The sequence below is a fragment of the Cryptomeria japonica genome, chromosome 7 (genome assembly GCF_030272615.1).
Source record: "Cryptomeria japonica chromosome 7, Sugi_1.0, whole genome shotgun sequence".
In the NCBI taxonomy this organism is placed as follows: Eukaryota; Viridiplantae; Streptophyta; class Pinopsida; order Cupressales; family Cupressaceae; genus Cryptomeria; species Cryptomeria japonica.
In genome coordinates, this window is record NC_081411.1 from 804,174,667 (window position 1) to 804,246,755 (window position 72,089).

Consider the following 72,089-nt stretch of genomic DNA (forward strand, 5'->3'; position numbering starts at 1 on the left):
GGCAATTTTGTGTTTCCTATCCCCGAGTCTCAGAGTTTTGATCATGCCTAGTGTTGTTTAGGGTTTTCCAAGTGTGTCTATGCAAAGGCGATTTTCTCCATGGTTGGCGATTTTGGAGGAAGTGTCAAGCGGAGGTGATTGATTGAAGACTCTTCTTGCTACCATTTTTCCCCATTGTCATTTCTTTTTCCAGTTGGGCATCATGTTTGGTGGCTTCCATTGTTGATTGAATGCCACGATTTTTTTGGTGAAGTTTGCCATTTTTGGTGAGGTAGCGATTTTGTAGAAAGGGGTGATTTTTGTGTTTGGAGTTTCTTTCTCCAACTTGGACGATTCTCATTCTTGCCGCCATTTTGTTACTTGTTCTTCTTAGACCTAGGTTGGCAGATTGGAATGCCTTTGATGACATTTTTCAAACTTGTGTGAGGTGACGCCATAGCTGGAAAATTTTGACTTTGATTTGCAAGGGTTTGGTGCCTTATTTTGGTGGATTCCTTTCATGTTTGGTGGATGCCATTGTTCCCTACCTGTTGTGATTACTTCAGATCTGAGTCTTGACACCATTGTTACAGCAGGTTCGACCTCCATTGTTGGTTGATCATCAATTTTTAGACTTATATTTTATTGCCCAGCCAACCACAACTTCAACGATTTACACTTGGAGACATTTTAGGGATCATTTTCAATCAATCCTCAGACCATTTGAGGGTTGTCACAGATCTGCAACTTCATTATTGGTTGCTTGTCCTCATAAATTTAACTTTTACCAGCGATACCTATGTTCCTTCGTTTGATTGTTTTCGTCATCATGATTGATTTTCATCGAATTTGTGCATATTTTGAATGATTGCAACATGTTTGGAGAGGTTAATTTGTATAGTTGCAGGTTGTCTTCAGATTTGTTGGTAGCCATTGTTTGGCTTTAGAAGGTGTCCTCAGACATAATTTTGTGTGAAAACACAACCTTTCGCATCCTTCCTTAGTCATTGTTGATCCGGTACTCCTTTGTACTTTAATTTGCACAAAATTTCTAAGTATAAGGAGGTGTTGCTTTCATGAGAGTTTTCATACCCTAACCTTATCACATTTTGTATTTAAATTGTTGAGATCTACCTAGAGTGTGGATTATTTTACTGATTTTCATACCATAATTAGTTTAAATCATCAAGAAGTTAGGAATTTTATTAAGAATATTTTTATTTTTCTAAGTTCTAACTTCAAGCTTCGTATAGGTGCGATGTCAAAGTCTGGACTTAAGGAAAGGAGAGAACAACAGAAGATTCTTGAGACTAGATTCTATCCTAAATCCAAGATGTCATCCAGATGGAAGGAGATAATGGACACGAACATGCATTTCCTGAACCTGAACCTAATGCGACAACAGATGTTCGGAGTTGGAAGCCAAATTCTTTCCCCAACGTATGTGAACATTATGAAGAGTGTCATTTTTCAAGCCACTGGATTTCCACAATCCATACAGTACAATGAGCGTATCTTGGAGTGCGCACAATGTTATGCTCCTCACTCCCGAATGATCAAGACTCATAACGACATCGTCATTGCCTACCTTGTTGAGGATGCGATTGCTGAGGTGTTTGGAATTCCATGTGGAGCGGACATGAAGGATGTAACTAAAGATGAATATGAAGATCAATATACGAAGAAGATGAATGCGTGTAAGACCATGGTGAATAAAGAGTGGATGATCGATCCTAAGCCTCATCATTCCAAGGCTCTCAAGACACTCATGTGCATAGATTTAAAAGAGGAATATACTAATTTAGTGTTCTTGCTTAACCGAGTGATGGGGATGCCGTAGGGTGCAATATACGATGGATGGATGTTCTATTTCATCCAGGATTGTCTTAGAAAAATGTTGATAAATTGGTCTAGAATCATAAATGATAATCTGGACTTTCAACTAAGGAATGTAGAGTGGTCCAAGTCATTCACCATGACTTCCTACTTGGTATAACTACTTGCACGGTTTGTTACATACAAAGGTTTGATATGTAGAGGTGAAGTTGGGAATGGACAAGGACAATTTAAGAGTTATGAGTGTTATGCCCAGCTGAACACGTATAGAATTGAAGATTATAAGAGAGTGAATGATGTATTCACAATGTACATCACGCGGATGCTGCAAGGCGGAATCCATAGGAGGTTGTCCAAGGAGGCAACAGAGCCGGTAGAGAAATATGGATTGTGTTATATGCAGTTTCCCACTTTCATGTACCTTAGGATTCATGGGTTTCAATCCGAACCCTACAGGTTTCCTAGGTATCTTTCTGATATAATGATCTTGTTGGAAGTGGTGAGACAACTTCTAGAGTTTGATTCCATTCAGGAAGATAAGCATAGGACAGGCATGACATTCCATATTTCAGTTGGGAAGATGTTGGAGGTTTGTGAGTCTGCCTTAGCCGCCAACACTACGAGTGAGGAGCTTGCATTCTATTTATTTGCAACCTTCAAGAAAAGAGAAAAATTTGATCCAGATAAGAAAGTTGGAAGGATCAGGGAGAGAATTTCATCCACAAGGTATTGGTATTTTGGTATGGTTTTGTCATTGATGTCAACACCTACTAAAACACTAGCACTTTGGAGATCTAGCAGCATTCACCGGCAAGCAAGTAACTATTGCACAGTTACTGATATAATGTTCGCCGGCAGGATATAATGTTCACTGGCAGGATATAATGATCACCGGCACTTGGAATGATATGGAAGACACCTGATAATGTCGAAGACATTGTGTGGACACTTTGTTTTGAATAATTAATCACTGGTATAATCATATTGCATATTTGTTTTTACCGGCAAATAGGTCCAGGGTTACCTAGGGTTACACCGGCAGGTTTATCTTTTCCAGATCAGCATGGCACGCTATGAAGATGATTTATTGTTGTTGTAAATGCATTAAGCCGACATGTTTAATCGGTTATTACATCGGATATTATATTGATTGTAAAATATTTTTATTGTAATATCTTGTAGAGCCGACCTACTAAAATTGGTCTTAGGTCATGATATAAATGTAAGATCTTATTTGTAAGATCGAATGTGGAATGCGAAAAAGAATTGTGTGAAGGTATATGTGAGATTAAGCAGAGGTATACACGAAGACATCATTTGAAGGTGAAGCTAGGTTTTTGTGAAAGCATATCAGCATTACACCGGTACTAAATCCAGCATATGAAGATGCTATTTTATGCAATATATTCTTATTGGATTTAATCATCCAACTGTAGTCAGTGTGACTCCCATTTTGTGATTGAGCAGTGAGCTCTAGGCTGTTGGCCTTTCTGCATGTGCAGACCCCATTTATGTACACTTACTATCTGCAGTAGTATCATTTGATTGTGGGTAAGGTTTCCCACCGTGGTTTTTCCCCTTACAGGGTTTCCACGTACAAATATTGGTGTTATGTGTTGTGGATGACTTTGTATTTATGTTTCATGCATTAATCTTTACCGATATAGCAATTTACTGTTAACACTGTCTACCGACATACTTAACTGGTTTATCGGTATTAAGCATTAAGTTGGTTAAGTTGTTTTTGGTTTGAATTTATCAGACAACTGATTCGCCCCCCCCCCCCCCCCCTCTCAGTTGTCTCCAGGACCTAACAATTGGTATCAGAACCTAGTCCTCTTTTTGCAGAAGTTTAACAACTTGAGGAGATCCAATGTCTACTAATTATTTTATGAAGGACAGTCCTAAACTTGATGGAACCAACTATGGGATATGGAAGATCATAATGGAGACACATCTGAATTGCATTAGTAAAGACATCTGGGAAGTTACAAAGAATGGTTATACTGTTGTTGTAGCTGGTCAGACTGCTCCAACTACCTTAACTAAAGATGAGGAGAATGATTGCAAAGCAAGAGAAGCACTTTTAAGCACATTATCAGATCAACAAATCATGGGATTATCATATAGGTCTACTGCTAAAGCTATTTGGGATCATTTAGAAACACTGAATGAAGGAGATTCCACAATCAAGATTGCAAAACTTGAAAGCTTCCGAGTCAGGTATGAACATCTAAAAATGGAAGAAGATGAAAGGATTTCTGTCTTTATGGAAAGAGTAAATGAAATTGTTTTAGGTATTAAATGTTGTGGAGGAACCTTGAGTGAGGATGAAATTGTTTCAAAAATCTTAAAAGGATTGCCACCGGCATATAAAATGAAGGTTACTGCTATAAATGAGTTGAGAACAATGCCTAATACATCAGTAACTAGGGATACATTGATTGGAAAACTTTCAGCTTTTAAAATTGAGGAATTTGTCCATGTTGCTACTATAAAGACAGATTTGGCCTTTAAAGCATCAACATCATCTGCTCCATCATTTGACAAATCAGATTGGAAAGCCTTTTATGCAAGAGAACTAGAAGAAACTAGAAAGGAGAATGAAGAGCTTGAAGAACTTGAAGCACTATTTGCAAGGAAAATGCCAAAAGGTCCAGTTGGAAGTAAGTATGAAGGTAAAGCACCTTTTAAATGTTTTAACTGCAATAAGATTGGTCATATGGCTTCGAGATGCCCTGATAGACATGCTAGACTAAGAGAAGAAGCTAGAAGAACATACAAGCCTAATCCTGAATATTAGAGATACAGATTTAAGAAGAACAAAGACAAATCTTGTTACATTGCTGATGAAGGTGTGACTGATGATTCTGATGAGGATCCATCAAACAATGGATGGGTTTTTGTTGCTATAACAGAAGATCAACCGGCACCTACTGCTCAACCGGTAGAACAAGCCCTAGCAGCTAAAGTTGAAGTAAAGGATGAATGGATCATTGACTCAAGATGCTCACATCATATGACAGGAGACAAAGGTAAATTCTTGAACTTTCAAGAATACAATGGAGGTTTAGTAAGATTTGGAGATGACAAAGCCTGTTCAATTAAAGGTAAGGGTACAATATCTCTTGATGATAAGCATAACACTGACAATGTCTACTATGTTGAAGGATTGAAGCATAATCTTTTAAGTGTTGGTCAATTGGTTGAGAAAGGATTTCAGTTACAATTTAAGAATGGAAAATGCAAAATCATGAATAGAACTGATTTGGAAATTGCAACCGGTAATCAGACTAGAGGTAATATCTTTCATTTGAATAACAGTGAAAAGGCATGCTTGATTGCACATATAGATGAAAGTTGGTTATGGCATAAGAGACTCTGTCATGTAAACTTTGATTGCATTGTGAAGATCAGTACTTCTAAGGCAGTTAGAGATCTACCTAAAATTGTGAAACCTCATAATACAATTTGTAAGGAATGTCAATTTGGAAAACAAGTTACAGCTAGTTTCAAAAGTATTCCAGAAAAATTCAATAATGCTCTTGATTTGATTCACACTAATTTATGTCGTCTAGCTAGAACTAAAAGCTTACAAGGTGATAGATATTTCATGCTAATTATTGATGATTATTCTAGAATGTGTTAGGTTACTTTTCTCAGAGAAAAATCAGAAGCACTTGGAAAGTTCAAACTGTTCAAAGCAATGGTTGAAAATGAAACCGGTAAGAAAATCAAATGTTTAAGATCAGATCAAGGAGGAGAATTCACATCTAAAGACTTTAATACATTCTGTGAAGTGAATGGAATGAGAAGACAATTATCAGCACCTCGGACACCACAGCAGAATGGAGTTGTTGAAAAGAAAAACAAAACTATCTTGGATGCAGCAAGAAGCATGTTATCAGAAGCAAATCTACCACATGTGTATTGGAGAGAAGCAGCCAGCACTACCGTCTATACATTTAACAAAGTTCACATCAAAGGTGAAACCGGTAAGACCCTTCATGAACTATGGTTTGGTAATACTCCTACTCTTAAGTATTTCAGAATTTTTGGAAGTAAATGTTATATTAGAAGAGATGAGTATATTGGCAAATTTGATACTAGAAGTGATGAAGGAATATTTCTTGGTTATTCATCTAAGAGCAAGGCATATAGATGTTTTAACAAGAGATTGCAGAAAATTGTTGAGAGCACAAATGTAAAGATTGATGAACAATTCAGAGGAACTTCAAGGTATATAAACTCTGAACTGGCAACAGAAATTGTGACAAATGAACCTACACTAAATCCACCAGTATAGAATGAAGATCCAGTTACCTTGGTACCATCAGAGGATTCCACAATAATTGAAGAACAACAGCAAACTAAGACACCCCGGTATGTAAGATTGAATAATTCTGAAGATCAAATAATTGGAAACAAATTTAAAAGAGTTATGACAAGAGAAAGATTGGCAAATGAAGAGGTATGTCTTATTTCTCAAATTGAACCATCATCTGTTAATAAAGCATGTGAAGATAAATTTTGGATTAAAGCTATGGAAGAAGAATTATGACAAATTGAGAAAAATAATACTTGGACATTAGTTCCCCGACCTAAAGATAAAAATGTAATTGGAACCAAATGGGTATTTAGAAACAAACTTAATGAAGATGGTAAGGTTGTCAGAAATAAAGCAAGATTAGTGTGTAAGGGATATTCTCATAAAAAAGGAGTTGATTACAATGAAACCTTTGCACCAGTAGCTAGAATTGAGGCAATCAGATTATTCTTGGCTTTTGCAGCTCACAAGAACTACAAAGTTTATCAAATGGATATTAAATGTGAATTCTTGAATAGAAATCTTGAAGAGGAAGTCTATATTGAACAACCTGATGGATTTTCTTTGACAAATGACAATGATATGGTTTGCAAGTTAAGAAAAGCTCTGTATGGATTGAAACAAGCCCCAAGAGCTTGGTATGTAAGGTTGGATAAGTATCTTTTAAAGATTCTTTTTACTAAAGGAAATGCAGGCAGCAATTTATATTACAAAATAACTAATGATGACATCTTGATTATAGAAGTATTCGTTGATGATATAATCTTTGGAGGAGAAGATGGATTATGTAAGGAATTTTCTATTAAAATGCAGCAAGAATTTGAAAGGTCTATGGTTGGAGAAATAAAATTCTTTTTAGGATTGTAGATTTTACAGACTCACAAAGGTATATTTTTTAGTCAATCCAAGTACCTGAAAGAGTTACTAAAGAAATTTGGGATGGAGAACTCTAAACCGATAAGCACACCTATGACTACAAATGACAAATTATCTCAAAGGGGTGAATCTACATCTATTAATCCAACTAGATACAAATCTATGATAGGAGGTTTACTATATTTGACACAAACCAGACCTGATATTATGAATGCAATATGTATTGTTTCTAGATTTCAAAGTAATCCTAGGGAAAATCATGAATCGGCAGTAAAAAAGATTTTTCAGTACTTACAAGGCACTACAAATCTTGGATTATGGTATCCTAGAGATAAAAATTTTGATCTATGTGCATACACAGATGCAAATTGGGCGGGAGATGTGGATGATAGAAAAAGCACCACCAGCGGAGCATTCTTTCTTGGAAAAAGATTAGTTTCTTGGTTGAATAAGAAACAGATTTGTACATCTTTATCAACAGCAGAATCATAATATGTTGCAGCAGCAACTAACTGTACACAAGTACTATGGCTTAAACAAATGTTGAAAGACATAAAGGTAAAATGCAAGGAACCTATCACTATATATTGTGATAACACTGCAGCAATTGATATATCTAAGAATCCGATATTACATTCTAAAACAAAACATGTCTCTATCAAACTGAATTTTCTAAGGGAAAAAGTTGAAGAAAAAAAGATAAAACTGGTTTATGTGAATACTAAAGAATAGCTTGCAGATATTTTCACAAAACCTTTGCCTAAGGAGACTTGTGAATATCTCAGAGATCAGCTTGAAGTCATACCACCACTGGTAGAAACTTAGACAGTTGATGATTGTCATCAACCGGCAGAATTAAAAGACAAATCTTTTACTCCGGTCTTTGATGAGGAAGCTACTTCTCAGGGAGAGTAGTTGGCATATTGAATTGATTGGTATTTTGTATATGAACTTGGTTTTATTATAACTTTGGCATTTGATGTCAAAGGGGGAGAGATATCTATGGAAAAACACATTATCTTTTAAGAGACAAGTATTGAAAATCTTTAGATAAACACATGTTGCTCCCAGGGGGAGAGATTGTTATTTAAGGGAGATTGTTGGTTTTGGGTATTTGGCATTTTTGTTTAGGCACTTTGATGGTTTTTCCATCTTGTGTTGCCATCAATGCCAAAGGGGGAGATTGTTGGTATTTTGGTATGGTTTTGTCATTGATGTCAACACCTACTAAAACACTAGCACTTTGGAGATCCAGCAGCATTCACCGGCAAGCAAGTAACTATTGCACAGTTACTGATATAATGTTCGCCGGCAGGATATAATGATCACCGACACTTGAAATGATATGGAAGACACCTGGTAATGTCGAAGACATCGTGTGGACACTTTGTTTTGAAGAATTAATCACTAGTATAATCATATTTGCATGTTTGCTTTTACCGGCAAATAGGTCCAGGGTTACCTAGGGTTACACCGGCAGGTTTATCTTTTCCAGATCAGCATGGCATGCTATGAAGATAATTTATTATTGTTGTAAATGCATTAAGCCGACATGTTTAATCGGTTATTGCATCGGATATTATATTGATTGTAAAATGTTTTTATTGTAATATCTTGTAGAGCCAACCTACTAAAATTGGTCTTAGGTTATGATATAAATGTAAGATCTTATTTGTAAAATCGAATGTGGAATGCGAAAAAGAATTGTGTGAAGGTATATGCGAGATTAAGCAGAGGTATACACGAAGACATCATTTAAAGGTGAAGCTAGGTTTTTGTGAAAGCATATCAGCATTACACCGGTACTGAATCCAGCATATGAAGATGCTATTTTGTGCAGTACATTCTTATTGGATTTAACCATCCAACTGTAGTCAGTGTGACTCCCATTTTGTGATTGAGCAGTGAGCTCTAGGTTGTTGGTCTTTCTGCATGTGCAGACCCCATTTATGTGCACTTACTATCTGCAGTAGTATCATCTGATTGTGGGTAAGGTTTCCCACCGTGGTTTTTCCCCTTACAGGGTTTCCACGTACAAATATTGGTGTTGTGTTGTGGATGACTTTGTATTTATGTTTAATGCATTAATCTTTGTCGGTATAGCAATTTACTATTAACATTGTCTACCAGCATACTTAACTGGTTTACCGGTATTAATCATTAAGTTGGTTAAGTGGTTTTTGGTTTGAATTTATTAGACAACTGATTCACCCCCCCCCCCCCCCTCTTAGTTGTCTCTGGGACCTAACACAAGGCAGACATAGAGGATTATTGGGCCAACCTAATAGACAAGTAGGCAGTGAAAAGATGAATGTGATCTAGGATGTCAATGGATTTCATGAGGAAGTGTGGACTTTTCCTCATTCGTGATCAGGTGTTAGATGGCGGAGATCATATGCATCCACAGTATAAAAATGAAATGAAGAAAGTGATCTTATTGCCTAATTGGTCAGAGTCAGAAAAGATAGATTTAAAGATATTGATGAGAGAGGTCTTGAGTTCCTCTCGTGCATGGGTAGATATTCAGATGAATAAGTTTGTTGAGATGGGTGTTTCTGTCACTTATGAAAAGATGAAGCTAAAAGAATCTACTTCCGAGGATGATCAGAGGACTATCAGTGATGTCTGGATCCATGCAGATGAAGAGAGTCAAGCTCCCAACAGAAGGAAAAACACACCAGGAGGAGTCATGGATAAAGGGAAGAAGATTGAGGAAGTCAAGAAGAAGAAACAAAAGACTATCATTCCTTCGCCTATCATTCCTTCACCCCCTCTTAGTGTCTCATCAATCAAGGAAGTTGAAATGGCATAACAGAACAAGGAGACCCAAAAATGTTCCGACACAATGATACTATTAGAGAATATTCAAGATTTACATGTCACAATAACATCTGCTCCACCGAATGAGAATGATGGTCAGTCGGGATCCCCTTTCTTCATCCTGATCATCCACTTTCTTTGTCAACTCTGCATTGGTCACCATGTTGTTGTCTCCTACAGATTCCACTAAGGACATCTACTCACCTAGCCCAAATATTATAGGCTCTGATACCAATTTGATGGGGTTTGTCTAGCTTGCTCACACTTCACCTAGTTGGTGTTGTTCAATTCCACCAACCTCTCCAGGTCTAGCTATGCTCCAAGACCTCCAAGTCCTTCTCAATCTCTTCTAGGGATTTCTTCTTTCCAATCTCAATGTGTTTGCATCAAGTTTTTAACTAGAAACCCTACCAATTCAAAGTGTTTCCCATATGCTCATTCTTGTTGTCTTGTCTTCAACTTGTCAATTTCACCTCCTCCTGTTGTGAGTTGTTGTAGAGGTGTGGAAGTGGCTTTTAACATGAAATGAATACCTTTTGGGTCCTTTTGTGGTTTGCATCCATTATTCTTCCTACCGATTTCACCATTTTGTCTAGAAAAGGGCTACAAGGAATGAGCCCCTTTTAGGCCTCCAAAATCCGGTTTTCTAGGGCTTAGAAGAAAATGGTCCAAAAGACCCTGCAACAAGGTTTCATTTTCTTCAATCATTCACCTATTCCCAAGTGATTTTGTTGGTTTTGGTTTCCCAACTCACTGTACAATGCCCTAACCCAAAAATGAGGGTTTTGAAAGGTTTCTAGGCCTCCTAACCGACAGTGACTGATCAAATTAGTGAAACGGGAATCAAAAGGTCTTGTCAAGGTTTCTCCTTGCTATGGCAACTCTATATGGACTTCATGGACCCCTCCAAATGGTTTGGTTATGGTTTTGTGTTCACCTCTGCACTATGCACTCAAATTTCACCTTGTCTTCTCTAGTTGATTTGCTCTTGGACTGGCATAGAACAAGGTGGTAGCCATATCAAACATCACTTCTAGAACTTCTCCCTGCATATGTACATTGTACAAGTGGTTGCCTTACATGTCCCAACAGGGAGTGATGGTAGCACGAAGGGATTCTATGGGGCAACCATTTTACATAAAATTGCTATATACAAGTCAAAACTAGTTGTTTGAAAACAAAACTATGAAAAAACCAACACACACTATCTACAAAGCTTGAAATGAAACAAATGACTCTGAAACACACCAAAGAAGCTCAATCCATTTGTATTCACATTGTAAGTGAAATAAGACAAAAACAGTGATAACAGTCTGAAAATGAGTAGTTTCAGAATGTTAATCAAACAAAATCAATCTTTCAACCTTGGTAACTGTGCAAGAGGAGGTTCTTATAGTCTTCCCCACGTGTGGAGGCATTCTAGGGCGTTGTGCTATCCCTAACTCCATCGCTAAGCTTTTTAGGACAAAAGTTGTCATGACAACATTCAAAAGTTGTCACGTTTTCACTTTTTGCTTTGCCAACCTATAAAACTTGTTTTAAGTCATTACTCATGACTTTTTAAGCATTCCTAAGACCGTACTAAACCTCTCTCATGCTCACACCAAGTTTTACCACTTTTGACCATCAAGAAAGTCAATTTCCTACTCAAACTACTACCTATGCACAAAATGCAAACCTAGGAAGAAAACAAACTCAACTAGGCCTACACTTGACTCAAAACAAACATCACACTCACTCTTTGGACCCTCTTGGAGTCCTTATTAGGAACCTAACTTGGCTAAGGTCAGTACAAGCCAAAATTGGAAAAGACTATAAGCCTAAGTCCTAGGTGCTCCTGCACCATGGTTGTTCATATTAGAGGTGTGACAGCGGATATTGCTACTCCTATGGATTTCCATATTACTTCAATTGCCCTCAGTCGTACTACAAGAGAGCAAGAATTTCAAGAAGTTGGTGATAACCTTAGGGCGATCAGTGCAAAGTTGGATAGAGAGATTGAAGAGAAGGAGAAGTACAGAGAAGAGAATATAAAACTTAGAGAGTAAATTGCAGGAATAAGGGGTGAGAATCCCACCCTTATTTCCCCTATTGCAGTTGATCACGGACTACATTCACACTATGAGGCAGTGAGACATACACTCTCAGAGGTGGAGAAATGGATTGAAAGTGCAAGAAAGCAAACAGATGATTTCCTTACTCAGTTTGTCCAAGCATATGATAGGACAACAAGGCTCATGTTTAGAATCCAGTATTTGGAGGGAGTTTGGCAAGAATTTCAGCCTATCCAGGGGGACTATTCCACGCCTCAGAGCTTTGAAGAAGATTCTCAAGTCCACATTGATCAGGGAGAATATTGTACACAGTGGAGACATACGATTTCCATGGCTGATATTGTTCGTTGGCCATGAAGAAATCAACTTATGAGAACGCCCAACTGAGTTGTACAGAGATGGAAGGATCGATTCAGGATATTCAATTGAAGATCCTTGCCTCAGTTCACAAGTTATTGGGTGTTGATGTTAGTGATGCTAGTGGTTTACACTTAGCCGAATTAAAAGACAAGATGAAACTTATGCATTTTTGTCAATTGGACTCTTTGAAGAAGAGTCAGATGGATAATTTGGTCTATTTGTTGATTCATGTTCATAGTTCGCAGAAGCTCATGCCAGATTGGGAGAACATTGTGGATGCTTGCTCGGATACATTGGACGTAATTGATTTACAGCAAGATACCTTACCTAGCATTTCCATGGAGGAGTTAGATTCTATATTGGCTAGATTCTTGGAGTATGCTAGGAAAGAGAGAGAGAGAGAGAGAGAGAGAGAGAGAGATGCAGGGAGGAATCTTCTAGAAGATTCCATATTTAATGACTAGGTATCTTTTTATTGGGTCATATGTCGGTGGCACCATTTTTTATGTAAACCCTAATTAGGGCAATTCTAAGGTTTTGTTGGCATGATCTCGGCCCTTGATTTAGTTTTAATCTTGGCCATCCATTTTGTATGAGACTCTATATATACCTCATTGTCTCTCATTTGTAAGTGAGAGCTTTTGTAGAATTGTTGGTATATGCTACAGCTATTTGAATCTAAATCATTGTTCAATTTGTTGGTGATTTTGTTGTTCAAATGTTGTCTTTGCATTCATGGTTCTCAATTCCTCCAAGTTATATTAGAATTTGTTTTCATGTTTATTAGATTGAGTGGAAGATTTGTTGAATATATTTGTGTGGAATCCTTAATCCATACCACTAGCATATTGTCGTTGGTAAGTGTGCCTTGTACAGTCAACTGAAAATTTGAGTAAGCTTAACTTCAATTATTATGCGTCCCTTGACAAGCGTCAACTTGGATGGTGTCAACGTTTGATGGTAATAATCTAAAAATCCATAAGTATGTCTTAGCTGATTGCACTAAGCTTGTGTCAATACCTGTTTGTGAGACCTTGCCTAGTTTGATTCCACAAAATTTGTTCATCATTTCCTACATTCGTAGGCTTAGAATATATTTCCTAAATCCTATTCCTTTTGCCCATTTTTAGTAAGAATTAAGTCTAGAGCTACAATTGCTAAATCCTAAGTTGTCAGCTACCTATTCCGCATATTTCATGATCAAAGAAGATAACTCGAACATTTGTGTAAGTCCCCATGTGAACACAGCAATTCACATCGACCATTGAGTTACCCACTCGTCAAGACCTGACATGTAGAAACCTTGGAATCATTTTAGTTGATCTTACCCTTAGCATCTGGGTGATTTTGTTCAAGAGAGGGTAAATTACCTTGGTATTTTATTCTGAAATGTTATGTGCATAAAACACACATCAACATTCTTTTGGCGCTAGAAGGAGGGTTGATTTGCTATCATCTTTGAAGATTATGTTCTGGAATGGTCTTGCCTAAGGAAGAACTTATCCAAGGTGAATAAAGAGATATCATTTCACAATTCAACACTCTTACTTGGAAAACCCAAAGTAGTTACGCTAAATTCAGGCGAGTGAGAGCAGTGATAAACAAAGAAGAACAGTTGGGAAACTTGCCTCCGATTATCATTGTTCCTCGAGCAGTTGATCGTGCGAGCTAGCATACCAATCAGCCGAGAAGAAATTGAACCAGTTGAAGATTTTCAAGTTAGTATGAGACACAATGATGTTGCCTGATCCTGATAGAACAAATGAGCTTGACTTAGACAAACTCAAGTTCGAGCAACCAAACCTAGGAGATGAAAGAAAGATTGTATCCAGTTTGAACAACTTTGCCTGGGAAGTGAAAACAAGTGCACGACAATACATTGGAGTTTCTTTTGTGCTAGACGAAGTGGAGGAGATAGCTGAATGAATCGACGTACAAATTGAGGAACAGATTGAAAGGGATCTACTTGCTCAAAGATTACAACAAGTCTGGATTGATCCTAGATAGATCACACTGGAGCGCATCAATTCCTTTTCACTTGAGAGACTTCATAGAATTTTAAGGTCAACTCCTAGAGAACGAAGACATTGTGAGTTGAAGACTCCTCGCAGATCCATATTTGGAAGGCAAGAGGCTTCACCAAGTTCAGATATACCAAACAGAGACAGATTATTCAATCAAAGGAATGTGCTGAGAGGAGATAATATTTTTCAAGATCCTCCATTTCAAGATCAAGATCCAAATCAAGAGGAAGCTCAGCGGTTTCAAGAAGAAGACCAAGAGATAGCCCAGAATCAGGGTCCACCTCCAAACGATGCTACATGGTTGGTTACCAACCCATCACTGCTTGCTTTCAATGATATTCATGAGATTTCGAAGAATCCGAAGAATTTTTGTTCAAAATACAATGCTAGTGACTCAAGCCGGACAGCGGAAGATAATATCAAGATGTTTGAAGACCAATTGAGTATGGAGATGTGGCTTGCAGACTTTTTTCCTATTCCTTGGGAGAAGAGGTGTATCATTGGTTCATCCATTTACTTGCATGATCCATCACCTCATGGGAGGAATTGAAGGATGCATTCATTGGAAAGTTTGGTATCCAAATTTCCCCATCAGAGTTGCATAGACAGTTTGTTGAATGTAAAAGACAAGAGAATGAACCTATCAATTCATTCAACAACTGATTTCAGAAGGCTTATACAAGGTTCCAGACTCCTTATCTTATTCCAGATGCTCGAGAGATATACTATCATGCTCTAGATCCACTTACAGCTATGTTTGTGCGAACTCATCCCTCTCCAGCAAGTTTAAACGAAGCATATGCAAAGGCAATAGAAGTTAGTAAAATATTGCGTCTGAATCTTAGTGGACCTTTGCTCAATTTAGCGTCACCCGCGGCCGCAAATCAAATTCAAAATTTAAGCCAAGCTTTGGTGCATCATACGCCAATGATGAATCAAGTTCCACAACCAATGTATCCAATTGCTCAATCGTCAAATCAGTTGGTACTCCATCCTGGAGCACCCATTTCTCAAGCTTCGCAGACGCATCCAATGTACCTACAAAATGTTGTGACGTCCACAAGGACACGGGAGGAGAAGGAAGAAATGAAAGAGTTGATAGACCAAGTAAAGAAATTATCTACAAAGGTTACTCATTTGAGGTATCAGAACAATCAGCTCTACAGTACGCATAGAAATTATCAAGGTGGTAATCAGAATAACAATCAGGGTTACCAAAGTAACAATCAGAATTATCAAAGCAACAATCAGAATAACCAAGGATATCGTGGCAATAATCAGAACTATCAGAAGAGAACGTGGAATATTGTGCCCAACAATGGAAATGTGTCATCACCCCTTGACAATCTGCCAGCTTCGGAGAGTCCACCGGCTGACAGAGTCTTCCTTGCAGAGGCTGCTTTATCAAATTGGTGCAGAATACACAACACTAGTCAACATTCAGAATTGCATTGTATCGAATTCAAGGTTGTTGTTGATATTTTCCATCAGGAAGTGGGAAATTATGAAGCATCAGAAAGCACTCCAACAACGGGATATGAAATTGTCCCTACTACGAGATATGACCAAGCATTAATCATTGAGGATTTCAAATTTCCTCTAGTTTATGAAGAAAGTCTAGTATGTGAACAAAGTGGGAGATTCCCTCTGGAATCGGCCAATGGACCTATGGTCCCGCCTAGTTCTCAATTCCCACCTGCTTCAGCCAATGGGCCTATTGAAGATCTAGATTACTATTTCCCATCATTGAATAATAGTGTTTTGGTTGAAAGAATTAAGGAAGTGTTTCACCAGTCCTCAGGAAACACTGGACCTCAAGTTTATCAAAGGAATCAAGAGCCTTTGACTACTTCCATTCCTCCGAACAATTTTTCTACACCACCAAATCCGAATGCTATCAATACACCAAGCTATCCTCAAGATTCGCCTTAGTACATACAGAAGAATACTCCTTCTCCAAGAGAAGAATTGAAGCAATTGAGTCTACGTGTGTTAGAAGAATTCAAGAAAGTCAGAGTGAGCCTACCATTATTTGGACTAATGAAGGTACCTGAGATCAGAGATACATTAATGAATGGACTAAATGAGAATATTGTGGGGAGAGCTACAGCTCAAACCAGTTCCAACATTCAGAGAGGTACAAATGTTCCTCAAGCAAGCATAAATGTGGTTCAGGATGAACTGAATGTCCAGCAAATGTCAGAAGAGGCATGTGTAGTTCAAGATTCATCTAATATGTCCAACAAAGAAGAGTTAATGAAGATAGCAAATGTGCCAAAGAAAGAAGATATGTTAGAAGGAAAAGATTTTCTCACAACAGATAATGTAAAGAGAGTTAAGGATTCACCAGTTATGACTAAAAATCCTACCAAGGGTGAAATCCTTCCTAAGAGTGAGATTGCTTATGTCGAAGATGCGGTCAAAAATGATGAAGTTTCCAAAGAAAGTGTGAAAAATGAAGAGAACTTGCAAGTCCATAGGGATAAGCCAGTAGTAAACTATCAAGATGAGCCAACCCCGTTATTGCTTTCAGTAAGAATTTTCGGCAAGCTTTTGCATAATTGTCCAGTAGATTCTGGAGCTTCAAGTAATGTAATGCCAAAAGCTATATGCGAGAAATTGGGTCTCATTCCCATACAGAATAGTAAAAGAGTTGCACAATTAGATAAGACAGAGGTACCTATGATTGGAGAGTTAAACAATATTCATATGCAGTTGGTTGCAGATCCAAGAGTCCAACACTTCATAGATATATCAGTTGTAGACATTCCAGATGGATATGGCATGCTCCTAAGTCGAGATTGGTCAAGGAGGTTGAATGGTTACTTGTCAACTAATTTCTCTCACATGTGGCTGCCATGGAGAGGTGTACCCAACCAGATCAAAATAGATAGTACCCCAAGATTGAGATTGATGATAATAGAATATGGGGAAAACAATTAAAAAAAATTCCTAGAAACTGATCTGGGAAATTACAAACCGAAAGTTGCTGAGGTTTTGATGCTTCAAAACCCGATTGAAGAAATAGAAGAAAATCATGAGATTGTGAATTCCACAGAAGTTGTAGTAGAGAGTGATCATGATATAGATGAAGAAGTTGATATGTTTGAAAGTTTCAGAAGATTTATATTCAAAAATATTCAGCAGGGAGTTGAATTAGGCAACCGTGCTCGCATTCAAAATTTATTGTTGCCTAATTGGTGTCGAATTCACAATGCTACTCATTCTCAATTCTCTTGTGTGATGTGCAAGATAGCTTTGGATCAGATACACAAGAGAATTCCTGGGACTTTGACACTTGAAGAAATTAAAGAGGCCTCTCCTAGGCCAGATGAAGAAATTGAAGATAAAACTGAAAAAGAAATACTCTCGATCTCTATGGCCCATTGGGCTTCTGATATCTTCGTTTGCAAGCTCAAACCTAACATAGATAATCTATTATGGATACCTGTTGTTCGTGTTGTTCAAGATTTGGCAAACCCATTTCTTTGAGCCAATCTGGCGATTCACCAACCTTGAGCCTCCAATACAGCCAATCACCTCAACTAGCCTTGCCTTTTCAATCTTGCAACAATATAACTACTTATCTTGACTCCTTGGATCCAAACAATGCTTGTGGGCTATTCATTCCTCAATCCTACACTATTGTATGGAACCCTTCCCATCATAGTCATTTGCAGTGTCGGCTACTTGCAACCTATTCATTGCACTGTCATGTTAACTGTGAACTCATCTAGGGAGCAAACTCAACCCTGCCCCTTCAAATTTAGGTTACCTCAAACGTTGTCCCCCTTTTTAAAAGAAAAAAAAGGCCAGTTCATCTTGCTTAAAGTTCACAAGAAGTTGACATTTAGTTGTCTAAAGCAGGCAGTGGGCAGTATAAGGCACCTTGTTGCTTGTACACTACTATGTGAGTGGTTTAGTGGCAAAAAAGGGACTCTATATAGCACTCGGTGTTAGACACACAGATATATTGAAAGGGGGGGTGAATCAACATATGCAAAATCTCAACTTCACATTCAATTGATCACTAACAACATTCTAAGATCTTACTTTAATGCTAAAATCCTAAAACAACCATTCAAATGATAAGTATGAACAAATACCCACACAAAAGAACACTAGATATACGTAAAAACCCAAAAGGGAAAAACCACAATGAGAATAGCTTCTTGGAATGGGCATCAAACCACCAGAAACATAAATCCCCTTGCAATGAATTTGCAAGCACCAACCTACAACAGACACCAATCTCCTAACTCTAGAATTGAACACCAACTCAGATCTGAGGCACCAACCTCAAGTCTAATAAGATATGAATTATACAAACCTAGACTGCATCATTGTCCAGATCTAATCTACTACAGAACACTCTCTCAGTGTGTTAGGATCTACAACTTGATTCGTAAATCTTATTTCATCTCTGCTAATTGAATAAGCAATTAGCACAACTCTTTTGTCATACACACAACACATCCTAGGAATGAACCTAGATCAACTATATATGCATTAAAAATGACAATGACATTCATATGTCAACCTAGAACATAATTACAATATCCGCAAGTCGGCCACAAACAAATGTCTTAAACAAACCTATAATAGGGTAGGTCCAAAAGCCTACACATTACTCCAAAAAAAGGGACACGCTATATGTTACCCAATACACATTCCACTGACCCCAATGTACATCTACACGCTATCTCAAGTGAGCACACATTACAAACCTCCAACACAATGGCCAACTAGCATAGTGACCACTTTATCTCTTATATATTTTTGTCCAATAAAGCTCAAGTCTTGAAACTCTAGAACCTGATACAATGTGAGCAACTTAACTTTGGTTCCAAACCACAAGCCATAACTCTCAACTACAGCAGAATGCAAAGCATAACAAATTGCCAGTGTGAACACTAAGTGAGAGAGGGAGACCACAGTAGCATTCTACAAACCTTTCCAAGTCACCTTAATCAATTGTGATAGATGCCAGATGATATTACAAACATACAGCAACAGATTTCATCAACATAACTTGTCATTGTCCTTCTAAATTGTCACTATCCTTCTGAAACTCAAATGCTTAGAGACAAACATGACAGTAATTGCACTCTTTCAATACCTTGACATCTATGACAAATTGACCAACACCTTTGACATCAATGACAACATTTTCCCAACAATCTCCCCCTTCGTCATTGATGGCAAACCAGCAAACAAAATACTCCCCCTAAAAATGACACTCATTGAACAATTTGTTGTCCAAACATTTTGGCTTTGTCTCTCCCCCTTTAACATCAATGGCAAAGGGCCACTTTGGTTCTTCTTCTAAAACATTCTCTCTCCCTATGTGAGATACTCCATGCACTGAACCAAACTATTCTTCGCCGCAAGACCACCAAGTCTTCTGGTGGAATGGAGTCAGTACTCCCTCTTAACATGTACTTCCTCTAGAACATCAACTATTCTCATCTTCTACTTGAAGAACACAAATGTATTATCATATTCATCATTTTTATACCAAGGCAAGTGTTCATCCCTCTTACCCAACAGCCATTCTATTTCCTTAGTCTCAATGAGGTTATCAGCTTCTGCGCTACAACTATCCACAACAGGCTCACTGGAACTTCCTTCTAAGGTTTCACATTCTTCCATACTAGATGTAGTAATGTAGCTTTTATCTCTGAATTTGGTGCATGTCTTAGATTGATAATAAATGCAGAATGAGGATTTATTGACTTTTCTGGATTATGTAACTCTTTCTTTCTATTCCACAAAGTCTCAGACTTTTTATTCTTATTAACAAAGGTATTCTCTCTTTTATCCATTTCAGAATTCTTCACAAAATTACTTCTACATTGCCTTGCAATATGTCCAAAATTATTGCACTTGTAACACCTAATATTGAAATCTTAAGAAGTTGAGAAAATAGAACTTTTGAGATCCCAAGGGCACCTACAAGGAAAATACCTATCACAAGAGAAGATTGCAGACAGAAACACAATAATGGCTCTGAAGAAAAAGATTATCATTCAGAGAGGGAATAGAATAGGAAATTACAATACAATCCTTATGAAAGGAGAATAAGAAACCCTAAAGATATGCAACCCTAAAGAAACTCTAAAGGGATAATGTGTAGTTAACAATTAGAATAATTATTAATGCCTAAGTTTAGGTTAACCGTAGAATATAATAGACTAATAATTAAATAAATTATTATTAGGTAATACAAGATAACTCTAACACCCCCCCTTAAGATGAACTTAGAGAGTAGCTAAAATACTAGATGCAGGAAAGCAAAAAGCAACTACATGAAGAAGGCAAATTTGGGTCCCGGCAACAAGGCCTGGTGAGGTACCCAATCACAACCAAATCTCTATGAATCGGAGAAATAGAGAAAACCACATGGGAAAAAACTCTACTCCAAAAAGAGATAGGAAAAGCATGCTAAAAAAACACATTAAGGAAGGTCGGCCTCAATGAGACCCCCCAAGGACAACTTCCTTCACCCCAAGCATAGAGTGCAATTGAAGGTAGCGCAGAGATGCAAAAGGTTTAGTGAAGATGTCAACAACCTGCTTCTCTGTAGGAATGTACTCCAAGATGAGAAAGCCATCCTGAATCAACTATCTAATGAAGTGCATGTGAAGCTCAATGTGTTTAGTCCTCGTTGCAGGAAATGTGAATGGCACTCTAATTTTCACACCAAAGAATAGTGGGACTATCAGGAGGGAACCCAAACTCAGTCATCAACTGTCGAAGCCATAAAACCTCCTAACTAGCTAACATCATTGCTCGGTACTCAGCCTTTGTAGATGATAATGCAATAGCAGACTGCCTCTTGCAAGACCATGTTGATAGGACCAGAACCAAGGCAAAAAACAAAGTCAAAAGTAGACTTCTGATCATGAGCATCACCATCCCAATCTGAGTCAATGAAGCCAACAATGTGAGGGGATCCTGAAGTATAATGAATGCCAAACTATGTAGTGCCCGGAATGTACCTCAAAATATGTTTGGATGCTTGCCAATGGCTCTCATGAGGATCATGGGAGAACCGAGAGACAAGACCAACTGCAAAAGAAAGATTTGGGCACGTATGTGTCAGGTACAACAAACTGCCAACTAATTGCTTGTATAAGGTAGGATCCACAGAAGGTGTAGAACAAGTGGTAGACAAAACAACACCTGACTGAAAAGGTGTGGGTGCAGGCTTGCAAGTAAACATGTCAAATCTGTGAAGCATATCAAGAGCATACTTCTGCTAAAGTATGGAAATCCCATCGGGAAACTGAATAACCTGTAGGCCCAAAAAATAGTGCAGAAGGCCAAGATCTGTCATTTCAAATTGCTCCGTCAAGGCTCTCTGAATATCCTGAATCAAGGAGGACGAGCTACCAGTAATGATAAGATCATCAACATAGAGCACAAGGATAACTATATCATCCCCCTAGCGTTGAATATATACGATGGGATCGAAATAACGTGTGAAGAGTGTGGAGAGCAAGAAAGAGTCCATCTTCTCATACCAGGCCTCAGGAGCCTATTTGAGACCATATAATGAACGTCAAAGTCTGCAAACCAAAGAGGAATCCTGCACAAATCCCTAAGGCTACTCCATATAGATCTCCTCATGAAGGTCTCCATGCAAGAAGACACTCTTCACATCCATCTGAAAAATTGTCCATCCCTGTGAAGCTGCAAGAGAAAGTACAAAGCAAATAGATTCATCTTTGTGACAGCGCAAAGGTCTCGGAGTAATCAATACCCTCCACCTGAGAAAACCCCTTTCGCAACAAGACGAGCCTTATACTTATTAATAGAACCATCTGCAGCATACTTGGTATGGTACACCCACTTGCATCGAACCAACTTTCTTCCTTGTGGAAGAGTACAAAGATCCCAAGTATGATTCTTCATCAAAGAAGAATACTCCTCATCCATGGCCCTATCCCACTCTGGGTCACCTATCCCCTCTGAAAATTTATGAGGATCATCCGAAATGGCATGACTCAGAAGACTAGAACCAGATGTTTGTGCATGAGTACGACAAGTGTCAGAAGGATCACCTACCATAGAACCAGCAGCGTCAACTGTAAACCAAGCCGACTTGGGCAAAGGCTGAGCTGCGGGTGGTGGTGGTGGTGGGGATGGTGGACCATCATCTGCATCATCCTCATAGAATAAGGAAGTCTCAAAAGATGAAGAGGGAGGAGGCAATGAGGAAGAAGCTGGTGATGGAGAATCCATCTGAGGAAGGCGCTCATCAAACTGGACATCCCACCTAAATAGGACCTCTCGGGAATCAGGATCAAACAACCTGTACGCCTTAACATCCTCACAGTAGCCAAAAAAAATGAGTGGTCGGCTCTTCCTCTCCATGGCTTTCCTCTGAGCATCTAGAATAAATGCCCAAGCCTCACTACCAAAAACTCAGAATGATGAAACATCAGGCTTGACATGGGACCAAGCCTCTTTAGGAGTCATCTAGCACAATGCCTTATGAGGCATCCGATTTTGAATATAAGTGGCACAATTAACTGCCTCAGCCCAAAAAGCAAGCTGCATAGAACGTGACTGAAGCATACAATTGCCCATCTCCCGTAGTGTTTTGTTCTTTCTCTCAGCAACACCATTTTGCTGAGGAGTGTGAGGAGCTGATGTTGTAAACCATGCTCTGTGCAGAAATCTATAAAAGCCTGATTCACATATTCTCTCTCATTATCTGTGTGTATCCTCCTTATAAAAAGACCAGACTGCTTCTCTACAAATGTCTTAAAGACTCGAAATGAATCAAAAACATCAGACTTGTACTTAAGAAAGTACACCCATGTACATCTGGAGAAGTCATCAATGAATGTGAGCACATACTTGGACCTTGAAAAAGGAGTCGGAAATGACATAAGATCATTGTGTATCAAATCCAAGGGTGTCTTAGCACGTGTGGCTCTACCTGTAGAAAAAGGATCACGATGATGCTTGCCAAGTGCACAACCTCAACATACACCATTAGTACAAGATATCTGAAGGAGCCCAATCACAAGTGCCTGTGTGCTCATCTGTTGTAAGTATCTGTAATTGACATGGCCAAAACGCTCATGCCAAAGTCTGCTCACTGAATCTGCATGTGCTACAAGAGAAACACCTAAACCATCTAGACTCTAAAACCATCAAACCGGTATAATCGAGAATCAGGATCAACACTACCAATAGCCACAACCAAATCAGGATCATGGAGCTCTCTAATAACCACATCATGTGGAGAGAACTCAACTGTTTTACTAGAGCCAGAATAACAAATCTGATAAACAAAGAGGAGGTTTGTCGAAATGTCAGGAACCAAAAGAACATCCTGAAAACAACCACCTATCAATGGAACAAAGCCTGAACTTGAAACTCAAAGTTGTGTTGAGTCACCAACTGCAATCTATAAAGTATTACTGTGAACAAGTGAGGTAACAACTTCTTGTGAGTGTGTCATGTGGTGAGAAGCCCCTGAATCAATAATCCAAGTGGATGCAAAAGGAATAGCACGTGTAGAAAAAGCATGTCCTTTCCCTGTAGAAGAGGAAGATGGAGGCTAAGAAGAAGAAATATGATATTGTTGCATGGCTTCCTCTAAAGCCCCTAATCGTTTCCAACATCGAGAAACTGGATGACCTTCCTTAACACAGAAACCACAAAGTTCATCTGATTTCTTCTTAGTCTTGGAGGAAGACTCACCAGAATTAGAAGATTGCTCTTGTTTGAGATAGGACTTCGGTTTATAATCAGACTTGGAGGAACACTCACTGCCAGCTGAATTCTTCTTAGGCTTCGGATTCTGCTTCTTGTTCTCTTTAGATGTCTGAGCAACCAATGCTTTGTGCTTTGATCCGGTGAGAGTGTCCAACTAAGATAGGTGAACCTGCTCACGAGTCAAGCGGTCAAAGAACACATCAAAAGTAGGCATAGTGAAGCATGTACCCAAGGCATCCATGGTAGAATAAAATGTGGAAGCAAATATCTGATAGGAAACTCGAAGCTTAGAGAGAATCAGGTAGATACACTCTGTGTTTGTCTTATTTTTACCACAACTGTGTAGGATAGACCTGGTGGTTTTAAACTTGTACAGAAAGTCTTCAATGTGAGGAAAGGACCCAGGTAACAAGGAAGAGAGCTCTGCCTCAATCTGTAATGTTTTGAACTCATTGATAGTACTAAAGAGAGTATCAAATTTGGACCACATAGCCCGAGGAGTGAGCAAACCATCAAGGTGAAAGAGCAAGTTGTCTGATACATGTAAGGAGATGACACCCATAGCCCCATCCATCTTATTCTTGTGCTGAAGAATCTCAAAAGGACGCTACAACTGAGGCTGATCCGCATCCAAACAGGACCACAACCCTCGTGATCTGAGAAGCCTCGTCATACGAGCTTTCCAGAGGTGATAGTTATGGGATGTAAGAAGCTCAACTGAAGAATTTGCCATGTGTACCTATACCTGGACCTGCTCTTGATTTTTTAATTAAGTGATCTTTCAGACTAGACAGAGGATGCATAAGGGGTTTTTTGTTTTTTTTTTGGTTTTAGGTGTTCTGATTTTTTGAAGTAAATTACAAAAAGTAGTAAAATAACACCCCCCACAAGATGTAAAACCAAAAAACTAGTGCAATCTGAAAGCCAGAAAAAAAGACAAGAGCTAAAAAATGCATCAGACAATATCTTGTATGCCTGGTGACTTTTCTGGAAAAATTAACCCCAAATCTTAATAGGGCTCTCCAAGACCTTTCTGACGCCTATTCGTTTTTCGAAAACAGAGTCCGTTTTCCCAGGTTATGGCTCCCGAAGTGTAGAAAAGAGCTCTGACTTTGATGGCAAAAAACATGTACTAAATGAAAAAATCAGCAAATCTCACCTCCGGATCTGAATAGAGCTCGAAAAGAGCTTTCCGGTGATATAAGATTTTTCAAAAATCGACTATGTTTGCCCAAGTTATGGCAAAAAAACCAAAACCCTGTCAAAAACCCTTCAAGGAAAAAAAGGCCCCCCTGCTAGTGGCAGAGAGGTGGGGTTTGGGTGGCGACCGGGCGACGAAGCAGGCGGCGGCCAAGCGAAGCAAGCGGCGGGTCCCAAGCTGGCAACGGGTGGGTCCCGGGAGGCGGGAGGAGGAACTGCTAGTGAGCAGAGGAGTTGTTGGCGGCTCCCAATCTACTAGCGGCTCCCTAGCTGCTTGCGGCTACCGGCAATAACCGTAAGGGTTGGCCCCGGCGGTTAGCGGTGACCGTTCCAGCCTGGGCAAGCCGTTAAACTACTCAAAACAAATTTTTTTAATTTTTCTCGAAAAGTGTGCCCTAGAAGGGCCAAAATTTTAAAAAAAATTCTCAAATGCAAAGCAATCCAAATTGAACAAATTTTATATGAAAATGAGAGTTTTTGGGTGTTCTGAGCTCAGCGATGAGGTCCGTTTGAACTCAAAGTGCCCATAAACAAAGAGGTACCCCAGATCCAAAATAAATAAAAAATTGAAACTCTTACCTCCAAAGAAAATCTTTTGAAAAAAACCATGAGCAAGTAGCAATAGATGTAGGCTCTGATACCATGAAGAAGTTGAGAAAATACAACTTCTGAGATCCCAAGAGCAGCTGCAAGCAAAATACCTGTCACAAGAGAAGATTGGAGACAAAAACAAAATAATGGCTCTAAAGAAAAAGATTACCATTCAGAGAGAGAATAGAATAGAAAATTACAATACAATCCTTATGAAAGGAGAATAAGAAACCCTAAAGATGTGCAACCCTAAAGAAACCCTAAAGGGATAATGTGTATTTAATAATTATTAAATACCTACAATATTGTTAAATGCCTAAGTTTAACTTAAGCGTAGAATATAATAGACTAATAATTAAATAAATAATACAAGATAACTCTAACAAAATCAATCAAAGGAGTAAACACATTTATGCTCACAAAATTATTTTTCATTGTAGGAAGTCTTGTACAATCCACTGCCTTATGTCAATAATGATTGCAATTAAAATGGTAAACTGAAAAAGAATGATTGAACCTAGTATGGTATGTATGTCTTCTTGGATTTTGTCTTCCAGATTTTCTCATGTCTCTGAACACAAATGACTATCCTCAATAACCTTGGATTGATTAAATCCTAAATTACCAGAACCAAGCTCTTCCGGATCTTCTACACTCTTCTTCATTGATTCCTCAGAAGCCATACAAATCTGTTTTTCATTGAAACCAATACCGGTCTTGATATGAGATGCTCTTTGACTGCAAATAGTCTCATCTAATATCTCAATACTCTTTTCAAACTTTAAATTTTTGCTCAGTTGCCTATTTGCTTTCTCCAAATCCTTCCTTAGGGATACCACTTTCGCTTCAAGCTTTTTACAATCTTTGCCTCTTATCTTTAATTTGTCAATCAAGACATCTTGCATCCTTCGTCCTTCTTTCAATCTGTACTTTCAAATCTACAATCATCTTCTCTTATTTCTTAAGACTTTGTAACAATTCATCTTTAGCTTTGATGTCTTCTACAATTCTCTTTTTAAGATTCTTCATCACTCTAAGGGCACAATGAAGATCTTCAAAATCTGTTTCTGCATCTTCTTCATTCTCGGAAAACGTATTTTCAACATTACCATTTAGGGTTTCCAATGCCATGAACAAAGACTTTTCATTTTTAGAGATATGTTGCTCATGCTCATCAAATGTGTAACCTTCTTCTTGCTGCCAATTCTCAGTTTGCACTTTGAAGTAATGTGCCCAACTTTATCACGATTGAAACATTTAAAAGGTAACTTACTTTTATACTTGTCGAAACCTCTCTTTAATATATCACAAAATTTGCTTCTTTCAAATCAAAATCTCTTTTGCAATCTGAATCCTCATTCTCCAATAATTCCTTGAAAGTCGTCTCCTTTCAAATCATTGACAATTCTCATCTCATACGTTGTTAGTGTCCCATATAGCTCATCCATAGTCAAACCATTCAGATTTTTGGCTTCTTCTATTGCAGAAACTTTTGAATCAAACTTTGGGATAAGGGATCTGAGTACCATTTTAACAATATTGATTCTTTCACTTCTTCACCAAGTCCTCTGATGGTAATGGCAATATCGTCAACCCGGAGTAGGTATGTAACATAACTTCTTCCCCCATGTTCAGACCTTCAAACAATCCCCAGCATGTCTAAAGTTTTGTCTCTTTGATTTTATCATCACCTTCATAGATATTGTGGAGTAACTGGTGTTCATCCTACACTTCTTTTGAAGTCTTGCAATGCATTATTTTCACAAACTCAAAGTTAGCTAGACCACACAAAATAGCATTTCTTGCCTTTGCATTAGTTTCATATGCTCTCTTCTCTACTTGATCTCTCGGAGGACTTTATGGGATCTCGTAACCTTCCGCAACAAATTGCCAAACATCAAACCTTAATGCCATCAAATAGGCTTCTATCCTAACTCTCCAAAATGCATTATTGGATCCATCAAACAAGGGTGCCTTGTTTGAAGAAAAGCTTTCTTGAACAACTGAGTATTTGAATAAAAGCTTTCTCGAGCAACCAAATGAAATGAAATATAAATGAAACAACCAACAAGCATGAACGCAATAGATTTTCTCATGGATAACCCTTTTGGGTAAAAAACCACGGCACAAGAGAATTCTATTCACTTCAAAAATAATGGGCTGCAACCCAAATTACACATGTGAGGCTCACCGAAAACCTTCACTTTCAAGAGCACCAACTCTGTATATCAGAGGCACCAACCTCAGTAAAAGCACCAACTCTATAATGATTAGGCACCAGCCTCAATTAAAACTTCAACTCAGATAACACTTCAAAATTTGTATCACATCCAGCTCCTTTTATAAACAGTTTGCATCGCAACCCAGAAAATACGCCTTCTTATATCACTTAACAAAGCAACCTATAGAATTTATTCAAAAACATCTTCAGAAAAATGAAGCCACTCCAACAGTCTCAACTTATTGAAGTGTGTCCCCAGTCCTAAGAAACTTCAACGCACACCAACACCTCTTCATGACAGCACACCACCCACGCAAAAGCATAATTAAATATATTTTTTTTACTAGTAATCTTCGACGCACTCCCAGTTTTTTAAAATCCCCCCCGATAGCACACCGTAGCATATGAAAAGTAATTTCGAAAACATGCATTCCACGAAGACACCCCCAGCATCAATACGACGCCTTACTAGATACTTCGATACATGGCAGAGTCAATCAATACATTTTCAGACCATGTCTTCCACATAGAATCTCCCAATGCCTTCAGGAAAACAAAAAGATTCCAAAATCGGCTAGGCATCATTCCCCACACAAAAATGCAACCTGTAGCTCTATATATTCCATCCGATGCTTGTCCAGGCGTTTTTGAGACACCACAAATTAGAAATTAAATCACATATTCATTGAGCAAGAGCACCAAAAAAAAAAGATTTCTGACTCAATAAATAAGAGATTCCACACAATTCAAGCATGTAGGCCACAACACTTCTTTTTTTTAAATTCCAAAACTGCCGCACTTGCTTCAGCACAACACGCACCAAGGATAAGCTTTATTTCTGACATGTGAAAGGCGGTTAAAAAAAACATCAAAAATTTAATTTCTGATGCATACACAGAGCCGTTACAAATAAACCTTTACGCCGTTGAACCAAAACAAGAAGAAGGAATAAAGAATAGAAAGTCTGAAGCCAATAGAAGAGCCACTCCTATTCAATTCGCACACACGAGTTTAATTCACCTTCCACGATAGATATGACGTGTTCACATAGGCCAAGAAAAAAATTTGATGCTTGAATAAAAAACAGAGCCGCTACACAAAAGCAAATCGAACCTCTTTACTTATTCAAACACTGCCATGAAATACATGACGTGGCATTAGATATGACTAAGCAGCTGACAAGAAGGACAAGCAAGCACACAAACTGCTCAAGCGGGTCGAGCTGGTCGAGCTCCCCAAACAGGTCAAGCTGGTCAAGCACTCAAGAAGGCAAGCAGCTCAAATAAACTTCAAAATTAACCTTGACATCACCGACAAAAATTCCAACAAACAAGTTTCATATGCTCTCTTCTCGGCTTGATCTCTTGGAGGACTTTATAGGATCTCATAACCTTCCGCAACAAATTGCCAAACATCAAACCCTAATGCCATCAAATAGGCTTCCATCCTAACTCTCCAAAATGCATAATTGGATCCATCAAACAAGGGTGCCTTGTTTGAAGAAAAGCTTTCTTGAGCAACTGAGTGTGCCATCCTGGATTTACCTCAAGCTATTAAGCTTCATCCAAGGAACTGGGTTCTAAACACCAATTGTTAAACACACGGATATACTAAGAGGGGGTGGGGGTGAATCAATATATGCAAAATCTCAACTTCGCATTCAATTGATCATTAGCAACATTGTTGGATCTTAATTTAATGCTAAAACAACCATTCCAATGATAAGCATGAACACACATCCACACAAAAGAACACTGATGACATGTGGAAACCTTGAAGAAAAAAACCACAGTGAGAATAGTTGCTTGGATCTACTGTCCAAATCTAACCTCACAAATAAATATGAAACTTACAAATGTTTATCAACACCAACCCACCAGAGACACCAATCCCCTTAAAATGAATTTGCAAGCACCAACCTACAAGAGACACCAATCCCCTGACTCCGGAACTGAGCACCAACTCAAATCTGAGGCAACAACCTCAAGTAAAATAAAATATGAATTATGTAAACCTTCCAAACTCGAACTTCATCATCAACCAGATCTGATCTGCTACAGAACACTCTCTCGGTGTGTATAGGATCTACAACTTAACTCACACATCTTAATTCATCTCTACTAATTGAATAAACAATTAGCACAACTCTTTCGCCATACACACAACACAAACCCTAGGAATGAACCTAAATCAACTACATATATGCATTACAATGATAATTACATTTATATGTCGACCTAGAACATAATTATAATATGCGCAAGTCGGCCACAAACAAGTTTCTTGATTAAACGTGTAATAGGCCAGGTCCAAAAACCTGCACGTTACCACAGAAGAAGGGACACGCTATGCATTACCCAATACACGTTCCACTGACCCTAATGTACATATACACACTATCTCCTATGAGCACACATTACAAACCTCTGGTGCATCAAACTGAAATATCAACCCAATCAGCCAATTAGCACCATGACCACTCTGTCACTTCTAACTTTTTGTCCGCTGAAACTCAACTCCTGAAACTCTAGAATCTGATACATCATGAGCAACTTTACTTTGGTTCCAAACCACGGGCCATAACTCTCAATTGCAGCAAAAGTGGAGCATAACAAATTGCCAGTGCAAACACTAAGTCTAAGAGATAGACCACAATAGCATTCTACAAACCTTTCCAAATCACCTTAATCAACTGTAATAGATGTGAGATGATATTACAAACATTCAGCAACAGATCTCATCAGCATAACTTGTCATTGTCCTTCCGGATTGTCACAGTCCTTCCGGAACTCAAATGCTCAGAGACATGATAATAATTGCACTCTTCCAAATACCTTAACATCAATGAAAGAACTGACCAACACCTTTGACATCAATGACAACCTTTTCCCAACACTGATCCAAATCGTTTTTATTCAACAATTTGATCAAGACAGAAAACAAACCAACAAGCAAATTGATTTTTGTCCAAAACAACATTTACAACAAGCATACCCAACCAAAACATGAGCAGCCAAATGTTCAATCAGCTTTGTTTTTGTACTTGGTTTTCTAGGGGCGACATCTCAATTATTCAAGCATCTTTTTGAGTGCCTCTTTTTACTATGCTTGCTATTTTTGGGAGCTTCTCACAGTGGTGTTGGTTTTTGCAAATCCCCCCATTTCATGTTGTTTTTAAACAGTTCTGCAAATACAGATTCTTTTTCTATTTAGAACTTAATCTGAGCATAATTTTCACATGAACACTTCTTCACGCTCCTTTCTTTTGAAATCACATATTTTTGCATGATCTTTCCATCGACACTCTCAATCTTTATTCAAAATGCATCAATTCTTTTACACCATAAACACTTCAACTGCCCCAACACATTAACTCGTAATTAGAGTCTATATACCACTAGTTATTGTCCTAGATCAGGTTTTTGTTGGAGCCTTTTTGCATTGTTTTTGACAGAGTTGTCTAGCAATTTTCAACCTTCGAGTTTCCTCCTATTGACTCCAACATCTTTTATCAATTGTCTCCTATCATCGTTAGACGGTCATATTTGGTGTTTGCTTATTTGACCTTGTTTGTGCATGTGCTATAGAACACTTGATTGGTCTGGGAGCTTCTCAATTGGCTACGTAACCACTGCCTGATTCAGCATCTGTGTCAAATCACTTTCAGATTTGACATAAACAACTTGGAGCATTTCAGTAGGTTATGACATCTTGCTTGACCCAGCATATTCATCAGATTAATTACACTACATTGTCCGTAAGGACGAAGAATCTTAAATTTCTTCTTTCCTTCATTCCCAACTTAATATACATAGAGGATGTTAGTATATAGGCATGCACACACATTTGATGTAGGTTCAATTGTTCTTTCTAAGTTAGCATTTTCCATTATGAAATACTAATGTAAATGAAGATACATAATGATATCCACATCTTTCATTGGTAAACTCAATCCCATCTAGATTAGAGTCAATCCTAGCCCCTTCACCTAGTCAAGTTCACTAGCAATCATCTCTACATACCTTATCCACCAAAGAAGTTCACCAAGATTTACTAGGGGAATCTTACTATTTGGGATTTTTCGTTTATGTCAATCTCAGTATAAATATGTGTGGAAGGTTGTTTTGATAAGGGTAACCTTGAGGTAAATTGATTAAGTTGCTAGTCAATATGCTAAGGTTAGTAGTGTAAGTCGTCATTTAATGTAAAATGCATATCAAACTTATCTTGTGTGTAATGTCCCCTACTAGGTTTAGCTCTGCTTTAGCCATAATTAACCCATTTCTATATACTTGTGACTTAAACTAACTTGATTAAGAGACAAGTCTATCTTAACATGAATCCAATCTGTGATATTCTATCAAGTACTTGTTAATTTACCGTACTAGATAATTAATCTTATTCTGATTCATTATAAATTATTTACATATTTATTAATTACTAGTTATATAAATTATTATGTATTACTGCAGAGCAGTTTCTAGAAGATATTATAATAATTATAATTATTACATTAATATCTATTATTTATATTATTATTAAATTCTGCACAGCATTATGTAGATCTCACCTTTTGATCATCAACTAACTTGCCTTACTGTATTAGATTGTTACTGTGTTTTGTCTTGTAACAGTTGACCATCCTCAAAAGATAAATAATGTTTTATGATTAATAAAACATTAATCATTAAACCTCGTATCTTCTAATGAAGTTGTACCATTCCATGTAATGGTGAAGTCGCACCCTAACAACTAATTCAAATCGCACCTTTTCTTTCTATCGGTTTGCTTCTTAACAGAATTTTAATAAGTTGCATTAGCTCTGCTTTGGTAAAGTCGTTGTTAATAAAAGCAGATCGCTGTTTGTTTTATCATTAATACCTACTACTTCAATTGCTGCATATAAATCCTTATAAAGGAACACTGTATTGTCTTGTGAGCTAAGTCTGATGGCTAAACGTCCAGCACCATTGCAAAACTCCTTGAGCGATCCCCATATGGATAAGAATCAGAAAAGGAAAATATATATCCTAATTGGAATGGTATCGAGCTCCTTAAATATCAAGGTTGAAGGAAGATAAGAGATGTCTCTTCATCACAGCCTAATTGGGAATTCTTCATCGCACCCCTTTGAATAACTAATCAAGGATAGTTAGTTATTATTATAATCCCCCCCATTCGATGGCGCTAATTGTATTTGCTTGACTGAATACTTCATGCTCAATAACAAATTGTTCATTGATGCTTCGATATAAGTATTGCTTTACGCTGATGATGAACTTGGTTAAGCATATGGATCGCTTAATGTTAACTCATAACATCAAATATCGATATGTGGTTTGCAATCTGCTTTTGGTGATCTTTGTAACTTGTTATTAAGATCAAATTCGTCTACTTGTTATCTTATAAACATATGGCTAGGTCGATTTAACTCAAACATCGAACTCATGAATACATAAGTAGCATATGTATTTCGGACATTGTTGATCACTTGGTTTGCTCAGTTCCCCATTCCATATTAATATCACTATTTTATTAATATGTAATATTTATTTATAATATTTTCAAATATAATATTAATTTATTTTATTTAAATATTTCAAGAATATTAATTAATTAAATAATAATATTTAATAAATAAATATTCAATGATTTCAAGTAATCATTTGTTGATAATTATTATATTAATTAATAATAATTACTTCATTTAGGTTATATATAATGATCAAGGAGGGGCCATGACATTATGTATGATCATTTAAAAAAACCATGCCTTACATTGAAGGTCATACTAGAAACTAGGCCATGTTTATCCATTAGTTACAAAATTTATTAAGACTAAGTGGCTTGGTGGGAATATCCACAGCCTATTTCTGATTTGAACAAAATGGTAACTATATCATCATCGAGAACTAGCCAACTGCTTAAATCTAACAATCTCCATATAAAATGATGATGCACCTTATAACATGTTCAACTCATAGTTCCATGGAGTTAACTAACGGCAGGATAAGTGGACATTGAAACAAGGGGACCAAGGGCCTAAGTTTGGGGACAGTGGGGGAATAGTGGTGGGTCAGTGGCACAAATACATATACTAATTATATATTAATTATTAAATTAGTTATAAAAAGATGTGTAAGGAATAAGTACAAAAATTTGGCATGCTAAGTAATTAAGTAAAGTTTAAACTTCAAACTAATAAAAATTAAAACATGGCAATGATTAAAGTGAACATTAACAATGGCATATATGGGAGCAAATCCCCCCATACAGTCAAAAGGCAGTGCTACTCACGGAAGTTTGGGAGCAGCACTTGTCATGGGGTCTGAGGGCAATGTTTCTAGCACATTCCTTGTCATAATACAGGACAGGGTTGATGGGCAGCACCCCTCATAGGGTCCGAGGTCAACAACCGTATTCCTTGTTATGATGCAGGGCAGGATAGAGGGGCATAGCACTCATCATCAAGCACAAATTAAGGCCTTCAAAACCCCACACAAACCATGGTGAATGTCAATTTCAAAGATTTATCACTTATTTTTTGCAACACCAAGTCCTTAGGAAAAAACATTTTTGACCTTTCAAAAATATTTTATTTTTTATTTTGCTGCAACAGGGTACACCTAGAAGTCTCTAGGACGGATGGGAGTCTCGATAGAGTCCCTTGAACTACCTAGAGTCCCAAAACCAAGGGGTGTGTTGGAAATGTCTCCTCCTCGAAGGGCACATCCCAGAAACGTCCCCAAGTCTTGTGCAGCACTGGCAGGATGACAGGGGGACATCCCATCCAAGTCCCCATGTCTCGAAGATGTCACCATCCCGGAAACAGGGGGACTTCAATTAGTAAATGAGATTTCACTCACCTCTGATCTGGAACCCGTGCAACTCTACCTTAAAATGAGCATAAAAGAAAATCCTCTTTACTTCCGATTCTTACAACTTCATCTTGTTTTTCTCCTTCCAACAATTGAACAGAACCGTTGAGCATATGTTTTGCTGTCATAAGATCCAAGTCTGTTACATTTCATTACTCCAATAAAGTTAATTCAGCTATGATATTTCCATAATTTCGTGAACACAAATTTCTGATGCTTAACTCTCAACCTGCAACAATCCAGCATTTAGCATTGGATTTCACTTCTGAATCTAACTGAAAAAAGGTTGATTTATTGCCTATAATCAGGATACTACAGATTATACAATTGGTTAAGATACACCTTGGCCATTTGTCATTTTGGAGGTTTTTCTTATTCACAATGTGCTCCACAATAAACTGTCCTATTTCAATTTGGTGCCAAGACCTTCCTTGCAAAGAACCTGTGGTTGCTGTGTAATGTCCCCTTTTGGGATTACCCTAAAATTTGCCCAAAAATGGACTAAGATTAATATGCTGTCAGTATTCCTTGCAGTGGTGATGAGATTTGCTGCTTTTGTCACTGAATAATCAAGTGATAACAGAGCTGCCTGTAGATTCTTTTGAAGACTTGTAAGCTCAGGAGCTTGACAAATAAGTTAATGAGTTGGTTAATGGGTCTAATAGGTCACCTGGTTTCACTAATCACTCAATTGATTCCCTCTTAAACTGTTCAATCGATGGGGTAAAGATTCTGACAATGAAAAAACGGCAAGAATTTGACTGATATCAGCTCTGCCTTCACTAGGAGCTGCAAATGGAAGAAAAGATGATGGGCCTGCTAACCTTCTAACATTGTGATGTCAAAAATATTCAAGAAGAAATGTCAGCTGCCACAAGCAAGATGTAATAAATTAAATAGATGAGATGTATATGCAATTCCATATTAGAAGACGACTGATATGATTTCAATCTTTATAGTCTAATGGGCACCAATGAAATTTTCTTGAATGTTAGTCCTTCTCTTTACTAGCAGCTGGATCTTCACAGCCGGAAGGATAGTTTTCCCCTGGCCTTTCTGAACTTTTGTACTAATATACGTAACTGTTTTGACTGGTATTTTATGATATAATTGAAATATTTTACCTTTAAACGAGATAATGTATAAGTGTCCAGGCACAATCATATTTACATAAATAATGGAACCTTTGAAGTTTTGAATCACCTAAAATCCCATATATACATAATTTAAAGCTGAAATTATTGATATTAAAAACATGCCCTTTAACAACATATGTTGCTAATTACTCTAAAATATAAAGTATAAATAGTTAGGTGCAGAACATTAATTCTATCATTATGCTTATGGTAAACTGAAATAATTGTGTGATCCTTCAATGTGACAATGTGTTATATTTTTTATTTGTTAAATATTTGTGGTCACGTATATGTAACAAATCAATGAATGTATACAGGCATGAGCAGGAGATAAAGATGTATACCACATAATGCATGTCTAATGAAAAATGTTGACGGCTGAGGGAAGAGATCTAGCATTGACAGAATCTTAATTGAAGTTTTGTAAAAATAAAATCTAAACCACAAAGTTCATGGAGATTTAGTTAAAAAATCAAATTCAAAAATAAGCTCAGCTGTATCCAGAAATAGTTTCAATATAATGTAATATGAGCAACTTATAAGATAGACAAAGCATAAATGCACCTCAAAAATATAATATGATAAAATGCAGTGCAAACTTCACAAATCTGAATATTTGAATATCCTATAGTATTCTTGTATAAATTGGGCATCCTATTATAAGTCAGCTTTATATCAAGTTACATCTTCCAAGGAAAAAAAGAACTCAGATCCTTTGGAACACAGAATTTTTAGAAAAAAATGAATCGATGGAGTGTATTAATCCTCTTCCCCAGAAGTAGGAAGTCTAATACAAACTCCATAAAGAGGGAACAATGAAAATCCCTAATTAGTCATTACCATTGTACAAAAAAAAGAGTAAAAGCAGTAACAGTCTACTGCACACCCTGCAACGTAAAGCAAATCAACAACCCCCAACTATCATTGGTGACAGAATAAAATCAAATATCAAAACCTGCCACATTCCAAAGATGGTGTAATTTTAAAAGCAAGGAAAAAAACACCACAAAAGTAAAAATATCAATTATATATTCAAAATACAAAATGATTACATTCCATTTTCCAGAAACAAGTGAAAATCCTCGACCAAGTAGCTTCTCCTACCTTCAAGATAATACTTGGAGCGACCGCGATTCTCACTCCTGTCTTTCCAGCTCCCCCATTCTCTCAATGATTGCCTGTAACATATCATGCATAATAGAAATGTGCAGTGATTCTTTTCATAGGCATCTAATGCTCAGAAACATTGGATATTTGCCTCATACTTGAGAAATATATTTACAAGTAGAAATACATAAACATTCATCCTAAACTAAAAGTTTCAATTTACCTTCTTACTTGTTTCTTGCAATTCCCCTGCAAGAATAAACTCGTCTAGTATCAAGTATACCTGCATTCAGAATAAATAATTTTTAGAACTTTCTTTCCTTCACCATGAAAGTATCAGTCTGTTGCAACACAGAATTATATATGACTACCTATGCAAAGTTCCATCAACTCTAAGAACATTGATTCATAGGTCTTCTAGTTAAAGGGTATAATTAAGATTCATCATAATTCCAGAATAAATAAGAAGTTTTGACTGACATAAATTTTGTTGAACTAAAACAAGAAGCCAATTTCCTTTTTGCATTTCAAAGGCACATTGTGATCATCCACTAGATTATGGAATTGCATTTTTCCCTATTAAGTTTTATTTTTAATGGGCCATCCTTTGCCTGAACGTTGTGAACAAAGGTGTGTATAGTTAGAATTGTGATAACTGAATATGAGTGGAACATATGGTGCATGAAAACTTAGTATTCTAACCTATTATATTCAGTGAACTCTTCAATCCAAGTAAACAATTACATAAGCAAAAAATAATGAAACCTTCAACTCGGAAACAAATGTGAAATGAGCAGACCCTTCTAATAGAAACTAACTTGAAAATTTTCAAATGACAGGAGACTTCAAATCAAAAATATATTTAAAATGCAAAAAATAGGAACCTTCAACTCTAGTATAATGTAGCATAAATGACATAAACAACATCGTGGTCTCCCAAAAGAAAGGATCCCTACAATTCAGTAAACTTCATATTGGTAACAGATCAGGGGCTTGGCATCTTATAAAAGGCAGATGAGAGGCCATAACATTGAATTATAAGCACTAAGTAATGAAAAAACCTGACACATATACCTTTCCTATGTGATCTTAATTTCCTCCTAGCAAAATTAGATCAAAGAAAATTCAAAGAAATTTACCTTGTGAAAATTGAATACCAAGTCAAGCTCGCATACGTTACTGAAGAAATGATCCAGTATCTCCACAAATAAATGAATGCTTTCAAGATATGCTAGCTCATTATCGGTGATATCCACACACATTGAGAAAAACAGGCCTGCGTACCGCCTATAAATCACTTTGTGAGTGCGGAACTGCACTAGATCAAAGTTCATCACCATCAGGACATGGAGCCATTACAAGCAGATTAGAAGTCAACATGATCAAGATATAGAGGCATTGTAAGAAGCTGGAATGTAAGAGAAATAAACGCAAAGGAATTATAATAATAATTCACATAGAAGGTAAAGATAAGCAGAGTTTCAAAGCCTTCTCTATATATTTGAACTTGTAAATTTTCACTAAAAGTAGAAAACCTTAAAAATAGAATACACCAGTAAAATGTAGAACGGGGGTGTAAATTTACATATAAAGGTTAACTACAATACTTGCACACAGTTTGGGTATATTTGCATGTAAAAGATGCAAACTAGAAAACCTTAAAAATAAAATACACCAGTAACATGTGTAAACTCAGTTTAGATGAATTTGCATGGAAAAGATGCATACCAATGTACAAAGCCACATTCTTGCATCCTACGTTACACATTTAAGGGATCTGTAAAGATGATTAAGAGTGACCTCAACAATTACTCAATGGGAGCGCACAAGTACTCTCATATGGTGTACATCCAAAGAAAGGATAAATCATAAGATGCCTGCTCTCTCAGCCACAGCACTGCCCTCTCCACAGAAATCCTTATTGAACTGCAAAGCAGGATTACTATAAATAGCGATTTTAATGCCTCTTAGATTTTTCACTTTATATGGAATTGACTCCCCCAACTGAGAGGTCATCTAGCATACATATCACTCAGTGTGTTGGGTGAGTATTTCTTTCCAACAGTAGCAGTTGTTGCGCCCAGTTTTCTATTTATAGATCAGGTAGCACTTTTGGCTAAGGCTGTATGAGAGATGTTGGTACTATTAAGATATGAATAATAAAATTCTGGTATTTGAATGGCATCTTCTATCAAGAAGTAAACCAAACCGAGCATTTAGGGAGGCTTTGGCTCTAAAATGAGTTCTTTCCATCAGAGGAAAAAATTAAAAAAATTATATTTATGCTGCAAATAACAAAAGTAGCTCAATAGGACTTCATGGCACATCCAATTAAAGTTAAGAAATACTAAGGCATAAAGGCCCTGGGTTATGAAAACAACAAACACCAAGAGTTAAAGGAAAAACCATAAAATCAAAGAAAAAATAGAAATAACAATATGAGAGAAGGAACCCTTCAATGAAGCATTAATCTGGAAAGCTCAAAAAGGGAGACTGAGAAAGGAATTTAATGAAGACATGCACCTATACCAATGCTTGGGCCCGGAAAACCAGCAACACCGTCATTGATCACCACAAAAAAACAGTGCACAACCTAATAATAGCCCAGAATTAATGGGGCATGGAGGAAGTCCATTACTCCTAGATCCTGACACCCAAGGTTGACAAATGTCTGGTGGAAGAGATGAAAGTGGTAATGCGTTGCCTTTGTCACACTGACTATAGGCCTGTATGGCCAGGGGTAAAGGCCCCTGACACCAAAACAAAGTAATTTGACAGTGCCTAGAATGATGGTGAAGGAAGTGAGGTAAACTAGTGATCATACATAAGGCTAAACATTGTGTCACTGTCACTAATCAGTCTCCCTCTACATTTGCATTACCAACAAAGGGTGCTTAGTGCCCCCAACGATATTGATGATGAATTGAATACAAGAAGTCATCATCTAGTAGGACCTATGCCTAGAGGAGGCAAACTCTAGAAAGAAAAGTGCCACCTAAGAATGGTTTATAGAGAATCACTGAATCTCTACTCAACAATGATACCTCCAAAGGTTTCATAGTAAACATGATGATTGAAGATAAAACTGTTCTTCAATTTCAACCTCCTAGAGGGACTCAAGAGGTCGAACACTTTCATTACATGAAATATAGTAATCTATCTCCACTTAGAGCTGATTGCAACACACCCTCAATTAACCAAGTGGGATCTTAAAGTGATGTGATCAATGAGGTTGAAAATAGTTATGCCAAACACCTGCCATCCAGAATCTGTAAAAAAATATCAACAAAGAAGCCTAACTTTGGGCTGATAACCTAATAATGAGATTTTCAAATAACCTAAACATACTCTCATTATACGCCCTCTGACAACTTTAATGCTTACCTCATTCAAGAGGCAATGGCATGAAGGGGCATCTAAGGGGCATCTAAATGAAGGGATCCAATAATGGAGATATGAATGTCTTGGAGGAGAAAACTAGTCTCCAAGGGTACTGTTGACGTGTGTTTTGTACACAGCCTAACACAGAATAAAATACCTAAGGGTATCTTATCCTCTCTTGAGAAAATAGTCTCTAACTGCTGAAGATTCGCATAAAGGATCAGTTAGGTAGACTCCAAGGTTCTTTGATGTAGGGTCTCTACGTGTGGACAAGCTCCAGTGGTATGATGTGATTTGCTGGAATCACAAGGGGACTTACATTGAACTTCCGATCTGCTTTGCTGGACACAGGCTCTTACTAACTTAGATTTGAAAAAAATGGAAAAAGGATAAGGGCGAAGAGAGGATCTAATCCTAATACTAAGAATGTAGGAGCAATGATTTGATTTTTGACAAAACTCTAACTAGATCTTGTTTTGACATCAATGGAACATCTACACAAGACTAGTGCGATCTTCTAAGGGAGCTTTATGATGTTCAAATCATCACCGCAGGCATAGATACCATCCAAGTTGATGCATATCAATGAAGAGGCGACAAATTGAAATTGAGCTTAAGCTGAATGATTCCAGTTGACTACGCAAGGCAAGTCTGCAATCAACAAACTGCTAGTAGTATGGATGTACGAATTCCACCATCAATCAATCACATTTCCTCCATTCATCTAATTATCTACCATCTAAGATTGAAGACTTCAACAAGAAACCATGCAAATTGCAAGAAAACGACATATTTCACCATTACTTCAATGAAAATGGAGTTTGTTTACAATCAATGGCAACAATTTCTTGCCTTGTCCTCCTATTCTACTCTAATTGCTATTCTATCAACTATATTCTAACTCTTCCAACTATTTACAACTCTCTCTAATCATCTAAAATTAACCCTTACAAAATGAAATGCCTGGGCTTATATAGTGCCCACAATACAATTTGATGGCTTAGATCAATTCAAGATCAATGGCCAAGATTTTACAATGAAAACCCTAATTAGGGTTTGTTACAACCATTACATAACATTTAATGCTCGACCAATGATAAAATTGTATTGCTTGGACACATGTCCCTTTTAGAAAAATCGACCAATGGATAGTCGGGGTAGGTACATCGGAGTTTGTGCCACCTTCCATGAGTTAAGTACATTGAATCTGGACATGCTGAGATGGACTTCACTGATTGGAGAAATGATGACTAGGATGCCACCTCATCTGACACTTGAAGCTTGCTAGATATTCAATTTGATGTCGTTGAGAGGCTATCTTTAATTAACTCTTGTTCTAACTCCTTTTGTCCTTGATGTGCAGGATGACGATGTACCTCGCCTTGGAACGCTGGATTGAAAGAGGTCGCCCATGTCTTGGCTTGATCGTCCTGGCGAAGACCGTCCTTGATCCGGCTTGATTTTCCTTGAAGAGACCTCCATTTGACGCCTACACAACATTTCAAAATTAGTAACATGATTTTGCAATACATAACATAAATTAGAGAGCAATTTTTTAGGAAACTTAATGATAAGTCCTTTATTAATCATTTCCTAAAAACGACTCTTGAGCTAGGAATTCAAAATTTCAAAATTTCAAAATCTAAGCTATGACGATTAACAATCAAAATCAAAACAATAAATCCATATCGCCATACCTCACTAGAGAGCTAACTCTAGAATGCAAAATGAGGAATTTGCCTAGGCAAAAATCAAAATTCGATAGTCTTGATGTGATCTTCAAAAGAACGTTCCTCTTATCAACTTCGCCACCCTTCAAGTCTTGGACGTGATCTCCTCTTCAAGTTAGCAATTTCGCCATCTTTGATATGTCTTTGACGTCCTAGGCAACTTCGCTCAAATAGAAACTTCAAGTTCGCCTCTCCTTTGGATAGTAGTTTCGCACCACCTTTGATTGAATTCGCTCCTCTTCTTGAATGATAATTTCGCCCTTCCTTTGTATGAAATTCGCTCCTCTTTTGCCTTCTCCAAGTTGCATATGAGAGATGATAAATGATGATGTGAAAATGAAATAAACACCTTCCTTTATAGGCGCTCACCTTCATATTGACCTTAGGCCGACTTTTTGCAAAATATAGCAATTAAAACGATTTTTAAATAAATAATAAAGGCCGACCTTGACAAAATAAACCCAAGCGCTCCCTTTTGATTTTTATTAAATTAATAATTAATTATTAAATGCCTTTATTTTTAATTAATAAATTTTGATTTTTTACAAAGGCAAAAAAATAATTAATAAATACATACCATGCGCTATTTAAATGCTTTTAATTAAATATCGATTTTTTTTCTAGCATTTAAATAAATTTAAAAAATGTGTTTTAAGCGCCAAAATGAAAAAGTGAGAAGATACGTACCTCATCGCCCTGGTCCCTGACTGAGGGACAGGAGCGATCCATCAATTTGGTCATGATTCTTGCAATTTTTACGTCCAAGGTCTTCATCCTTACGTCCAAATCGCCATTTTAGCTGGGTCCTTTGAGTTAGATTGACTTGCATGTGTGAATGAGTGCCTTTGGATGTAATATCGCCCTGGTCCCTTCCTGAGGGACAGGAGCGATCCTAGTGTCCTGGCTCAAATTTGCAAACTTTTGATCTTTGTTCTTCATTCATTGTCTTCCAAAGGACGTCCTTGACCATGCCTATCTTTGCCTTGTCTTGGTTTTGACAGAACATGAGTGTTTTAGTAAAAATCGCTTTGGTCCTTGTCCAAAGGACGGGAGCGATATAGGCTCTTTGTGCAAATTGGTAGCATTTTAATGTTCAACACTTTGGTATATCACCTTCAAAAGACGCCTTAGACCTTTTACCATCTTGCAAAACCTTGGCTTGACGTAAATTTTGAGAGACTTGGCCAATATAATCAATATCGCTCTGGTCCCTTCCTGAGGGACAGGAGCGAACTTCAAGTTTTTAAGCTTGTCCTTGCGTTCTTCAACTTGCCATTACCTTCAATGCGTGAAATGACGTCCCTTGATTCCTCTTGGTGGCTTGATACTTGTTAAACTTTCAAAATCTTGGTCTTTATGGAAATTTCGCTCTGGTCCCTTCCTGAGGGACAGGAGCGAATTAGGATATTTTAGAGCAAATCCCTCAATGTGGCGATCCTTGTAACTTTGTGCTTGATGGAGATGCTTCGAAACGTCCTTGGTACCTTGTTCTTCGCCTTGGAGTGTCCTGATCTTGGAGGGACGGCAATATAATCATCATATCGCCCTAGTCCCTTGGAGAGGGACAGGAGCGATCTTGGCTTTGTATGCTTCACTTCACTTTGCTAGCTTCCAGATTTATATTCAACGGGTTCATAATGTGTCCTTCCATTCATCCATGCCTTGGAATCGGTCGTAACTTGGCGAGAAAATCATCTATAACAAAAATCGCTCTGGTCCCTTCCTGAGGGACAGGAGCGAACTTAAGCATTTTATTGTTTTGATCAAGTCTGGATGCTCTATCATGCTCATTTCGTCCTTCACCATGCCTTTGATGTCTCGATTCGTCCGAACAAGGTCAGGAATGGCTCAACTAATCATTTTCGCTCTGGTCCCTTGGTGAGGGACACGAGCGATTCGCCTTGGCCCCTTGGAGAGGGACAGGAGCGCTTTTTCGCTGTGGACCCTTGGAGAAGGACACGAGCGAAATTTGACTTTTCGCACTCTCAATCAGGACAATTTTAATGGAATATAACATTTAAGTATAAGAACTTATACTTTAAGTTATATTCCATATATACTTTCAGGATGTTTGAGAGTGGTTTCAGACCTCCAGGAGTTATATTGCAAAATCTAGTTTTTGGAGGTTTTTTTCAGTTTCCAGACTTAGTCAAATTCAGGATCAGGGCATTCCAGACTTAGCCAAATTTCAGGATTAGGACCTCACTCAGGCCGGACTTGCTATCCTATGTGATCCCCTGGGCGACGCTTCAAGTTATATTCATTTGATAAAATGCACCTCTCTGGACCTTTTCACATCGTCAAGACGTTAAAATCTTGCAAGGACAAAGCAAAATTGGATTTGTAGCTCCGGTCCTTCACTGAGGGACAGGAGCGATTTTTCCCCTGGAGGCATTTCTGTGTTCATGAAAATCTTCAATTTATATTCAATGGAAAGATCTCGCCTTTCTCCATCACTTCCAATTCGTAATTCATCTTGACCCTGCAAGAATAGTAAGATATTTGAAAACGAGCTCCCGTCCTTCACTGAGGGACAGGAGCGATTTTGCTCCTACAGGCCAAAATATCATGATTTTACACATTTTATCACTTCACAAGGCGAAAACAAATCATTTGAAATGCCTAGGATCAAAATTCAAAAAAGTCAAAATTTGGTCAAAAATATTCAATTGGACAAAAATTCACATTTCATCTTCAACACTTAGACAAATTTAAGCTCTGCATCAACATTCCAATTGAAAATTAGACCATTCTGGCGAATTCATTTCATTCAAAATTTGCATTCTAGAAAAGGAAACTCAAAAGCCCTCAAAAACGACTGGATTTTGGTCCGAAAAGACGGTAATTAGAACCCTAAGGCTTGACCCTAAATCCAGACAACTAACAAACTAACAAAACCCTAGAAAAAGCAAAGCGAAAACGAACAAAACGAGCAAAAAAACATGGGTCCCCATTTGCAATGGGGCGATGTGTGAAAACGTCACAACAGGTACTTGCAGCAATACTTGATGAGCAAAAGAAGGAAGCACTCTCTAAAGAACAAAGTCTTAAAAATGTGTACCTCTTGCAACCAAAGGATGAATCACCTAGGCATTTAGGTCTGTGAATGTAGAAAGAAAGCTTGAAGATACCTAAAATGTGAAGGTGTTAGGCAATGAACACAAGTTAAACAATGCACTAGGGAATCAACAAATTGCAATGGTTCATACAGTAAAGCCTGATACTTTCAACCCTCTCAATATGATCCCAAAACTAGACTCCATTCTAGGATGCCCAACCTTGAATTGGTGAGATTTGATGACTTTGTTGAAGAGACACATTTCCCAAAGGGTGTCCTTGGAATGTATCTAAAAGCATCACTACTCCCAAGACAAAATGTGGGGCACAAAGATGCAACCATGAAGTAGGATTCAAGCTAAAACACAACCCAATAAACAAACATCTGTTGTTGAGATCTCCACAAGTTCCCATTTATAGAAGGACTGGAATCTAGAAAAGCATCCAAGGAGGTGTTCAAGATCATGCGCTTAGTTTTACAAAGGTTGACCAGAAGCTGGTTAAGTGCGCAAGATCTTCAAGTTGTCTCTTTGATCAGTAGGAGAATGGGGATTACATCATTATCTAAAAACAATATAGCAACCAAAGTGTGTTGTGATATACAAACATCATCAACATATGAATTCTATGGATTGTGGAAATCTCATATCATCAATCATCAACATAATTATGCTAGTGAAGATAATATTTGAGCTCATCTCGAGATTCAATGACAGATGGGGCCCCTGTTTGACTCCAATGGTAAAATAACTTGCCTAAAATCCATTCAAACAGAGATGTTGCAGAAGCTTATAAGGATTTTTAAAACCTCGATACTTTTAAATATATTTTCTCAAAGTTCACCCTGTTATAAACTGTGCAAAGCATACATATTAATAAAAATTTAACATACAGAAGCAAATCTTTGAAAACCAAGATAACAATCAATTCACCTCGACAAAGTTTGTAAACTTGGGGTCCCTGTTGACAACCAGTCGGTGCACCTGCATGTAGTATGTCCATTTAATGTTATTACTCAAACTCCATAAAAACTTCAAAATGTAACATAGACGATTAAAGATATAAACAGATAAAAGAAAGTGGATATAACTCAGTTGATTCCAGATATATGTTCATTTGAAACTAATATATAAATATTTAATACTAACACCATCTACAAGTCTTCATAATGTAGCTGTTAAAGAGTAGTTTATCTAGCCTATGTGATGTGCACAATTCGGTTTTAACAGAACAAGATTCAAAACAAACTAATTCTGCCCAAGGGGTTGTAATGTAATGGTGATGGAGAAAACTAGTAAGAGCTAAAAGTAGGTTCAAATAACAACAAGAAGACGGCTCAAAAAAACGTAAAAGATTAAGAATTTGGCCCAATCTTACATACAGCATGATAAAGTCGGCACAAAATCTCTCCAAAGATTTAGCAATTTTTTTTAGAATTCAGTCCTGATCTCAACGGCTAAGTCCTAGAATTACAGACGCGATGTAAAGAAATAAAATCCAATTGAACATCTAAATACAACAATTTGACTCCACAAATATGACTACTCATACAGGAGAATGAAGCAACTCGATCATAAATGCAGCAGGCCCAAAGCTGACTGTGGCAACAACTTTCTTGCAGTTTTTTGTTTCAAAAAACGACCCGAAAGCCAAATATAACCCTAGAGGCCTTTAAAGGAATGTGGATCCTAAATTTCTGATGTAAACGTGAAAAAGGGGCTATCCATGGCTTGCTCTTTCTTACATTATAAGCTTTATAAATGCAGAATAAACCCTAATTCAAATTTGATAGAAGAATCAGAACAAAAAAGGAAGAAAACCGATCTTATGTACCTCATACTCAAGCTTGTGTTTTTCTGATTCTTCCAGTGGAATATAGTACTTGGCCAGACGGGTCTTTCCTTGTCTGTTTTGAAGTAATATGAACCGGATCTGCAAAATCATTTAAATTCTGCATATTAGCTATTATCTATCTTCTAAACAAAAAATATTAACATGTATTGCCGACAGATCGCATTAAAATCTTACCATGGTGCCCGAGAAAATTCAATTCCAGTTGTATGAACGGAATAAGCTTGATAATTACACAGGATCTCCCCTTGCCTCCCGAAGCTGGCCTGGGAGAACGGACTCAGATTATAAATAATTTGAGAAAATTGAAATAATTGGGTCAAATGAATTGAATGGAGTCCAAACAAAAAAAAAAAATTGAATGTTTTACGCCTCCGTCCGAGTTGCAAGGCTTCCTCAAATCAGAAATTTAAATAGAGCCATTTTATCTCTTATATTCTATTTGACTTGGTTAATTTCAAATTAAGTGCTATCAAACAGGGTCATCCCTTAATTATAGCTTCTTAAATTATTATATGAATTGTTTAAGTTACTAGCATATTTATATTTAAAATATATGTAAAGAGAATCATTCTAAAATACTAAACATCAAGAATACAGTTGTGAATCTAGTTGAAAACAAGCTGGGAGGGTTCTATGGCATATTTTATGCGTTTACCCGTCATTTGCATGTCAAATTGTTTCAAAAATGGATTTTTGTTTACAGGCATTTTGATGTCATTGTAGATGCCTTTGGCATTAAAAAAGGGTGTTAAATATTTGTGTGTCAACTATTTAATAATATTTTTAAGTTTTAATGATAAGGAAGAAATGATATTGAATGTATTTTGATGTTCAAAAATGTAAAGTGTCATGATAAGAAAAATTAATATATAATTTTATTTTTAAAATGTGTATTTTTTAAATATAATATAATTTTTAAAGATACATTATTTAATAAGTTCTATTAAAAATGTATTAGTTTTAGAAATTAAAAGAAATCATTTTGTCTACTAGTTGTGTTTACACATTGTTAGATGCATCATATGTTTAATGTGCTCTTATTCTCACAATATAGTTTTTTAACAATTGTAATGTATTATGTACAATACAAACACAAAATGCATAAAAGTTAAAGAAGGCATTCAAATATCAAACAAAACATATATTATAACAATATGAAAATATATGAACATCATGACTATACCCTATAGGAAATAATACTAAATAATTAGCTATTTGAATGTATAATATCATATGTCTTCAGACATGTAGTGTCGCGATTAAAACACTTCATTGGTGAAGCGGCCGCCAAGGTTCAAACCCCTATTGGGCCATTGTGCTCGCAGGCCTTGTGTCTTCACTGGGTCGTTGTGCTCACGGGTTTGAACAAGTGAAGTGTGGGGATGAGGTCCCCCGATTGTGGCCTCACAGGTTCATAGCTCTTTGATAGTGCTTCAAAAGGGGACCCAAGAAAGTCTATGGTTGGTTGCATTATTTGTGACTAGAAGGGGAGATGGTGTGTAAGGCCTCTCTACACCTCAAACCTAGAACAAATAATGAGGGGGAATTTCAAGCTCTACTATTAGGGGTGAAGCTATGTAATTAAGTTAAATATATCTTAGATAGTTGAGTTTGAAGCTAATTCTTTTATTGTAATCAATACAATAAGATTTAAAAGATTATATGGATAGAATGGATAGAAACTCCTTTCTCTCCTTAACTCTATTCTCTACCTTCTCTTGAACTTGGAATCTGATTATAATTACGTGGGTGTGTCCTAAGACATGAATGTCTTAGGACACACCCACGTAAGTACTCAATTAATTAAGCTAGCATTCATCTACAAATTGCACACAACCAATATAAGTCAACCAAAGTATAATAGAATCACTATGTCAAAGTGATCATTATTAGCATCATGTGATTTTGTATAGCAAGTATATGCATACACATTACATGCAACTAGTGTGATGAGTGATTTTAACATTCTCTTTTTGTGGAGCATAGTCATACTATTTGTGGCATATAAATGTATAGATGTATCAATATAACATGCTTATCAACAATTACTGAAGTATTTTTTTACTCATGTAGATTTTCAAGCCTCATATGTTGCAACAACATTTTTAGTGTTTGTTAATATTTCTCTAGATTTGGCGTGTTAAAGATTAAATTGATATAATTTTTATTTATTTCAAAACAAAGAATGCATTACATAAAAACCCACTTAAAATATAATAATTTTAGAAAAAATATTATAAACTCATATTTTTATGTCATGCACATTACCAAATCATCATCACTTTTGAATGTGAATAAAAGTTTAATGTTCATTTATCATCACAATCAACTTATATAAAAATTATTATACTATGCATATAATATAAACACTAGCTATAGAAAGTGATAAGAGGTCAAAGTAGTTGTCGCAATCCCTTCTCATTTAATCTAAATGTATAGATGTGGAACATAGCCATACTATTTGTGGCACATAACTGTATAGATGTGTCAAATATAACATGCTCCTCAACACTCGCTGGAATGTTTTTTTATTCATTTAGATTTTCAAGCCTCATATGTTGCAACAACATTGTTAGTGTTTGTTAATATTTCTCGAGATTTGACTTGTTATGAATTAAGTTGATATAATTTTGTTTATTTCAAAACAAAGAATGCAATACATAAAAATCCACTTAAAATACAATTATTTTAGAGAAAAATTTATAAACTTGCATATTTTTATGTCATAAGCATTACCAAATGCATCATCACTTTTTGAATGTAATTAAAAGTTTAATGTTCATTTATCATCACAATCAACTTATATAAAAATAAATAAATATCGTGCATATAATATAAACTCTAGCTATAGAAAGTGATAAGGGGTCAAAGTAGTTGTCGCAATCCCTACTTATTTAATCTATCACTTTGGGGGTGTCTAAAGCAATCTACAATAATGTATTGCAAGTCATGTCTAGAGTGTCTTTCAATGGTTTTCAATGATCTCGATTTGTTTTGGTTTACCCTAAGATTTTAAACTACAAGGGAATCAAATCATACCACAATTTTTGTGAAATTAAAATGAAAAAATTAATCCACACAAGAAATATAAATATCTATTCTAAGACACATTATACAAATTAAGATGTCTCTTTTGCTCCATTCATTTGTAGAAAAGAAATGCTACACTAATTCACACTTGTGAAAAAAAATTCTATACGAATTCACACTTGCAAGAAAGAGAAACCAATCTAATTCATACTTGTAGAAGAAAAAGAATGCTATTCCAATTCACACTTGGACGAAGGAGAAAATAGTCTAATTCACATATCATCTTAATATGCATAAATGAAATTTGGAAATAAAATAACATATGCAAATTTCAACAAGAGATCAAGTATGATATTTATGGTACCACTACAACAATTGAACACCAACAATTATAATAGAATGTAACATGAAACTAATCTAGGATCACCTTCATCAAATGAGTGGGGTGAAATCTCCTTTAGGAGGGATTTAGAGCTTAACAAGGTTGGCCAACTTTCTTTTTTTATTTCAGCTAATGGCCCCAAAAGGGGGGAAATTATGAAAATAAAGAAGTTTCTTCTACAAATGAAAACAACAATTTAAAACTTTGAACTCCATCTCAAATTGAGAGATGGGCTTGAATATATATTCAACCTTTATTATAAAAACAAAAAATAAGGGATATGGACTAGAAAAGAACCAATTAGCTACATCGATCAAATTCTACTAAAGATTGGAAGTTACAACATATCAAATCAATTTGCAAGATCAACTTGGAGTAATCCGCAGGACTAAATGGTATTTGAGTACCGATGAACAATGGAATTGAAAATTCCTTAACTGATGAAGGTCATATCCGTGTGTTTGGTATGCAACACTTGTTGGATTGCCAACTAAGAGTTGACTCGGGCTAAGGTGTCCTTCAATTCCATGTAGAATTGGAGTAACACACAGTTATTTAACCACAAAGACATTTTTTACTTGAGGAGGGATTATAAGTGCAATTCATAGTAGATAAACTAATTCTAGAGTTATCAGGAGTTCCTCTTTGGGAAAATGTGAGTTCCTACTATGGTTAGTCAAAATTAAAAATGCTTATATGTGAAAAAGTAGAAATTTTTCATCATCAAAGTAACATTTCATGCATTTGTTACATTCCCACAAACATGATAGATTTAATTATTTTATGAGCAAAAAGGGAAATATCAATGTGTTTAATATGTCAAATATCTTAAAGACAAAATTAAAATATGTTTTCAAACATAAAATAAAACATCTAAATTCCAATCTTATCATCTCCCCTTGCTTGATCTATATCATGTCCTAATGGTTACAATTTCCCCTCTATCCTCTTTATTGACCTTCTCAAGATAAATCACATAGTAATATTTTTCTCTTTTGTACTCTAAGAAACCTCTGCCACCATCTACACATCCATTATTGCATCTAATTTTGCCAAGCTAGTGTGTCATCATGTCTAGAGGGATCTTCTTTGGTGATGGAAGTAAAGGAGCGTCCATGATGATAAATAATGTTCTAAACTAATTGGGAAGCCAATATTATAGATTCACATCCAAATAATCACTCAAAGGTTATAAACCATAAATGAGCCAAATAACGGTCGACACATCAATTAGCACAAAAACTAGATGAAGTACATATTTGCAACACCCATATATGTACACAAATTGTTGTAAGATGAGAAGGTGAGAACTAATTATGACTAACCCTTTAAGTAATGGACACATGTGAGCACATGTGACAAGTGTTGGGACACAATGCAAGATATGTGTGCCACACTGAGCCATGTCTGAGACTATGTGGAGGGTGTCAGACAAAGTCTCCAACCTCCTCATAAGGTGAGGAGATAATATCATTAACCTCTAATGAGGTGAGATTAAAAAGCATCTAACCTCATGTGTGGACATGTGGTGAGTCAAATAATTGCATAACCTCAAAAGTGAACTTAACCTTTAATGTTAAGGGTAAGTTAGACTAAGCCATTAAGTGCTACTTAAGCCAAGTTGAGGGTTAAGGATCCCTTTACTCTAAAACCCCCCTTAAGCTATACTTAGTGAGTAATAATTCTTAAAAGTAAATATGGATCCTAGGAACAAATCTTGATAAGGTACCCATGTACAATGAAAGTCTCTCATAAGTGGAGTAAGGGAGAACCCGGTGGGAAAATACTCTTCTCCAAAAGAGAGGATGCAATGAAATAAAATGTAAAAGTGAAGGTTCAGAGAAGTGATAGAAATAAGGACTCATGATGAACCCCCAAGGATTACTTATAACACAAGTACAATGAATGATCTCCCCATATGAGAGAAATAAGAGAAGATCATGTGAACCCCCCATAAGATGTGAAGTAATGAACTCCATGTGAGGAAATGCTTCCTCCAAAAACTAATATGAGAAGAGAACCCATGCAACCTCCTCTCAAAATAATGTTTATAGTGTTGGTAGATGCTTGACACTGAATGTTGAAGATGATCCATGATTTTTGAACAATATGTATCCCCTTAGGAAAAAGCAACACCACAAATATGTGCAAGATGACCTCCCATTCTTGATAGAAAAATGTAGGAAGTACTATGAATATCTCTAAATTATGTATATGATCCAAAGACTGAAATGATGCCCATGCTAGATGCTTAATTATTTGCAAGAAAATGCAATGAGTGAACAAATGATCATCAATATTTGCATAATTTTTCATTCAATATAAGTTGATGTAGGTGAGGAAAGAGCAAGATCAAAATTAGAAATGATGATGGAATTTAATCGAAGCTAACGTAAGAATTAAAAAAAAAGATGTCCTCAATAGTTTCACTTAAATCAACGAGGTGGGATTCTACGAAAAGACATGAAACTTCAAGTAGATAAGCATCCCAATGAGGTGGATAGAGAAAGACAATAGTAATTTCTTGACACAAAGAATCTTTAGGACTCATGGATGAGTCGACATAGGATTCAGATGTAGCAATAGGTGATATGTGACATAAGGTGTCAATGCAAGTCATGTGACTACATTGTTCATCCCCAAATGATGGTCTCTCATAAGATGTCTAAGGGATACCATCTCCTCACTTCTACAATGAATTCACAATCTTTGGTTGTATGCCTTTTCTTGCCACAATATCCACATTTGATTTTCTATTTATTATAGGAGGATTACGAAAAATACTCAAATGGAAGGGATTTAAAGTGAGTGAGATGTTCAAATGAACCAACAAACTCAAAGAGTAGAAACACCAAAATTGCTCTCATGACTAGAGAGTGCCTCCCACCAAAAAACAAAAAATATTGGCACTTTATAATTTATTGTATTTTATTACAGATTATGCTTTGTTGTCATTGATGTCAAACAATGTGGTCTGAATGGGTTATGGTCTAGACATCAACATAGGCAAGCTATAGTGTTGAAGTATTTGCAGTTATGTTTTTGGACAGGAGGTCAATTTGATTGGTTCCTTGGTTTGGGCATGGATAGGTTATGTTGGCAGTTGATCTGATTGATATTAACTTTCTTTTGATGGTGAGGATAGTTGGAAGCTTGATCTTTGTGGTTTGGGTGTTGCTTGTTTGGGTCCAAACTTTTGCAATTGTGAAATGATGTGATTGGTACATGTGTTCGGGATATGTTATCAAAGTTAAATGTAACATATATTTATTGATTTAGTGATTACATGTGAATTATTCTTTTGGTTTGGTGTTACATGTATGATTTGGTTTGGTCCAGATTATGTTCTATGCATTTCACATTTTGGTTCGGTTGTATATCTTGGGTTAGAAATGTGCTCACACATTACAATATTTATTTTGGCCTACTTGGTGAGGATGTTTTGTTTTGTTTTGGTATATATGTGATGATTTGTTGAAAATAAAAGTATGTGATATATGAGTGTGGAATTCAGTAGTGAGTGTGTGTGACTTGATGTAAGGACGTTGATGTGATTAGAGTTACTATATCAGAAAGGTTTGCAGTGTAGAGATGCTAATTGATATAGAAGTAGTGATCCATAGATCTAGTAGTCTGAATTTTTTAGTAAGGTCAGAATTTGTGCTATAATAGAGACTGTAATCAACATACTGAGATGCCTTTATTCATGTAGTTCTTTCTCTATAAGTTGTAATTTTGTATCTTTCCCTATTGTAGTTAGTATCAAGTTTACAATTATTTTGTGTATCTTTCCCCAAGAGTAGTTAGCCTTGGTCTGCAAGTTCGGAGCAATGAGCTCCCTTTTTGTAAAACATTTCTATATAGTGGATTGATTCTATGAGTTGGTACTCATCGTGGTTTTTCCTAGTTTGGGTTTTCCATGTATAAAATATTGGTGTCAGTGTGTGAATTTTTTATGATGTTATCACTTAATACTCCTTGATGTGAATGCTTGGAATAAGCTTGATGATATAAGATTGAAGTCTGAGATTTTAGTCTATGTTGATTCATGCCCCCCCCTCTCAGTAGCCAGTGTGTGTTCAACACATTTTACAATGAAAATAGGTTCAGTATGTGGAAAATTGGAAAATATAGAATTTTGCAAAAGATAGTGTTGAATTTCAAGTTACCATTCAAAAGTTATTGCATGATTAAATTCATGCAAAGTAGGCCTATTTTAAATACAACTAAACTTCTAGTTAAAAATATGTAAAAAAAATGAGGGAAAAACTAGCCTTCCAACCACTTGTTGGAATTGGCATGAAAAGATCTACAAAATGAGTATTCACACTATAAGAAATACCCCACCTTTCAAAAGTTATACACAAAAGAAAACCACCCCCTTACAATCACTAGTTATCACAATAAAATAACTTCTCTACTTACAAGATTTTGTGATTTATATAATAAGTAATAGAAAGTAGTTTGTGAAAAACAATGTAAGGGAAAATTAAATTTTGGGAAAAATCATATAATAATAAATATTAAGAAATATCCAAACATTAATGAGTTTTGAACCAAGTCAAAGGGGGAAATGGGGGTTTCCTTCTCCAAATTGTTGCCAACAAAATGTTTTCCCATGCAATGTTGCAAAAGAATAACAAATTTTTAAAAGAACAACAACAATAATAACCACTATATGAAAAGTCACTGAAGCAAACCTCTAATAGAGAGTTGACCCAGTCTAATAAATACCACGTGGGAAACAATTAAAATTTCACTCCTCCTCTTGGTGCATTTTATACTATATAGGAGTTGCAATTGTTAGAGGGTTGATTGAGTATAGCTTGTGTGTGGTGTATGAAGTTGTGTTGGGCATAGAGAGGTGATCTAGCAAGACTAACACAAATTAGTAGCACAACCACTCACTATTTCAAAGTTACACAAGCAAAACAATGAATCTACACACCTTGAAAGGAGTAAAACAATAAATTTTCACACCTTTATGCAAGACAAGTAATGGCAGAGAGGTACTAGGATAGATGAGTGGCCACACCTGATGGAATGCTAGTAAATTGCTATAAATATGTCATAAAAATGTGACAAATATTTGTCGAATAAGTGCTATAAAACAAGATACCATGTCCTTATCAAATCTCCATGCCCAACTTTCAAGACTACAAATAAAGTGTCAAATCCAAGCCAAGTATGAAATTTAAAGTTGCGCCAAGTGTAGGAGCCCTCACGCAAAAGCAGGAACCCATGCTCAAGGAGGGAATTCACACCATAGAAAGAGTTGTCATAAAAAATAACACTAAACAAGAGTCTAAACTTTCACACCAAAAAAAAGCTTAAGGTAATTGGTGTTTCCTTTGTTGGTGTTGGAAGATGGGCACTTGCTAGTTGTAGAATGTTTCTTTATGTATGAAGGCAGATGAAGATGAAAATATATTGACTTTGTTGAAAGGGTTGATGATCTTGAAACACCAAATAATGGAAGTGAGAAGTGATCCTATGGCTCTAATACCATGATGGGGAAGAAAAGATAAACTAGAAATGAGCCAAATAATGATCAACACATCAATTGAAATAAAAAACTTAGATGAATTACATAATGTGACACCCATATATATACACAAATGGGTGTGAGATGAGAAGGTGAGAACTAGTTCTATAACTAACCATCTAAGTAATGAACACATGTGAGCACATGTGACAAGTGTTGGGACACAATGCAAGGCATGTGTGGTGCATTAAGCCTTGTGAGACAATGTGGAGGGAGATGGACAAAGTCTCCAACCTCCCCATGAGATGAGGAGAGAATATCTCCAACCTCTAATGAAGTGATCTATGAGAAATTCTCTAACCTCATATGTGCACATGTGTGGCGAGACAAAAAAGTGTCTAGCCTCAAAAGTGAACTTAACCTTTAATGTTAAGGTTAAGCTAGACTAAGCCAATGTGACTTAAGTATATGTGAGGGTTAAGAAAACCCTTCACTCTAAACTCTATCCTTATCCATTCCTAATTCTTCTCTTTAATCAATTAAATAATGTGTCTTGCCTTTGTCAAATTGGCTAGTAAAATTGGTTCATGCTGATGAAGGTGATTCTAGAATGGTGTTGCATTTAACCTCACATGTAGTATGGATGACTAGAGGTAGGGTGGCTTTAGAGTTTTGAAATGCAATGATGTTGGATTGAAGGTTTTGGATATATTTATTGGTTATTTGAAGATGGAAGTCTAAAGATTTAAAATCTTTGATAAAGTAGCTAGAATCTAGGTAGTCATGCCTCATTGGGAGACCCAAGATTCTTTGGGTGACCTTATACTCACACATTCACCTATTCCACTTTATTTGATTACGTAGTAAGGATACAAAAAACCCTAGTTGTATTTCTCCCACATTTAAGTTAAGCACAAAAATATGATGGTGTCCCAAAAGAAACCCATACTAGAATATTCACAAACATCTAATTTTTTATTTGTAGAGAACTATCAATTTAAGTTTCTAAAAAATCTACATCATTCTCATATTCAATTAGACATTTTAAAGAAATTTGCACAAGCTTCCATTTTATGAACTGCTCCTGAGTGAATAATCAATACATGTCATAAGGATTTCTTATAACTAGTAATGAAACAACAACCTCACATGCTTGATCCACCCATAAATTTTTCATGCTTGTTTCTTGACAAAGAGTGTCCAACTATCTTTAGAGTTAAGTATTTTTTGCCTTACATGAAATATGATGACAGAGGAAAAGATGCTTAGGTGCCCACCTTTGAGGTGATGATAAGGAATAACTCTCAGTAAGAAGAAACTAAAAGGTGCTCATCCTTTCTAACATTATCCTCTTGAGCTTTAGCTAGGTCTTATCACAATTGGTGCATCACTTTAGCATACTACTTTGCTTTTACATGCGCTTCCTGTAGGAAATTATCCCTAACCTCCAATTGTTGCTTCATTTCATTGAGTCTTTGATCAAATATTATCTTATGCATTCTTCAACATCACATGCCTAAGCTAAATCATTCTCTTGGGTAGTCAACAACTTGCAATTCTTTGAAAGCCTTTTATGACATTCGTGCAATTCTTGCTCAAATATTGAGAGAGAAAGAGATTGATAAAGTTGAACACTTTCCTCCTCATTTGTTCAAGGCATGGTTTATTTAATTGGTTATTTTCCTTCTCTTTGAGAGGTTCTAGATGGTTGTGGTGGTGATGGAGGTCATTGAGAAGAAAGACCACTAGATATTTCTGATGCTCTGCAAAAAGGAGATTGTTAGGACAATGTAAAGTCGAATACAAACAACAAGCAACAAAACCAGGCATTAGTGTTAGAAATCACAATTTAAACAATAGCCTAATCAAGCATATCAAGAGAGATATTAAATAAGAAATGGAAAGCATGCAAAGACAAAAGAGGTAAACTAAACTCCTCCAAATGCTGACCAAGACATTCATAGTGGCTCCTCCCTTGTTCCTCTCCTCTCCAAGTTTCCAAATGAGTGTAGCTCTCAGTAGATTTTTGCACTATTTTTGGATGTCTTATGGAGATTCAAGATTATGAAATAAAAAGCTCATGAAAATGCAAACATGAACAAGCTAAAAATGAGATATTTTCTAATCTAGTGTTGATTTTAGTCCAAAAGAGTAAATGTAAATGATTATGCTAATTGCTCTCTAAAATTCACTATAAGTTAGATGCATACAAGTTTTTCAAGATTTGGATTATGAAGAAATGAGCTCTATTTATAGGTAAAATGGAGCAATGGAGCAATCTCAACAAGGGTCAAGATTGAAGGGCTTAAGATCCATGTGAGGAATTTCAACCCAATCCCAGGATGACAAATGTCAACAAGAGATGGGTTGAGAGGAGAGGGAATAAGCATTAAATGCTTGACATGACTTGAGGGTTAACTTGGGAGGTAAGGTTAATGTTGAGTTGAAAGAATAAAACCATTATCCAATAAATAATGTCTTTATCCAATGGATAAACTCTTGTGCAAGAGTTAGTGAGGATAACCATGGTCAAAACAATAAATGCTTGATGAGACCCATGGGTTAAATGAGGGTTGAGTTAGAGGTAAAGTCTCTAACCATGAGAGCAAGTGGATTTAACCATAAATGGTTATGTAAGAGCCATTAATGGTCATGTAAGAGCCATTAGTGGTTTGGAAGACTTTAGGGGTTAGCTTGTTGAACACATAAAACATTAAATGCTTTTCAATGACTTTGGAGGCTTTGAGGAGTGACTTCGAGTTGCTTAGGAATGTGACAATTTTTAGGAAATGGATTAGGCTAATTAGGAATGATTAGAAAGTGGTTAGAAGGGTCTAGAAGGGGATTTAGGATTGCAAGTGGATTTGGTGGGTGAGGGAAAATAGGATTTAAATTAAAATAAAATTAATTTCTTTCAACTTGTGGTTGCAACTTGCATTTATAGAAGAATGCAAGTTGGGGGGATTTAATGATTTAAATAAATGTTTTAATTATTTATTTAAAAGAGGAAAGGGGATTAAATTAAATAAATAAGATTTATTCATTTAATTGATTTGTGAATTTGGTGTAATGAATTAATTGAAATAAATTGAATAATTTATTTAATTAATAGGAGAATGGTTGAGGATGAATTAATTAAATGTTAATTTAATTAATTGTTGGTTAGTGGATTTATTAATCGAATAAATAGTAAACATTCATTTAATTAAAATATGCCCCATAAATGTTAATTTAATGGGTGGTATGCCCCCTCGAGACATGGGCCGATTTTTTTTGAAAAATTGGGCGATCTCTTGAAAAAGAACGAGAATTGGCGGGGAGGTAGAATAGAAGAATTAAGCGATAACAATGAAAATAAAAGAAATCGGAGATAATATGAAGAAATGGGAGGCGTTGGAAGTTCACAGGGACCACATCGGTGAGCGAGGTAAAATTAGGTTTGAGGGTGAAGGGTATATATGGGGATGAAGGGGTAAAAACAAGGTCATTTACATCCATCTCCACAGCGATTTAGAGCTCCAATAGTGACATTTGTGAAAGAGCGAGCAACAGTTAGGATGCTAGTACCGATAGCAGATCATCGACTAGAGCGGGATCGTCGATTCCAGTGGCCAGATGACTACGGACCAGTGGTACGCCAATTTGATTTTTTGCGTTTTATGCATTTTTGATGTCTTTTTTCAAGTGTCCAAGTTGAGTCAAGACAATAGCACTATAACTGTGTTTTAGCGTTGTTGCCAGTTAAACTAGTGCTTTTGTGCTGCTATAGTGCTATTACATAGTGTTTTTAGCGCTATCGCAAGGTTTAGCGCATTCGTACAATTGTTTTAGCGCGATTGAGTCATTGTTGTAGCGCGGTTGTCCTGGAATGGCGTTGTTGTGCAATGGTTTTAGCGTTATTGGTTTTGTAGCACTAATGTGTAGTTGTTTTAGCGCGATTGTTAGAAAAATAGCGCTATTGTCTGAAAAATAGATGCCCCAGTGTTAGAAAAATAATCTCCTGATGCCAATGGTGGATGGATGGATAGTATAGTCACATAAATCTGTCCAGCTTAATTAAATGAATATTTGCTATTTATTTGATTAAAAATCCACTAGCCATCAGTTAATTGAATTAATATTTAATTAATTCATCTTCAAATCATTCTCCTATTAATTAAATAAATTATTCAATTTATTTTAAATTAATTCATTAAACCAAATTCACAATCAATTAAATGAATAAATTCTATTTATTTCATTTAACCCCCTTTCCTCTTTTAAATAAATTAAATAAAATATTTATTTAAATCATTAAAATCCCCCCCACTTGCATTCTCCTAAAAATGCAACTTGCACCTATTTGTTGAAATAAATGAATTTTATTTTAATAAAAATCCTATTTTCTTTCACCCACCAAACCCACTTGCAATCCTCACCCCCTTCTAGATTCTTCTAACCCTTCCTAGTTAACCTAATCCATCCCCTAAATATTGTCACATTCCTAAGCAACTTGGAGTCACTTCTCAAAGACTCCAAAGTCTTTGAAAAGCATTTATTGCTTTGTGTGTTCAACAAATTAACCTCCAAAGTCTTCCAAATCACTAATGGCTCTTACATGACCATTTATGGTGAAGTCCACTTGCACCCATAGTTAGGGACTTTGACCCCTAACTCAACCCTCATGTAACCCATATGTCTCCTCAAGCATTTATTGCTTTGACCATGGTTATCCCATTAACCCTTACGCAATAGTTTATCCCTTAGATAAAAGCTTTATCCAATGGATAACTCTAACTCAACGATAACCCTACCTCCCAAGTTAACCCTCAGGTCAAGTCAAGCATTTCATGCTTCTTCCCTCTCCTCTCAACCCCTCTCATGTTGACACTTGTCATCCTGGGATTGGGTTGAAAGCCTTCACATGGATTGAATATCATTCAATCCCGACCCTTGTTGAGATTATTCAATCTCAACCATCCATTGCTCCATTTTTCCTATAAATAGAGCCCATTTTTTCATAATCTAGACCTTGAAAACTTGTATGCATCTAGCTTATAGCAAAATCTAGAGAGTATTTAACATAATTCACTTTGGTCTAAATTTAGTCTTACTTAGTAACATAATATCTCATTTCTTAGCTTGTTCATGTTTACATTTTCATGAACATTTACTTCATACTCTTGAATCTCCATAAGACATCCAAAAATAGTGCAAAAAGCTACTGAGAGCTACACTCATTTGGGAACTTGGAGAGGAGAGGAACAAGGGAGAGCTAATGGTGTAGGGAGCATCATGAGTGAAGTCTTAATGTTTACTCATTTTTTATCTCTAATATGCTTCTATGCTTAATCTTTCTTGATAATGTTTTTTTAATGGTTTAGTTTTATGTTGATTTGACTAACCCCTGGACTAACCGTTTTATGACATTACATTTGGTGAACCCGATGTGAAATTCGATGATATGCTTAGTACATAAAGATTATTACTAACCAGCGATATTAATTGAAGCATTTATTTGTTGGCATTTTCTATGAGATTTCGCTCTGTGAATTTTTAAGTTCTTTGGCATAATAGATATTCATACGCCGTGAGCACTTCTAATGCCTAATATGCTATCATAGGATACGGGTCTTTACAGGTGTATTTGCTTAAGCTGGACTTTCTATGTTTTGCAAATAGTTAATGTTTGGGATTGAGATGTTTTGCAAATAGTTAATGTTTTGCAAAGACTTTTGCTAACACGTAGATGCTATCTTGTATGCTTTGATAAAGGTCATGACATTTGTATTAATTGAAGCATTTATTTGTCTGACATTTGCTATGAGATTTCGCTCTATGGATTTTGAAGTTCTTTAGCATAATAGATATTCATACGCTGTGAGCACTTCTAGTGCCTATCATGAAATTAGCTTAACACCTGTCAAATTATTATTTCTCAAAAGCTTCTAATGCCTCTATACTGAATTCATTTTGTGCATATCTTTGAGGTGTTCTATTAAAAAGAAGAAAACCGTGTTTTCTCCACGCTTGCACATTTTTGCAAAGGCTATCAAATTTGGTTTTACATGTACCAAATGCATTTGCTGGAAAATTTCTAAAGCCTTTTCAACAAACAATGCCTTTGCCCACAGTAACCTACAAATTGCATTTCAAACCTTTATGTTAATAACAAAGTAAGATTTTAAAGCCTTCGTAAGGCCTTAAGGAGTTAAGGCATTTCTTTTAAATTAGCTTTTTATATGATTTTTCAGTTAGTTGTTTAAAGTTTCTTTTTTAATTAGCCTTTTATTAGAGTCTTTAGGTTGTTTTTAGATTAGATTTAAAACATGATTTTTTTATAATTTTTTTTTTTTAAAATTTTTAATTAGATTTTAGAAAAGCTTTTTTAAAAGTTTCTTCATTGTTTTTTTTTTATTAGATTTTTTTTTAAAGTAGATTTAAATTTGGATTTTTTTTAAAGTTGGTTTTAATTTTTTTTAGATTAGCTTTAGATTAGTTTTGTTAGTTTAGTTTTAATTTAGATAATGTTTGTTAGTATAATTAGATTAGTTTGGTAGATTAATGTTTGTTAATTTGTCATTTTGTTTGGTTGTGTCTGTTTTTTTTTTTTTTTACTTTAGGAACTAATTTTGGACTTGCATCTTGTGGAGGACATTAAGGAGCATTTTTCTAACACATTGCTTGCAGGTTTTCGAAAGACATTTAACTTTGCAATCTTGTTTTTTGTTAACGTGTTTTAATGGTGCAAATGGATCAATCCTAGGATAGTCATTCACATTGTGCAATCTTGGTTAAAAAGAACATTCACATCTTGCAATATCGGTTAAAAGAAACAATCACATTGTCATTTTGCTACAATCTTGGGTAAAAAGAACAAACACATCTTGCCATATGGTTTAGAACGAACAATCACATTGCCATCTTAGATAAAACGAACAATCACACATTGCAATCTTGGCTAAAACGAACATTCACATCTTGCAATCTTGGCTAAAACGAACATTCGCATCTTGCAATCTTGGCTAAAATGAACATTCACATCTTGCAATATGGGCTAAAAAGAACAATCAACTTGTTATTTTTCGAGTTTAAAAGAGAACAATCATTTTGCAATCTTGGATAAAACGAACACTTCATTTTGCTATCTTGGCTAAAAAGAACACCATGATTGTTGGAGCAACATCTCCAAGTAGTAAATAGATCACATTGCAATGATGGGTTAAAAAGAACAAGTGTCTTTTGTGTTTGGCACGCTTGTGCAAAATATGTAGAGTGGTCCTACTTCTAACACACACTATCCTCTCCCTTGGCCTTTGTGGTCCTAGGTGCAAGAGAAAAGTGTTAGTAACACTCAAAATTTTATCTTTTTAAGAGAGGCCTGCCAAGAGACACATCACTCTTGGGAACGACCTCACACGGTAAATCCTTCAAGCCTCTATAAAAATTAGCTGTGAGCGAAAGCTGTAGCCTTGGGTATAGTTGTTCCTACAGTGTAACTTGCCGAAAGGACAAATGGGCCCCACCACAAGTTACAAGGCTCTTAAGTGAGTCACTGCAGAATGAACTTGTCTAAAAACATCAAAAATTACTAAACACCTTTAAGGAGTAGCCCACCTGTTCTATTGATTGAGGATATTTGTGAGAAGTTCAGTGCAAGAGCATGGATGGTTTTGCTCCCAAGATACTCACCATACATATTTCCTTGAGTACATAGATTTTTGAAAGGTTACTTATAGCTTGATAAAAGTGGTGACTCCCCCATCATAGGATCATCTATTTGTTATGCTTGTGCAAGACTTAGTATATCACATCCTTACTTGCCATAGCGGAATTCATAAGGTATGTAGTACCAAAGTTGATGAAATATCAAGATGTGGGCTGAAATTATCGCAACTGGCCATTTGACCTTAGGGATAAAGAGTGTTTGAAGTGTCTTCATTTTGTGTTAGACCAGTGCAAATTGAGCTGACTTCAGGCTTTGGAAAACACCTAAAATATATTTGAAGGAAAGGGTCATAAAATTCTAAGGATTGGGTTGATCTAGACCCACACTTGTGCCTTTTGAGGCAACATTCTTGTGTTTGTGTGCTTGCTTTGTTTTCTTGTCAAAGAAACATAAGAAAAAAATAGTTCCAAAAACAAAGTATTCATCCAACATAAACATTTTCAAAATAACAACAAAAATAAAAAATAAAGAGCAAGAGTATCAAACTATATGACCATTCTTCACATCTTGAGAAAGAAGAATCTTCATCAACATGTCAACTTGAAAAGAGACCATTGAGCTCAAAGGCTTTAATAAAAAGGAGGAAATTCTTCTATCTTAATAGACAAATATTTGTCTCTCATAGAGCCTTCTTGCGTCACATGCATATTTATCTTCAAGGGAAATCAAATGAATTTTATCAAGAGTCATTGAACCGCAAGATTTTATGCAATATAGAGCTTTGAGTTATCACAAAAATAAAGGAGACAAGATCAACCCTGACTTCTTTCCAGACGTTTGTATCACATACAACGTAGCTTGAGAAGAACCACCAACCCTCGAAAGGGAAGAAGAAGAGTTTGTTCCTTATGTAACATGAAGTTTCTATTGAAGTTAAACATTTCATCCATTACCCCATTCACACATCATCAATCCATTTCAACTCTCAAAACATCAAGAGGTTTTTGTCCTAGGTTATTCTTAGATATTGCTTGAATCAAACACAATACATCACTTTTTATAGTGTCTTGACATCTAGGATAAACTCATCCTAAAGAGGCATTTCTATGCAGGTTAAAACTAGTCTTTGAGTAAATCCTCTCATTACTAGGTAGATGAATATGTAACACATCTCTGATCCCTCTAAACCTTATCACACTAAACTTTGTCAATCAAACACAACAAGCAATTCAAGAAAGGACTTTGGTAACATCTACCTTTAGTGCTAGAGATCCATATGCAAAACACCCCACCAAACATAAATCTCTCATTTCATCAACAACTCATCATCATTTTCACCCAACTTCAACAAAAACTTGTAAACAAAATGGCTCACACTAGATCAAGAATTAGACAAATGTAAATTGAGGAAGAAGAGGAAAACATCAATGAATTCCAAGAAGCCATTGGAGGAAACATAAATGATGAAAATCCAAGTACTCCTACTCCTATGGCAATAGAAAGGGCACAACACAACCCTCTCTTTAATAGAATTTTTGATGAAATACTCAGGAGCAATGTTGATGCTCACTTTTTGAGACTTGCTCAAGAGGGAGCCAAACTACCTTATGACTTTGATGTTGCACAACTAAGGCAAGCATCAGAACGCCAAAGTCATAATGAGGATGAAAGAGGTCGTGATCCCATCAGATACAACCTTCATCAAGGTAATCCCCCACCTCCTCCTCCAAATGGCATTGACATATTGCGGCAACAAGTGGAGAATCTCGCCCAACAGCTTCATAGTGGTGTGAAAACAAACCAGTTTTCACTTAATGATATTTGTCCCTATCCCTTTGATAGGAACCTACATATGCCACCTTTTCCACGAGGGTTTGAAACACCTAAGTTTGAAAATTATAGAGGAAAAGGAGATCCTCATGATCATGTTAGAGAATTCCATTCAGTATGCTTAGAAGTGGCATACGAGGATACATACCTAATGCGACTCTTTCCCCAGAGTTTAGGAGGAACAACCACATCATGGTTTTCTTGATTACCAGGTGGCATTAGGACCTTCAAAGAACTAATCCAGAAGTTCCTAGCAGATTACTCACACAACATTGAATGGGATATCACAATGGTCGATCTATGTAACACTAAACAAAAACCAGACGAGCTATTTTTGGTCTTTCTGCAATGATGGCGTCAAATGTCTAGCAGACGTTCGCTTCAATTACTAGAACAAGAATTAGTGGAAATATTTATTTCCAACTTAAATGACGAAATGGAATTTCACCTAGACATCAAAGACACAGATTCCTTCAATGACATGATCACCAAAGGTTTAAAGTGTGAATGGGCTCTCATCAAAAAAGGGCTGATCAAAATCTACAATGAGCCAAAGGATGGTCCTTATCCGTGCTTCAATAGTGATAAGCCTAACTTTTGGAACAAAAACAAAAATGTCATCAATGACGAGGTTGTGGATGCTAGAACTATCAAAAGTGCACAACCTATGGTCCGATTTGCGGGATAGAATCCCCCACCCAAGAATAACATAGTTGCTTCCTCAAATCAAGGACGCAATGTACCCCAAGAGGAACCCAGACAACGTCAGCAAAATTTTAAACCAAAGCGAACATGCACTCCCTTAGGGGAACCCATTGAAACATTGTTACACCAATTGGTTTCTCAAAATCTGGTGACCCTACCCAAAACATCAAATTATGAACCTCAAGTCAAACCTTCATGGTGGAGGGATACTGAACATTGCGATTTCCATCAAGGAAAAGGGCATAAGACAAGCAGTTGTCACAGATTGAAAGATCTTATTCAAGATCTTATTGATTGAGGTGATATCGAAATTGAAGGACATGACCCAAAGACAACAAACAATGATCATCTAATGTTCAAAAATTCACTCCCATCACAAGATCAAAGGGGTTCTTCCACTTCAGGGAGAAACACTGATACCACTGATTATACGCGAGCCATGTATAATTACACCGTGAATCACCTGTATGATGCCAGTGAACAAATTGCAACTATTACCATCAAAAATCCTAGTTCCAATTGCAATGTTGTTACACGTCACAACAAGGTTACCATAAAAGTAGCTCCACAAGGTACTACATCAATCCCAAAGCAGTATAACCTTGTGGACCAATTATATAAAATGCCCGCACTAATATCTATCTTAGAGCTATTGCGCCTATCTCCATCTCATAAAAAAATCTTGGATCAAGCTCTCCAAGAGGTGTCAGTCCCTGCAAATCTAAACACAGATCAGTTCCAAGCCATGTTTGGCAGTCTAAGGTCATCACCTTGTCTCATTTTCTCTGAAAGTGACAACACATCCTTCCAGCAACCTCATAACCATTAAGGCATTAAATGCTTCTAAGTTAACCCTACCTCCCAAGTTAACCCTCAGGTCAAGTCAAGCATTTAATGCTTCTTCCCTCTCCTCTCAACCCCTCTCGTGTTGACACTTGTCATCCTGGGATTGGGTTGAAAGCCTTCACATGGATTGAATATCATTCAATCTTGACCCTTGTTGAGATTACTCAATCTCAACCATCCATTGCACCATTTTTCCTATAAATAGAGCCCATTTTTTCATAATCTAGATCCTGAAAACTTGTATGCATCTAGCTTATAGCAAAATCTAGAGAGTATTTAACATAATTCACTTTGGTCTAAATTTAGTCTTAGTTAGTAACATAATATCTCATTTCTTAGCTTGTTCATGTTTGCATTTTCATGAACATTTACTTCATACTCTTGAATCTCCATAAGACATCCAAAAATAGTGCAAAAAGCTACTGGGAGCTACACTCATTTGGGAACTTGGAGAGGAGAGGAACAAGGGAGAGCTAATGGCGTAGGGAGCATCATGAGTGAAGTCTTAATGTTTATTCATTTTTTATCTCTAATATGCTTCTATGCTTAATCTTTCTTGATAATGCTTTTTTAATGGTTTAGTTTTATGTTGATTTGACTAACCCCTGGACTAACCGTTTTATGGCGTTACAGATAGGTTAGTTGTTTTGAACCATAACAGCCATGTTGAGACTAGGTCATTATGATAAATGCCCATTGTAGTCTAGGTTTGCCATGATTGCTTACCTATTGAGACCTGAAGATACTTGATCAGAGTATCTGTTGATAGTCTAGGTTTAAACTTAAGAAAATTTGAAACAAAACAATTGATGATGATGCAGATGTGTGATGATGTGTAGGAGGATCTTCCCATCTTATAGATGCGGGAGAGGCATTCAGCTATGCAGCAGTTGAGAGATTGGTTGACGGAGGCCGAGATTGATTGTATTACAACGACAAGCCTTTATGATGTTATGTGCATGCCCGTGACTCAGATGAATCACAACCTGATGATGGTATTAGCGGAGCAGTGGCAGAACGAGACTTGCACGTTCCATCTGGCTATGGGTGAGATGACCGTGACATTGGAGGATGTGTGGCAGATCTTGCACATCCCTATCCGAGGGGATCTGGTGACATATGACCGAGCATGGGGGACAATAGCTGTGGAGCTGATATTTGATGAGGATGTTTTTATTCATGATGGCTCGGTAGCGTGGGAGGAGATAGCTGCATTATATGAGCCACTTCCAGCTATGTTATCAAGGATTTTTGGGGGCCTGCTATGCCCCGATCATTGATCACATGGACTGGTCATGGGTTGGGGCCAGGTTATAGAGCAGATGGTGACTAAGGGGACCCACTTTGCATGTGGACTGTGTGTTCTGGCACATTTATATCAGGATCTGCATGAGGTGGTGTACCGAGAGATGCGTTCTCTAGGAGTTGGGATCACTCTGTTGCATATCTGGGCATGGGAGCACCTACCCATGACACAACCTGTTAGTTTGAGATTTAGGGCAATAGATCAGCCCTATGTGTATATGTATGGAGGTATGATGAGTCAGCCCCACCTGGGGAAGTTAGAGTGGTGGCGACGGGCATTAGATGATCTAGATATAGTGATATGGAAACCCTATATTGAGTGTGAGCCCTGGGATGATGATGCAAAGGCCTTACCTTATGTATTTATGACATGATACTTGATTGGTAGGACATCCTACAATGTGGAGAGACAGGTACCTGGTAGAGTGATGAGGCAGTTTGGTCGGAGGCAGGGATTGCCGAGTGGATCAAGGGAGTATGCATAGGTGGTACGGGAGAGATTCCAGTGGGGGCTAGTGCTACCGTATGATTAGGACTTAGTGGAGTTTCAGACTTTACAGGCGAGACCATGACATATGAGGCCGGGGGTTGTAGATTGAGGGGTTATAGATGAGTATACACAGTATATTACTACACATCCTATTCCATGCATATTGGATCCGACAGAGCCGATTCTAGCTTTTGAGGATGATAGGAGATAGAGATGAAGGAGGAGAGGAGGTTGAGGACATGTATTAGATGGATAAGGTAGAGGTGACAGAGGAGGAGGAGGAGGGGGTGGTGGAGGAGGAGGAGGAGGAGGAGGAGGAGGTGGAGGGGGTGGTGGTGGTGGATTTGGAGGTGGGGGTGGATTTGGAGTTGGAGGCGGTGGAGGAGGACGGTTACAATAGAGAGGGAGAGGGGGGAAGTCATTGTGACTATCACAGGGGCCTTTGATGCAGGGAGGAGTCAGATTAGGTGGCAGGGATATGGGGGAGGGAGAGGCACCTATGGATACAGGAGAGGGAGCCACTGGTGGAGGAGAGTATCTAATGGGGATGGGAGATGCATGAGAGCATATGCTAGTATATATGCAGACTCAACTTATAGCAGTTGAGGCACGGGTGGAGGAGATGGAGGTAGAGGTTGCAACTAGAGATGTTCAACTGTTTGCATAGGAGTCAGAGTTGACTATAGTGTTGCGAGAGAGATGATGCGGTGGAGAGATTGATGGAGCTATAGGAGAGAGTATGATTTGGGGTAGGAGCATAGGGTCCTACTAGGGAGGTGATGAGGGAGATACGGTGAGTGTAGGTAGAGATAGAGTATTGGCGGGGTTTATATGAGTAGGCGGTGCCATCCAATCAATGGGCACTGAGCTATTCACAGATGCAGCATACGAGATCAGAGTGGTCTCAGAAGATGCAGAGCAGTGGTGGTGTGATGGATCCTCCACGACAAGATATTGTGAGTGGTGCAGGGGGTAGTGGGGGAGGAGGTGGTGATGGTGGTGCAGCATCTAGCCAGAGTGCCATTTGAGAGAGCTTTATGTATTTTATTACATTGTCATTTTGGACTGTGACTTGGATGGCTCTTGGTAGCCGATATTTTTGACATCACTATACTCTGATACATGGATATTTTTGCGAGATGATATATGATGTGATATATGAGGAGATCCCATATTTTGTGATGATATGCATGTTGATGATATGTATGGGTTTATGTAGGATGACGAGTTTATGATTTATGCTTAGATGGATATTTTTATTTGTTAGATGTATATGATGATGAGATGATTTCTATATGCATTTGATGATGCTTTTATGATGTCTATATGCATGCTTATGAATGTGATGCTAACATGTATGATGCATTTTTGTAATAGTTTATGTATGTAATGCCATGATGATGATGCATGCAAAATGATGAATGAATGATGTTGACTATGAGATAGATAGTACTTGTGTTTATGTTGATGAAATGATTATATGTAGCCGTGTTTGATATGCTGAAATGAAATGAATCAAATGGTTTATGTAAATGTGGATAGAAGGTTAAAAATGAATGCAAAAATGGATAAACAAATGGTGATGCAAATGTTTATGTGATGATCTTAAATGAATGCACTTGTAAAATGAATAAACGAATGTTGAGACAAATGTTTATTTTATGATTCTAAATGACTTAAAATATGACTAAGTGAAATGATAATGAAAATAAATGCAACTAAGGGATAATGGATAATTGCACCTTAATGCAATTAAAAGGATAATGAATGCATCTTTTAATGAATCCAGAGGAAACTTGTAAAGATGAGAATGAAATGAATGAGTATAAGAATATACTTGGATTGATAGATGAATGTACTTAACTAATAGATAGATAAATGTAAATGAATGCAACTAAATGAATCTAGATGAATGTATTGTAAACAAACTTAAATGATGATGAATGATTTTGAATGATGTAAGGATGCCAATCTAAGTAAGTAATAATGAATGCAACTAAATGATATTAAATGCACTTAAATGAATATCTAAAATGGATGAAATGAACCTTCATGCAAGTAAATGATAATGAACTAGATGTATTTAAATGCAACTAAATGTAATGGAATGATGATATCATGCGTTTATGACAGATAAATGCAAGTTGGTGAGAAATTGTATGATGTATTAGAGAACTCCGTCATGATTGTATCCAAGACCAATTCGTATTAAATAAAGTCTCATATTTAACTTGTTCACACTTTCATAAAAAAACCATAAATATGAATAATGAATGATCAAATGGATGGGTGATATGCAACGAAATGCAATATAAATAGATGAGCTGGAATGACAATCCATAGTGCTTTATTTTTCATGATTGAGAAATGGTAGTATCAATCTTGGATGAGGCAATAGGAACCAAGTTTGGAGCATTGTACATGTAAGCAAACAGTATAGATAAAGAATATGGACCCTCCATAATGGTTCATGCTCATATGGTTGAGGTATACACTGTAGTCAGTAAGCCATAGTGATCCATGATTGTATTTTGCATAAGATCACATAGCTTAGTGAACTTCCCACATAGACACCATTAGTACATGCCCCAAAACTTCATTGGAATAATTCACAAAAGATAAACAAATAATATTTAGGAACCATCCCGGCTACTCTAATCACTTGTGGATATCCCAGAGTAGCATAGGAATCAGATATAAATGAATAAATAAATTTTATCAAACTGACTAAGTACTTGGTAGCTTAAACAAAATTTTCTTGCCAAAGAAAATGTTATCATGTCTTTGTTTTGGTAAGGAAAGATGCATCCTTGTTAAGACAATTGTGTGTTGATGTTGATTGTTTGGTTGATTTGATAAGTGGTAATCGTTTGAGTATCTCAAAATGTTTGTTTAATGTCTTCTTTGATGTGTATGTACAAAGGATTTTTATGTGTTGCCATGTTTTTGATCGATTTTTGATGTTTTTTGAATGTTTTTGGATTTTGTGAGTTGTTTGAATAATTTTGGATTTTGTAAGATAGTTTTGAATGTTTTTGGATTTTGTGAGATAGTTTTGAATGAAGAACTCAATGAATCACAATCAATGTAGAATCCACTTCCATCAATAGGTTAAGAGTATTGCCCCTAGTTTAGACATGACTATGAAAAAGCAGGATGCAAGATGCATGAAGTACTATCCTTGATTGTAGATCAATAACAA

General features: G+C 36.6%; 1 protein-coding gene across 1 annotated transcript; it reads right to left on the bottom strand.

Moving 5' to 3' along the window:
* Window positions 1–36,581: 36,581 nt before the first annotated feature.
* On the bottom strand, window positions 36,582–47,593 carry LOC131038629 (AP-2 complex subunit sigma). The gene is made up of 7 exons (XM_057971117.2): window positions 47,341–47,593; window positions 47,146–47,244; window positions 46,245–46,295; window positions 38,284–38,457; window positions 37,368–37,427; window positions 37,142–37,215; window positions 36,582–36,992 (listed from the first exon to the last, which is right to left on the bottom strand). Exons 1-6 carry the CDS (start codon window positions 47,341–47,343, stop codon window positions 37,174–37,176), a joined length of 429 nt encoding a protein of 142 aa, XP_057827100.1. The 5' UTR covers window positions 47,344–47,593; the 3' UTR covers window positions 36,582–36,992; window positions 37,142–37,173.
* Window positions 47,594–72,089: the final 24,496 nt, after the last annotated feature.

What these genes read in the sequence shown, in the direction of transcription:
- LOC131038629 (XM_057971117.2), bottom strand. An exon ending in AACACAAGCTTGAGTATGAG is followed by an intron (nt 46,296 to 47,145) that starts GTACATAAGATC and finishes TACTACATGCAG; the next exon opens with GTGCACCGACTGGTTGTCAA. An exon ending in TGCAAGAAACAAGTAAGAAG is followed by an intron (nt 37,216 to 37,367) that starts GTAAATTGAAAC and finishes GATATGTTACAG; the next exon opens with GCAATCATTGAGAGAATGGG.